Below are 62942 nucleotides of genomic sequence, written 5' to 3'. Positions count from 1 at the left end.
TTGATTATACTGTAGCAAAGGTGATTACGTTCATCCCAGACATTCCTCACAATCTGTCACCAGATTATTTGAAAAGAGGTAAATCATGAGATCAGTTTATAGTAGACCGCTAAATGGTTAGGTATGGAAGGAGTTTTTTTTCGAGGGCATGCGTTTGTCGAAAAATAATTCCTATCCTATTATAATAAATTTGTCGTTCTCTAGTCAATGCGGGCATTCCGTGGGAACCAATAGAAATTGATTATACGAATGCATGATAGGATGTTGTCATGGGTAAGCATTCAATTAAAATTGGACTAATCAAATTTAATTGGTTAAAATTGAATTAATAATTTTATTTGGACTAATTGAATTATTTGATTTTTATTATTAAAATTGAATAAATTCAATCAATAGAAAATTGATTAATTTGAATAATGATTTAATTAATTAATTTTTAAAAATATTAACAAATTTTAATAAAAAATTATTAGTTTAATAAAATATTAAAATATTTAATATTTTTATTTTTAATAAAAAAGTATTTAAGCTATTTAATTGATTTTTAAAATTCATAATCGAAATCAATTAAAATAATTGATATTTTTATTAAAAAAAGAATTTTTGAATAAATTGAATTTTTTTGGTTTCGATTTTTTGATTGAATTGATTTTTTTTATTTCACCTTTATATCTAATAACGTACTAAAATAACTTTAACTACCATATTATTAGGGGTGTATTAAAACTAGATTTTTAATGGCTTTTAATGACTCTTTTGAAAGTCTAGAGAAAATTAAATTTTTATAAACTCTTTACAAATTTAGTGGTATTCAAAATAGACTTTTAAAGAATTATAAAAAATCATGTGGTATTCAAACTTGACTTTTAAAGACTCCGTAAAAGTTTAAAGGTATCCAAAATTACAATGGATTTCCAAGGAATCTTAGAAAATTCTTTAGTATAAATTTCAATGCCTTAGGTATTACCATAAAAAGTAAAATATTATCTTCCATTTTAGATTTTGACAGATTTTAATCGCACTAAACTCTCTCAACGTCTCAAGGGTTGTCTCCTCTCACGATAAAAAAAACCTCCTCTCACGACCAAAAAAAATTCTCCTACAAAGGTATGATTGTTACTGTTTCGATTGTTCATCTACAATTTTTCTCTTATTTCATAACGATTGGTACTGTTTCAATTGTTCGTCTATATATCTACAATTTTTCCCATCCCGATTGGTACCGTAAACCTATAAATCTGTCTACAGTCTCTAACACCATCTTTAACGATTAATATATACTTTTTTCAACTCTATGGGTCAATGCAAGTAGATATTGAATTATTATACGAAGAGTGGAGCAAAATTTTTGGTTTGATTTCATTTTTTTAGTGGGTGTTCGATTTCATTTTTTATTTTACGAAGCACAATTTGTATATCGAAAATTAATCGTAGAATTTATTATACCTCTAACGATTATTATTATATGAATAGTGGTGCAGAATTTTTTATTTGATTTCATTTTTTAGTGGGTGTTCGATTTTATTTTTTATTTTATAGAGCACAATTTGTGTATATAAAATTAATCATAGAAACTTCGTGTAAAATATTTATCTTTTGTGGTTTATAGGTAGTTGTTTTTGCATCATTCTAACTCAAAATCGACTTTGAAATGTTGCTAGTTTTGGATTTATATAATTTGGGAAAAATGGAGTAGCTGCTCTATGTTGTGCAATTTCCAATATTCATTTTAGCAAAGAACAAAGGATCAAAGAAGATATCAATTATTTGTCAATTTTTAATTATACTATGAAGGTAGAAGTCAACACAAGATCATGCATTTTTATACATGATGGCTTGCTTTTATAAACATGTACAAATATGTAACCGAGAATGTATGAACTTTGAGGCATTAGGGAGAACATATAGATAACATAATATTTTATTTTCATTGAAGGAGTCAATGAAAACCTCATATAATTTAATAGTGAAATTAAAAAATTAAGAAGCATTTGATTGTTGAAGTTTTCTTTTTCTGTTTAATTGGTTGCATAAGACAAACTTTTATTATAAAACAACAAAGAATATTGTTATATATGTGCTCATCCATCGTTTTTCTATCTTATGCATGCTAAAGAAGTACTATCAATGGGAGATTCACAAGCAAAATATAATATATGGACTACGGAGGAGAGAAATGAATTATTAAGACTTATAGTTGATGCTGCAATGCGAGGATGGCGTGATAGGAATGGTGTGTTGAACAAAAGAACAGTGGAAATAAAAATACTTCCCACTCTTAATGCAAAACTTGGGTGTGAAAAGACTTTTGCATGGTAACAAAGTCGTTTGAAGTGGTTCAAACAACGATATAACAACTGCTGTAAGCTTATACGTCATAGTTCTGGGTTTGGATGAGATTCTATGACAAAGAAATTCACAGCTAGTGATGAATTATGGGAGGATTATTTTTAAGGTTAGAATAATAAATTTTATATTTACAAACTGTATATTTACAATTAGAATTTGAATTAAACTTATGATTTTTGTTCTTTGGCAGTCTCACCCTAAACATGAACATTATCAGACTGATACTTTTGAGGATTATGAAGACTTAAGACTTGTAGTTTGGAATGGAACTACTACAGGAAAATATGCAATTGAACTTGGAGATGACACTGATGCGAGAACCTTTGAGACAGAAGAAAATGGGGGTACTAACTTATTAGATGATTACGTGTTTGATCACAACAGTGGTGAATTCATACAAAGCAATAGGCAAGAATCTTCATATCAGCCTCTATTTTCTGAGAACCTTGCTTCACCATTACCATCTCAACCTATGAGCTCCGAGGTTCCACAAGCAACTAGAAAATGAGATAGGACCGAATTTGAAGCAAAATTATGCACTTCAAAGAATATAGACCCAGATGTTTTAAATAGGCTCTCTTACACTAGTGAGAAAGCATCTTCTAAGATTGAATTAGTTGGCGTTGCAGATGATAATTGTTGGGATGCTATAAAAGAAGTCCCAAACTTGGATAATCGTACTTGTTACAAGGCGCTTGACTATCTCAATACTAGAGCAAAGAAGGTGGCTTTCTTGAAAATAACAATTGAAGAGCGTTTGGAGTGGATAGATTTTAAAATGAGTGAATGAGTAGTTTTGAGGGGCATAAATTAGTAATTAATGTTAGAATTTTTATTTATAGTATTTTGAATTGTTTTCTAATTATTGAACTAGTAGTGAATTATTAGCTCTTGAATTCTTTCTGCTTCTACAAGTTTTGGATTGTTTATTGAACACATCTTTATTTTGGTTATGCATGGAATGTTTTTTCATGAATTCGTAGATGCTCTTTCATTTTAATTGCTTGTTTAATGTCAAGCATTTAAATGGCAAATATCAATATGCATGAAGTAGATGAACAAATGGAAGAAGAAGAATTGCAAGAAGAGTTGCATAAAACCATTGAGTATTTGTTAATGGAAATTTCCAAGACCCTCTATGTGCTATATCAGTATATAGCAAACATACAGGACGAATATGTTCATCGTCCCTTAAATAGACAACCAATAAGTACAAGTGGATATAATTGTATTCATAGAATATTAAAAGAGAATCCAATAAACTTTCGAGAAATTTATAGAATGTAACCAGACATATTTTTTAAATTATGCAAGGTCCTTAGAGAAAGAACCTCCTTACAAGATACAAGACACATCTGCGTCAAAGAAATGCTTGCCATGTTTTTACTTGTTGTTGGTCATAATACTCGGTATTGCTTGATTCGTAAAATAGTTGGTCGATTACATTACAATACTAGCCAAAACTTCAACTAGGTGTTGAAAGCATTGAAGAGCATTGCAGTAGATATGATGGTCAAACCTGGATCTGCAGTGCTAGAAAAAATAGGAGAGAGTACAAGATTTTACCCTTACTTTAAAGTAAGTATGAATTTCTTTTATTATTATTATTATTATTATTATTATTATTATTATTAGTGATGATGGTGGTGGTTATGTTATTGTTGTTGTAGGATTGTATTGGAGATATTGATGGCACTCACATTCCAGCGATGGTGTCTGGGTAAGATATTAACAGTTATTGTAACCGTCACGGAAAAATTTCTCAAAATATTTTAGGAGCTTGTAACTTTGATTTAGAATTTATATATGTACCCAGTGGGCGGGAGGGGTCTGCCCATGATTCACTTGTGTTGACAGATGCTTTATCAAGAAATAATGGGCTTAAAGTGCCCGGAGGTATTTTTGTTCTATATGTTTCTTAACTATTTATATTTTTGAAATTTTAAAGAATATATATGTTACTCATTGGTTATTTGATACTACATATATATGGTTTGACAAGTAAATATTTTTTAGTGGATGACGGGTATCCAAATCGACGTCAATTCTTGGCTCCTTTTCGAGGTGTACGTTATCATCTTCAAGAATTCACTGGTCAGGGTCGTCACCTGAAAATGAAAAAGAGTTCTTCAATCTTCGTCATGCTTCTTTGAGGAACGTTATTAAGAGGATATTTGGTATATTTAAATCACGATTCAAAATATTCAAAACAACTTCGCCATTTCCATATACAACACAAGCAGAGCTTGTATTGGCTTGTGTCGGATTGCACAATTTTCTTCGCAGGGAGTGTCATTTTGATGAATTTTCAATCGAACTAGATAATGAAGTCCCATCATCTTCATCAGAACAAGTTTATGAAGATAACAACTTTGATCAATTATTTACTCAAGAACAACAACGAGCGAATGCTAACTCATGGAGAGAGAGTATAGCCAATCAAATGTGGAGTGATATTGATCATGTTGTCAATAACAATTAGGTTTTTTCCATACAAGATTAATGAAAAAATATTAAATTTTCTCAATATTTTAATAATTGTTTATCTACTTTTGGTATGTATTATTAAACAATATTGATTAATGAATTATATACATTGACTTTAAGAATTGAAATTTGATTTTAATAAATTGAATAGTGATTCATTCATCATTTTTATTAAATTAAAGTTAAGCAAAGAAGAATTCACTTATACAAATAAATAATAAAAAATTGAAGATGTTATCGTTCAGTTACTAGTTCAAAGAAATCAATAAAAAAGTGACATAATTATACAAATTACAAAATCCATGGAAATCCACAGAACTCTATGAAAAATATTACAAATGTCTATAAAAATCTTGCAAAAAGTCAACAAGAGTCTATGAAATTTTGTTTATAAAGTCTGTGGAATTCTATTAAAGTCAATAGAAATCTATCAAACTCTACAAAAATCTATTATTTTAAAAGTCATTAGAAATCTAGAATGAATACAACCCCCTAAGATTGGAAATCCATGTAAAAATAAGTAAGTCTTTACATATTTATTTTTGTGTTAGTTTATAGGATTTTTATTTTGTTAAAAATGATACTTTTTATTTGTTTATTTTCTCATATAGGTAGCAGAAGAAGATTGGAATGAGAATGATTTCCTGAGTATTAGATTATCTTGTATTTTTTTCTTTCCCTGGTTTTGAGACATTTTGGTATGAGATTGTTGAATATTATGTTTGTTATAACTTGTTGTATTTATTTTTGTTGTTGTATTGTTTACTCTTCTAACTTCGTTAGTTGTATTGTAACTTGGTTAGTTGTTAGTCGTATATTGTATTGAAACTTGGTTGATAAAACATATTGTTTGTTAGTTGTGTTTGGAGATATGGAACATGTTTGAATATATTTGTAATGATGAATATTTTTCGTTTATGTTATTGTGTGTGTATTTATTTTTATTGTATTTGTGTGATAATTTAGTTTTGTTGCACTTTATGTATATATCGTAAATACCTAAAAAGAAAACTTATTGGCAATTTTTTTACTTTTGCGACGAATTTTGTGATGAAAACTGATTTGTTGCAAATCTATCGTAATACACTATTTTTATCAAAATTTTGCAATAAAAATTAATATTTGTCGCAATCTGTAACAAATTCAGATTCGTTGCGGATCTGCAACAAAAAACTAAATTCGTTGCAGATCCTCAATGAATTTAGAATTCGTTGCAAACCTGCAACGAATCTAGAATCCGTTGCACTGCAATGAAAATTTGAATTCGTTGTAAATTTGCAACGAATCTGGATTCGTTGCAAATCTGCAACGAAATCTAGATTTTTTTTAGATTTGCAACAAAATTTTGAAATCGTTGCAATTTGCAACAAATATAAAAATTCGTTGAAAATTGCAACGAATTCAGAATTCATTGCAAATTACAATAAATTTTGATGTTCGTTGCAAATTGTGACGATTTTTTATATTCATTGTGAAAAATAGATTTTCAGTTGAAGAAAGTTTTGTGATGAAAACTTTTTTTCGTAGCAAAATTAGCGATAAATTTTGCAACGAATAGGATATTCGTTGCAAAATTTGCAACGAAATTTGTAACCAAAAACTAAATTCGTTGTAGATCTTCAACGAATTCTGAATTTGTTGCAAATCTGCAACGAATTTGAATTCGTTGCAGATCTGCAACGGAAATTTGAATTCGTTGTAGATATGAAACAAATCTAGAATTCGTTGCAAATCCGCAGCGAATCTAGATTCATTGTAAATATGCAACGAAATCTGGATTTTTTTAGATTTGCAACGAAATTTGAATTCGTTGCAATTTGCAACAAATATAAAAATTTGTTGCAAATTGTGACAAATTTTGATATTCGTTGTAAATTGAGAAGTTTTTTGATATTCGTTGCAAAAAATAGATTCTCGGTTGAAGAACGTTTTGCGACGAAAACTTTTTTTCGTCACAAAATCAACGACAAATTTTGCAACGAATATGACAAATTTTGCAATGAATATGACAAATTTTGCAACGAATAGGATATTCATTGCAAATTTGCAATGAATTTTTAATTTTTAGTCAAAAAATTTAATGACGATTGATTTGCAAAGAAAATTTTTTCATCTCAAATTTATTGCAAATGCATTTTGCAACATTTTTTTTAAAAATTCGTTGCTAAATTCATCACAAATTGGGCAATTGCATTGAGAAGTGAAATGTGTTCTAGTTGTAGAATTTGAGTGTCTATATCAAAATTGCTCCCCTTATGGTTTATACAAATTTGAAAAATTTATTTATTTTACATTTTGATTCTCAAAAAATAATGCTCAGAGTTATACATATGAAAAGGAAAACTGCAAGTCAATGTGCCACGCTCATGTGAAGTGCTACAAGGGAGGCATAGGCCCCTCCCTTGATGCTCAATAAGGTCTCATGCTTCCCTTTCTCTACTATCACTCCATTCTTAACCACAGCAATCACATCCGCACCCTTTATGGTAGATAATCTATGTGCTATGACAATAGTGGTTCGATTGACCATGACTTGGTCTAATGCATCTTGCACCACCCTTTCAGATTCAGCATCCAGTGCACTTGTTGCTTCATCTAGTAACAGAATTTTTGGATCCTTCACGATAGCACGTCCAATCGCAACACGTTGCTTTTGCCCGCCTGATAAATGGACTCCTCGTTCTCCAACTAATGTATCATAGCCCTGCAATTAGATGGTGAAAGATGCAAAGCATGTTATTAGTGTATCAGGTGAAGGTAAGTTTTGGACTGAAATGGTAAATTGTCGTCTATGCATGTCATGATAATTTTCATAAAGACCAGAAGAATTCTAAAAGCCACAAGTTTGGAGGAACATTTTCTAGCAAATGACTAGCTAGGAGATGAAGAAAGAGTTATTAGAATCAAAACAAAGAAGTTTCCGTAGTTGTTGAATTAGGAAGTTGCTAAATTTCAGATATAGCATCTAACCTTGTGCAAACTGCTAATGAACTTGTGGGCATTGGATAACTCAGCTGCAGCTATGATCTCAGCTTCAGTCACATTTCCTTCCTTTCCATAAGCAATATTAACTCGGATAGTATCGTTAAATAGAACTGGTTCTTGGCTCACCAAGCCCATCTGCTGTCTCAACCACCTCAGTTGTAACTTTTTAATTTCGATGCCATCTAGCAGTATTTCACCTGAATCTGGATCATAAAATCTTTGCAACAGTGATACAACAGTTGATTTCCCACTACCGCTCTCTCCTACAAGTGCGACTGTCTGAGGACAAATAACAGTCTTCATATCAGATATGTGCGCTAGAATATTTTGATACTTGGTAGAAGATTGAAATATTACAGAAGAAAGCATGACTGACAAAAGAACTAAAAGCAAATAGTTTGCCAAAACAGTTTCTAAACTTTTTTTTCATTAATGTATTGATAAAATTCAAGACATACATAATAAGTAATTCAGTTAGAAACAACTGTTAATATAGTGATTAAGAACCTGGTTTTTGTGGCATGGTTTAGAGATTTACTCTCAACAGTCACAGAAAAACATTTGTATGCTCATGGGCAAGCAACGCCCAGTAGTGTTTTACCTTTCCAGAAGGGATTGTCAGGCATAGATCCTGGAAAATCTGGATATCTGGACGAGTAGGGTAACGGAAGCTGACATGTTGTAGCTCAATGTTTCCTTTCAAATTTTCCAATGTCATTCCAGAATCATTGCTTGGATCTATTTTAGATTTCCGATCGAGAATAGCAAAAACTGAAGCAGAAGCAGATTTGGCTTTTGAAGAATCTGGAGCTAAGGAACTTGATTGAGAAATCCCAATTGCTGCCATTGCAAGAGCAAAAAATACCTTCAAAGGAAATTTGGAGATTCGAACACACTTTCAACAGAGTTTGCACAGGTACGTAAAAATAATAATAAAAAATCTATAAAGGCAAACAACCATTATGTTAAAAGTGTTGATCGCTAAATCTAGCATACATTTTAAAATTGTAACAAATTCACAAAAAACTACTTTTGATATATTGACATCTATGTTGCAAAAGGTGATATCGCTCACCCCAAGCGGCCCAATATCGTCGGCACCATGGATAGATACAAGCAGGTAAATCAGCTATCGAGCATACCTCCATGTGGGAGGGCATGTTCCACGGCTTCGCCGAAAATTGTAAAAATTAATATATATGTCAGGCGGCTATTAAACTCTATTAAATGCAAGATTGGCAAGACAGCATAAATAACAAGTCAACTCCAAATAGTTATGGTTGATTATCAAAGGAAGAATTTAAATTTTCATTAGATGAATTTGCACGAGCATAGGACATGGGCATAAGCAAGAGCAAGTTGCATAATTTTAGTAGAGATTCTAAAAGACATATGAGAGATGTGTCTATATCTATTACTATATACAATATTTTTGTTTACTCAAAGAGAAGAAATTGAAAGGAAATGAAATATAATTTAGTAAAAAAAAACATTTGTATTATTTTGCTCACATAGACAAAATCAAAAGGAGAGAAATACACTCACTTATAAGTGTTTATGAGATGTGTAAATTTCATTTCTGTCCAATTCTACCCAATTTGGGTGGTAATAAAATAGAAGAAAGAAATGGAATTAAATTCCTTTCTCTTCTTTATTTCCTTCCAGTAAATAAGAGAAATCAATCATTTCATTTCATTTCTTTTCTCTCTTAATCCTGTCCAAGTAAACACAAAAACTTGATGCATAAACATGTGAAAATTATTTTGAAGAGGGATTTCATGTCTGGTCCAGGAGAATGAAGTAAAATCTTTGTTTGTTTCTCCATTGTTTGTGAGATAAAAGTCTAGGAAGGGTGAGAGTTTCTCATACACATGATGCAATTTTTGTTTAACTTTTTCTACAATTTTTCTCTCATATCATATAATTTGGTTATTATTCATAGATTAGGCATAAGTCAAACCATGTGTGTTTGTTATTCCCTTTTGCTAGTGAATTGTGCTTGATACAAATGGATTCGTAGTTAGTTGAGTTTCCCCTTATAGGGGCAGAAGTATCAATCTACTAGGCGTAAACATCTCATGTAATGCCACGGCAGTCTCAACCCTAGATCTAATTGGCATAAATTAATAAGAGTAGCATGCTTTAATTTTGTATTGGGTGGTGGCAAAGAAAATGTTAAAGGCGAATAGGAGTCTCCTTTATCATGCCCTTGGTAGCCCATTTTACCTATGGAAATGCTAAGGCTATGGCTCGATACTTTGCCCTTGCACTTGATCTAGCTGTAATGGTTTGTTTTTAATCTCCCAAGAAACAAGATTCCTTCTTAAGAAGATACAATATCATAAAGCCTCAATATGTAGTAATATTCATTTTAATGTTTCCTCTTTCCTCTTTCCTCGTCTATTTGGGTTAACTATTAATTTCCATCTCACCATCCTATTTCTTTTTTTTTGCCTTTCAGATGAGATTATTTTTTTACTAGCATATCCATCATCACTTTCAATGCCAGTTTTAACTGTCTCTCCTAACAGCCCTCTCTCGGAGTAAAATGATTGGGAGCTTAGTCTCCTCGCTACACTCTAGTTTATAAGTAGATGCATGAATCCCTAACGTGACTTGCATACAATAAATTTAAAGAAATTATGAGTTTACTCACAGATAATAAATTGGTGACTTACATAGATGTTCAATCTCTCGTTGACTTGTTTGCTCACAGATAAGTATTTAAAAAAAAAAGTTTATAAAAGACAAAAAAAAATGATAAAATGAAGTAATAATGACCCAAGCAATGGCCATTCAGATATGTCATTCTTTGATGAGAGTGACAAATCTGCTAGAGTGACATTGGCAAGATGAGAGATATGGATGTACAACCATAAAGAAGGCAGCTTTTTGCTAGATATATGATCAGAAAGTTTTAAATCTAAAATCAAGGTTTTTGAGCCAAAGCATGCACCATAGAAGCAATGCCTCCATGAACTAGGAAAGCCACATTGAGATGGTGCAACGCTAAGTAGTTTATCACTGAAAGAAGCATAGATATTCCTTATAGATCTAGCCAAGGTTTAAAATTTTGACCATTGCCGAGGTTTCACTTCCAGATTAGAACGATATGGTTTTAGTATCGTATTTTTGACATTTTTATTTATATATAGTAATTATTAGATAAATATATTTATTAAGTATAATTTAAAAATAAGTTCTATATTGATTTTATATAAATTCTCCATTATTAAACAACTTAATATTATTTGAAAAAATAATTAAATATAGTTTTATATATTGATCAATCAATAATTCGAATTAAAATTAATACATCATAATATGTTACCTTGCTAATACTAAAAGGAGTGACGTGAATCAGATAGAAACAGTGGTTCTTGTACCCAGATTAAATAATCATAATTATTATAAATTATTACAAAGATACTATTTTATATATAGTAATTATATAAATTAACAATTTATTCATTTAATTAATTATTAATTTAAAAAATATAAATTTAAAATTAAAAATTATTAAAATATTAATTAAATATTAAAACAGAAAAAAAATAAAAAAATTACAAAAAATTAGAATATAAATTTAATTTATTAGAATTTTTATATAAAATTTAGAATTTTTAAATAAAATTTAAAACAGTAAAAACAATTTCAGAATATCATTTAATAAAATTTATTATTTTTAAAAAATTTTAAAAATATTTTTTATATTTTATTGAGATAATTTAATTAGGGTTTATGAAATCCTCTTGAAAATATTACACTTAAGTGGGAATTGTTTGAATTATTTAAATTATAGTATTAATTTTACACAGGACACGTGTGCGACGCCTCCGACACCCCGCATGCCTTCGGCGGTGCCAAAGGCATTTGGCAACACCTCTGGCAGCACCGGAAGCGTCCGGCGACGCTTCTCTCTACGCTTCCGACTCCATCAAAAGCGTCGCGTCGCGACGCCTCCGACGCCCGCAATGCTTCAGGCGTTCGGCAACGCCTATGGCGGCAACAGAAGTGTACGCATTCGGGGCGCCCTGCGCTTGTGACACACGCTCGAAAACATGCACACGTAGGGTGCCGGTTTCGCTTCCCCAGCGGAAGGATAAAAATCATCCGTGTCGCCCGGCATGGAAAGACATTTCAATCGCTGGATCTAGCACAATAGGGCATATTACGAAGAAGACTATTATGTGATTTTTTCTTCTTCTTAGATTGCAACATATGAAGTTGTTGACAGTTTACAGAGTGTCTATGATCCACTACCTTTGCAACTACCTATACAAAGCTTCCAACTTAGACAACTACTAGAATCATTTGCAAGAGATTTGAAGGGTACAGAAGCAATGAAGGGAAATAATTATTTGTAGAGTGAATTGGCACCATTGAATCATTGAAAGAGTGTAAAATTAGCAATCAAAGAAGTTGAAAATTATTAGAGCTAGAAGATGCGGAATCATAGACGAAGAAACTAAAATCTAAAAACTACAACATCCTGAAAAAAATTGATTGAAGATTGTTATTGGTATTGCGGACACGCCAAAAAAACTTCCATTTTGCCACTTGAGGAGGAAGAACAAGGTGTTGAGCCCTCATATACACATGTAAGTTGACTCTAAGAAATTGGAGACTCACAAGCTTGGGAAAATAAGAGAGGTGAATCTTGCTCAATAGATGAGCTCAACGAAGAAGAGGAGACAAAATTGAAAATAGACGGTTTTAAACAATAACATGTGTCAACATTGTGAAGCCAACCCACTAAACAAAGTTATGAAGAAGAGAGAATAGTAGTTGTTCACAAGGAGAGTGTTTATGTTAGGATCCATGATTGTAGTAACGCCAGAATGCTAAGAGTGGTGAATAGCACCTTGACCTGCAAATAATTTTTTTTTTACTTGGCACTAGATATCTAAGCCTTTGCCACAACTAATCCTGGGGTGGTCAGCCTAGGCCACGGAAGATAAATTGGAGAGATGCACATGGAGGCTCATCTTAACAGCCAGCATTCTCGAGTCTGCTACTCATTAGGGAGAAAATCCTCCGTAATACGCTGCAGCTGAGTTTCGAACTCCTGATGCCTAATTTATCACTGGAGGGCCTAACCATGGCACCCTACTCTTGGGACGCAAAATTTTTTTTCTTGCATATATTAGTGAAAGGCCAAAAACTCATATTTATTTTTCTCAATTATGTTCATAGAGATTAGCAAGTTAAAGTATGTAGAACTGAAACATTAAAACAATATAAACACAAAAATCACTTTGCTAACTTAGATTTATAACGTGGTGAATACCTAGAATCTACACTATAACAACAATTTGTTCGATGAATGAAGCTTAAATTTCCTACCATAAAAAGAAATTCATTTGAGAGAGGTCAAGAGACGTCATACAAAATATATTATAAAGAAGATATTATAGCCACGAGCACCATAAAACCTTAGAATGAACAAAGAAATAAATACTTGTGTTTGAGGTCCTCTTACCCCTCTATTTATAGTAATAAGGGTGTAACAACTCATTCAAATAGCTTACGGTTGGAATTAATCAACTCAATCATCAAGAAGTCAGTTGAAACATGATAAGAAAACTTTATTAGCCAATGACTAGTATTTAGTTGACAAAGTATGCATTTAGTCAACTCAATATACATCCCATCAACTAAGTTAGATAAGATCATAAGTTTATCCGTCAACAACTTTTAACTCTAGTCGCCTCTACGAGTATCTAGTCAACTCAAACCATGTACATTGTACAATCACTTATTCTAGTCAATTCAACTAATAAATACAACAAGCTTATATTTCTAATGGTCTCATGAGTCGACTTTACTGGTATTCTATTCCATTCAAACAGAGAGCAAGCCTTTCCTCAAGCATAAGATTCTAGTCAACCAATAAGTCAACTAAGCATTCTAGTTAATTAAAACAAATTTAGCATGCTCGATCTCCAATTTTACTCAACTAACACCTCATAAGCTCTTGCAAACCTTCAAGGTCAAGGTCACACTTAACTACAACTAGAAACTCATGTTCCCTATCGAAGGTTCTCGACCAAACCTATCGACTCCAGAATCATGAATCCAAAGGTTACAAATCACACAATCTCTCTCAACTCACTGTCTTACAGTTGTTATAGCCTTATGTCATCTAAGAAATTACCTTTTGTAAAATTCTCGTCCCTCAAATGCACCAAGTTCATGGGTTACTCCATTTGTCATCCTTCACTATCACTTATGATGTCCACCTCTTGCGACTCCTGTCAAAGTTATTGATCCTTCTCTCTTCTCTATTTGTACCTCAAGTGGTTTGATCATGATTTTGATGTTTGAGCAAAACAGATTTAAGTTAGGTCGTGTCTTGTTACCTAACAGTGTGTCTTAGTGTGCAGGGATTTAGAAGAACACACAAGAATACCCAAAGACTCAAGGTTCGTGCATTACAGAGAAGAGTGGTATTGAACATCGAAGGGACCGAAAGGATGAGAAGCATCGGAGAGAAAGGTACCAAGTGCATAAGAGGCAAGCATGCGAGAAGGATGACACGGGCAATGAGTCGACGGACATAGTGCATCCAAGGGACAAGAGACTTGGTGAAAGAGCGCAACACACCGGTGGAACGAGAAGGCAGCTTGAGGAGAGAATCGGAAAGTTCAATGCATCCGAGGGAGGAGAAGTCGAGTGGAAGGCTGCTTAGATAAGCTTTGTGAGATGAGCTGAGTGAACTTATACTTGGGCGAAGGGTAGAACTCAACTTAGAAGGACCCAGTCGTAGTAGACTAAAGTCAGAGTCCCGGGAGACCGAAAGTGCATACGATTCACCGATGCATGGATAAATATTATCTTTGTTGAACAGATTTGTAGTCAATCGATATGGGAGATTCGGGCGATTGGAAATGGATCCAATTGATCAAAATGCATGTAGAGCATGATCAAGCTCAGATTTGAACAAAGCAGTTTGAGATCCACTTTGATCAAGTTGCAAGCGATCGGAATGGGATCTAGTCAACTGGAAGGATGCCAAGTCAGCAATATCAAATAGACAAGACCTATTCATAGATGAAGCCGACAAAATGAGTCATCATAATCCGAGCAACCAGAATCCCTTCCGGTCAATGGATGGGTGACTTGTCAGCAAGCTCAACCGTTCAAGGTGAAGGTTATAAAAGGGACCAGGAGGCTCGAACAAAATACACAACACAAAAATACAACTTATTGAATTGGTGTTTGCTCTCTAACTTTCTTTGTCTTACTTCTTATTAATTTCCTTGTGCAATTGCTCATTGTATTAAGAGGTTTCTCCACCTTCGGTCTTTCACCGAAGAGGAAAAAGATAGTGGACCCGGTATGCATAGGATTTAGACATAACAACCTAGGGGTTATGAACTAAGTAAATTGACGTATCACTTTGGTATGCTTGCATTTGTTTGTTCAATAATATTTATATTCTAATATGTATGTCCTTGCTCAGCAAGAGAAAAAACTTTATGTTATAGGTGTTATATTCACCCCTCCCCCTCTAGTGATTCAAAGTGCTCATCGCACTAACATCCTCATCCTGTGATCCCTTGAAAGTTTCATATCATCCTTCTCTAAACTTCAACAGATCTCTTGAGCGTCAAGCTGAAGCAACTTGATCATGCCAAATCAACATCACAACTCAACTCGCATTGCGAGCTTCATATGCATGTTATCAAATCCCTACAAACTTCATACACATCAGTAACAAACAAAATCTAACTTATAACCCTTTGCTAAATACATTGAAACATGTTGGGCAAACCTGACCACCCAAAGCATAATTGCACCAACATCTTGTTCTCCATATAACCACAAGACCTATGAATTTATAGTAGAGATGTAAATGGGTCATTCTTTGTCGAGCATGGCACAAGTCATTAGGCCCAATTTTTTATATGTCATGCCCCACTTGGCACAACTCCAAATAGGTCATGTTGGGCACAACCTAAGAAAGAGTTTTGCCCCACCCAACACAAGCATAGGCCTCAATGAACTATATTTGTGTTGGTCATTGGCTCCTATCGATAATTTAAATTAAAAAAAATATATAATATAAAACTTGGAAAAAAAAATTAAAAATTATTTTTTTAGAAAATTTGATTAATTAAAATATTAATATTAATATTGATATTTTTATTTTAAAATTTTATTAATAAAATATTTTAAAAATTAAAAAGGATTGTTTGGTCCATGAAGCTCCAGCTAATGCAGATCCCGGGGAAGGATCAAATCACATTGAGTTAAAATTTTTTTTTTATTAAAATTCATTTTCTATTAAATACTATTTAAAATATTTAATATTTACAATACTATTGTTAATTTATAAATAAAAAATCAAATCAAACATATCTCGTAGATTGTGACAAGCTTGGGTTAACCCAAGCCCATGAGTGCAACCTCAATGCTCGACTTAAACCTACTAGGTGTTATGGGTCGTGCATGGCATGACCTAGTCAAATCGGGTCGTGCCTAGTACTAGTCAAGCAACGTTATGGGTTGCTCAACCTAGTTTAAACCTCTAATGGATTGACACTCATAAGAAATTGATGAGAGAGATGCTTAATCTTGCACGGATAAAATTAAAGCAAAGAGAAAACTTGATCATGCGTAAAGGGTGAACCTAGAATATATGAGCAACCGCTACTTTGATACCATGTTCATTTAGGGAAAAGTATTAAGGTTATTTTTCTATGTTCTCTTCTTTATTTATATATATTACCTTATAATTACTCATACAATCTTATGTATTTGCACATTTACTAGTAAAATCCTAACTGTCTACAATAGTTCCCCAACAAACATCATTAAATATCTTACTTGGTTTTATTTTACTTTTTGTGAGATAATTTTTTTTTTGGTAACAAGCTAGACATAATTAATATATTCCTCTAGCTTTAGTTAAATGTGTTATGGGTTTAGGATTATGTTAAGTTATATAGTGTATGTAATAGTTCTCTTATTTCATAATGCCATGGTTTAAAATTTCAAGCTATGTCAAGTGGCATGACTAAAATTTCTCATTCCATTTTATAGGGCAGCCATGATCAAAATTTATAGTATTAGTCTTAGGGAGGGGAAGAGGAAACTATAAATAGACATGAAATTTATAGGAGAATACATACTATGCAACAAGTAATAAAGAATTGATGGAGGTCGAGACAAGTATGACAACAGGTGGTGCTTGATAAATCAAAGGAGCAGAGGGACATTCATGACAAGAAGTAAAGTAAGATCTGCAAATGAGGTTTCTCAAATCATGAACCTTGCCACAATTTTAATTTGGACTGTGATTCACAAATCGCATAACCAGGTTAGGATTGAGGTTGACAAGATGGGGAAATTTGGGTTTTTCCCTTAAGGATAAGGTTGGCTTTTACTCCATACAATTGATTAGTATATAATAGATACATATATTTAATTAAAACAATTAATCAATAAAGTTAATTAATTAGTACCTATATATATATATATATATATAAAATTAATTGTTATTAACTAATTCTATATATAATAGATGCATTTATATAATCAATTGATATACCCTATTTAATTAAAAGTATGATTATTTTACATATATTACTCAATTAAGAATATTTTTTATACTTAAGGGATGCTAGTAACAATATATAATCTATTACTAATGTAAATGACTTTTAATTATTAGATTTATATTTGGAAGTTAATAATTATTGAAACTATACCAACACGGCATGACATGGTATCAAAATCATACCTTTGAAGAGTGAAACGGACAAATAGAGCCAAACTTGGCTATATTTAAGCTTGTTTATTAAAAATCTTCTCAAGCTTGAGTCGAACTCAAGCTTTTAATTGAGTTCAATTAATAGTGTCACAACACTTATAAATTATGTTAAACATTTGTCTAATATATGAAAATTATATTATTTTTATTTTTAACATATTTTGAATAGTTTAAGATTATAAAAATTTATAAATTATTATATTTTAATGTATTTGAATAAAAAATTATAAAATAAATTTATAGTTAAATTTTACATGGGTTAACAAATAAGTTTATTCATAGAGTTTATGAACTTTGTTCATGAATGTTAACGAACCAAACTTACTAGTATTTAAGCTTATTTACTTTATATACTTTTTTTACTATTGGACGAACATAAACAAAACTTATTGAACCAAACACTAAGCGTGCTCACGAATGTCTCTGGTTCATTTACAACCCTATAAGTTGAACTATTTATGTCTTTATTCCACTATTTTCATGTTTATTATGTTTGTCACTATCTTGGTTTGAATGAAGTAGATCTAGTTGCACACAATGTATATATAATGTACTCATTTTGCAGACAAGAGAACTATTACTCTATTACTGATTCTACACTCTAGATTCCTAGGCTTGGAACCTACTAGCATAATTCAAGATGGAGGAAATCTTACTTTTTATCAATTATCCTACAGAAGTATTATTCTAAGCAAGATGCATTAGAATTGCCTCACCTAACACAATAAATCTTTTATTTTGGATGAAACTTTACAAATTCTTAAATTTGGCATTATAAATTATATTTTATTTAGTTTCAAACTATATGTCTTCAAATATTGTGATTATTCACTTTTTATACTTGTATAAGCATCCAGCTAGATTCATGTGTACCTCTTGAATCTTGATCATTGTAAGAATCCATGTTACGGTTCTAATCCTGAATCTCAATGGTGGCCAAATAAATTCAGACTTTGAGAAATCAAACTTCTAACAGAACCATGCATGAATTTGATGAAACAAAAAAAAAAAGCAATAAAGGCTTCTTAAGGTCACATACCCGAAATACTTTGTCAAAAGTAGTCTTTCCACTCTCCACCAGTCGTGCTCCAGCATAAAAACTAGCTCCATATACACAAAACAACAAAAAGAAGGAAACTCCAAATCCTGTACCACTAATTAACCCTTGCCTAATTCCTTTTCTCATAGGGCTTTCACATTTCTGCTTGTATATTCCCATCACTTTCTCTTCTGCAGAAAATGAAGCAACTGTTCTGATACCTCCCACAGCATCATTTGCAACTTGACTTGCTTCCTCGTACATCACCTACAATTATTCAATTGGATAATCATGATAAAAGATTAACATCCTGTAAAAAGAGTCTATCAGTCATTTCCTTACACAAGACTATCTTTGTGGAAGTAAATAAGAGATCCATTGGACATCGCCATACAAAAATCTATCTTTGATGGAAGTAGGTAGAATCTGAAGAATAACTATTGCAGGAGATCTGACATTTCGCATTTCAGTGCAAAAACAAGCTGTGCATATGCTATATGTAGTCAGTTTTTAAGAGTTTCTTTGCACTAACATAATTCTTAGGTAGTAGTAGTATACAATTTCAATAAATCTTGTGACATGCATAGAGAAAACACAAAAATGAGATGCATAATATGAATAATAGGATATTAAATGGTATCAGATAAAAGTCCATTCAAAGTCAAACTGTAAGTTTTGTGAAGATAGTAAGCAGAAATATGTAATTATGTAGCTATACCTTTGCATCTTTACTAAATCCCTTCATAAATTTCATCTGTATGTATCCATTGGCACCCAAGAGAGGTACCAAAGCCAAGACAATCAATGAAAGTTGCCAATTGGCAATAAAAGCAATCGCCAAGCCAGCAACCAATGTTGTGATGTTCTGAACGATCAATGCAAGTGCATCTCCTACAAGACTCCTGACTACAGCTGCATCTGCTGATAGCCTTGCCCCAATTGCACCACTGGAGTTCTCAGGATTATCAAACCATTCTATTTCCATGCTAACGACTTTCTCAAATGTCATTAGCCTAATCCTCCTAATCAATTTTGATCCTGCCACACCAAAGAAGTATGTTCTAGCTGGAAGGGCAAACAAAGAAACCCCACCAAATATCAGAAACATTAATGACCAAAAGTTGGAGCCCTTCTTGAGCTTGTGTGGAGGCTGGTAAAATGCATTGATTACATTTGATAAGAGTATTGAAAACAGGGGAAATATGACACCATTAACAATGGCAGCAAATGAACCAAGTATCAATATAGGAATCTCTGGTCTATTAAGATATGCTAAGCGGAGGACTGGTACTTCTTTTGAATGTTCAATAGTACTTTCAGGATCCGCATTGTCAGATGTATCTTGGGCATCAAACCCCATGGCCAAACCAAATGGAGCTTGAAATGAGTGGCTGCTATGTCTGCCTGATGATCCACGGCTAATGGAGCGGTTCAAGGACAGTTTCTTGCTCGAGTACTGACCTGAAGATATCCCCCCATCAGATTTTTCTGAATCAGATTTGTGTGCAGTAACCTGGGCCTGGTTCACTTCTTGAAGCCTTATGAGTTGGCTATAAGCTCCAGCAGGATTCTTTAATAGCTCAACATGCGAACCTAGACAAAAAGCAAAAGCATTTTTGTGAGCCAAACAACTGCATTCAAAGGAACTGAATTCTGAACTTTTGACAAATTATCTCACAAAGAAGATCACAAAAGTGTCATCATTTAGCTATATAACTTCAGTCAACATTATCCACATTTTTTTGACAGAATTGGTTGCTATATATTCATATTTTGTTACCTTTTTCAACAATTGATCCTCGATGTATAACAGCAATGGAATCAGCATTCCTAATAGTGCTCAATCGATGAGCAACAATAACAGTAGTACGATTTTCCATGACCCTGTCAAGTGCTTCCTGCACTATTCTTTCTGACTCTGCGTCCAATGCACTCGTAGCTTCATCCAAAAGTAAAATTCGAGGATCTTTCAAAATTGCTCTGGCAATTGCAACTCTTTGCTTTTGACCTCCAGATAGTTGTGTTCCGTGTTCGCCAACCATAGTGTCAAGGCCCTGAATATAATATTTGTCGCTTCCATTTTTAGAAGAAAAAAATAGGCTCTAATTTTACACAAATCAGGGTGAAGCGTACAAAAAATAATCTATTTGCTGAGTTCATAAATTGGAAACAATGTGCTTACCTGAGGCAATTTGTCTATGAATTTAGCAGCATTTGCAAGCTCTGTTGCTGCTCTGATTTCTTCAACAGTTGCATTATTTTTCCCATAAGCTATGTTATGTTTAATGCTAGTGGCAAAAAGAACTGGTTCCTGACTCACAAGCCCAATTTTTCCTCTAATCCAACTGAGTTGAAGTTCCTTGAGGTTTATTCCATCAATGAGAACTTCACCAACCTGTGGATCATAAAATCTCTCTATCAAACTAACAACTGTTGATTTTCCACTTCCACTCTCACCAACCAATGCAACAGTTGTTCCTTTCTGAATGCTTAGAGAGAAACCACGAAAGATTTGTTCATCTGGTCTGGCAGGATAACTAAAATAAACATCTTTAAATTCAATGTCCCCTTGAATATCATCAAGCCTCCTTCCTTTGGGATCATAAGCATCAATTTCTGGCTTTCGGTTGATTGTCTCAAACATCTTATAAGCAGCAGCTTGTCCTGCTGCAAAAGCTGTCATGCATGGTGCTATCTGGCCTAATGAGCTGAAGAATGGTATCATTAAGGACAATTTCAGATTGTACTATTTGGAAAAGACAGAACAGTTGAAAATGAGTAGCTGAGGTTTGTAAGAAGACAGAATGTTAAGAAAAAAAAACTAAAAATGGTTAAATTTCACACCCAAAACTTATAGCATATTCATAACATGTCATGTCACTCAGTAACAAAAATAACTGACGGACGAACCCATTCATCCTGCCTAAAGACTCAGGGAAGGTTAAAATTTACATGGTCAGGAATTTTGCTGCAATACAAGTCACTTGATCCTCAGATGTTGGAACTGGTAATATCGAGGTTCATGCTTCCCCTAACAATTCTCTTGATTGGCAATCTAGTATCTATATCCATTGATGAATTATTTCCAATTTTCATTTGATGTGGTAAAGTTCTTTATAGTGGGGAGGATGATGCAGAATAAAATAAATAGTTCCATATAAAATGAACCAATTCAGTATCTGGTATAGATTGTTTTTATTTCTCTGCTGTTTCAATTGAACTTAGTATATTTTGTAAGAGACAGATGTCTCCTATTGATCATAAATCCTATGGTTGACAAGGATAACATGATAAATAAAGCTTTTCTTATTTTCATTCTCCCTTGTTAAAAAACTTATTATCGAAAACATGACTTGCAGCGTCCCAATATTGTTTATAATGCCTTTTTATACACTACAAAGATATTCATAACCATTGGCTACTTCATCTAACAGGGTTCTTGCTAAAACTCTTCTGTTCGTTCATATACTATCAGAATCAATAACAATAAAACTAATGCAGTAAAATCTGCAAAACATTTAAGCTTATATTATACCTCCATTCTGGCTATCTAAATATTGGTAGATGTTAGATTATGTTTTAGGCCTTTTTCATATATCATATAGTAGGAAAGGTGTTGTAGTTTTATAGATCATGGTATCTATGCAGAAAGTAACATTCAACATTAGTTTATTAGTATAAAGAAGGTGGTAGACAAACTTTTGTCCCTTGTGTTACAATAGATCCTTCATTGGTGACCAATATCTTTCATTAACAATTACGAAACACAGGAAATTAAATAAATTTCCATTAAGAACTTACAAAGAACCTGTGAGGATTGCAAATATCACATTGATGACCTTTCCACCAGTGTAACCCTTATGAAGTATCAGTTTTGCTCCATACCATATTCCCAAGGAGTACCCACAAAACATGAAGAGCATGAGCATTCCAAGACCTAAACCAGCTACCAGACCTTCTTGAACACTGGCATTGTAGGCCCTTACTAAAGACTTATCATACTTCTTTACTGCTAGTTTTTCCCCAGTAAAGGAAGCAACCTGAATAGGAAGGTCAGATAATGTGAGAAAAGAAGTATTTGGAGAATATCATTTAAGTGCTCTCTGGAAAAGGGGAAAAAAAAAGAAAAAACAAAACCTACTGTCCTAATTGAACCAATGGTTTGTTCAACAACAGTTGCAGCTTCTCCATAAGCTGCTTGTCCGCGTGATGCCATTTTGGCCACAATATTGGCCATGATTCCACCAGTAATCACCAGAGGGGGAATAGTGCACAGCATGACCAAGGTCAGCAGCCACCCTTGTGCAAATGCAACAATGAATCCAGTAAAGAAAGTTGATGTTAGCTGAATAAATTTGCCAACCTGTAAAACACCACATCGAGATAGGATAATTGATGTTTCAGTAGATGAGGGCAAGCCTACTTGAAACAGAGAGATATGCACTTAAGTTTATACCTTCTCGCCCATGGCATCTTGAATAAAAACAGTATCCCCAGACATCCTCTCAATAACTTCACCTGTATTTGTTTCCTTGTCAAAGAATGCAATTTCTTGTCGTAATATGGTTTCAAGATACAAGTTTCTTATTCGGGCTGATTGCCTTTCCCCGGTAGCCATCCAGCAAGCCACCTCTGAGGAGAAATCAGTGTTTTCAGCCACCATTAACACAATTTAATTCAGAAATGAAACCTAAGTAAGAGTGAAGTAAGTATTCGTACGAAGAAAAGACGCAATGCCTGCTCCAATGGCTAGGTAGACAAATTCCAGTGCTACCTGTATTCAATTAGACCCATGGCTATCAAGCATTCTTTTTCCAACAAACTTCATTTTTTAACTGTTAAGTATTTTTATAACTTTGCTAACCATGAAATACTACCCCAACCTGCGACCTTTCTTGAGTTTCAAGGAGCAAATCGTGGAATAGAATGCTAATAAGGTGATCGTCATGCACATACCTTGGAGACTTGATGAAGCGTATCATGTCCGTTCGAAGCTCCGCCAAAGGACTGGATCAAATTTCCGAAGAGCACCGTCATAAGGGGTAGAGAAACTCCATTTCCTGCGGCACCAAGCGAACCCAACAGCATCAAGACGTAATCTGTGGAGTCTGCAAAGGAGAACAATTTGTAGAGAGGCACAGTGAACGTGTTCTGATCTTGTTTCTTGTCCTTCCGACTCTCTCGTTCGTTTTGTTGCTCCTCTGGAGAATTAGTGGTGGTTTCATCCGCCTCCAGATTGCTAGAGGATCCATGATTCTCTTTACCTTCGGCGGCCATCCAACACTCAGGCAATGGAGTCCCTAGAGCAATATTCTTCAGGGAGAGAGAAGTATCCATGATAAGGATTACCAATCGAACAGAGGGATTAAACAATTTCTTAAATTGCCAAAAACCAATGCAATAGAGAAGTATTGATAAAACCTAACGAAAAGCATCTGCCTTTCTTTGATCGAAGAAACATAGCTTGAAGAATGATTCAAGTAGAGCAAATGAAACAGAGCAAAACAAACCTCAACAACCAAGCGGCAGCTAGCTGATCAACGAGGATAAACGACGAAAACAATCCAATCAAAAACAATAAAGAAAAAACGAAGGAACTTCCGATTCATGGACTATCGACCTCCAAACACAAGGCATTCAAAACTATTTGGATGGGTGATGCCTCCTCTTCAAATGGATACCACTTTGGCAATCAAATTTCTTTGTATTTCTCTCTCTATGTTTGAATTTCGGCGAGAGAGAGCATTGCTTGGGGAACAAGGCTGTGAATTTTGGATTTAAAAACTCGATTTTCAAAGGAGTCAACCGTGTAATTACTTTTCTATTTTCTTCGTTTCAGATTTCAATAGCATGGTCTTGGCTGTCGACATCGTAGCCGATTAAAAAATAGATCCTGCCAGTTTGAGTTTCGTTCAACAAAAGTAAACAGATAAGCACTACGAGGCGTCGGCGGCGGCCCGTGGCGAACTGATCACGGTTTAACCGTGCCCGCCGACTCCGCAGTCATCCAACTTTGGGAGGAAGAAAATAAAAACTATTGAAACATTTTTATCATGAAAAACCTCTCTTTATTTCACAAAGAATGATTTTATTCCTTTCTTTTATTTACTTTGAAAAACATAAGAAATTATTTTCTTTTTCTTTTGTTTACCAAATGAACTGACGGATTTATAAATCCTTTCATAGATAATTTTTTTTTTTAATTATTTTTGCTTCCATCCAAATCCGGCGAAAACAAATCCCTTCTATCATTACATGTATACCTATTTCTCATCATCACTATTAACAATACAAGACATTGATAGACGACTACACTTGATGTCCTTTTTCTGCCGATAGCCTTGTGAGGGAGATGCATGTGGCTAGGGAGGAGATGGCCCAACGAGCATGAGTGATCTCGAATGTTGCTCGAGGGGTCGGCGGCCCACAAAGAGCAAGCAAAGCGACCTAGGAGGTCACTTCCTAGCTCGGCGGCCCCCAAGGGCGAGCGTCCTTGGAGGTTGCTTGTGGGGCTAGCAGCCCCTCGAGGGTGAGAGATCACAGTGGTTGCTCACGAAGTTGGCGGTCCTCTTGAGGGCAAGCGTGAGGGAGTGACGGCAAGTCCAGTGACATTGCGAAGGGACAGGGCTAGCAACCCTATGAGGGGGAGCACAAGCGAGGGCGAACATAAGTGAGGGCAAGAAGACAAGCAGGGTTGATGGCCTAAAGGATGAGCGCGAGCGAGGGCAGGTGAGCATGAGCGAGGGCGAGCGAGCGAAGCCGGTGGCCCTGTGAGGTCGAGGGCGAGTGTGAGCGTGCGAGGTCGGCGACCTTGCGAGGGCGAGCACGAGTGAGGGCAAGGGCGAGCACGAGGGAACCCGTGATTCTCTGTTTTTTTTTTAAAAAAAATTCCATTTCTTTCCCTTCTTCCACGGAGAGCTTTTATTTTCTCTCACCCTTGATTCTTTTCTTTTCTTTTCTTTTTTTCCTTTCTCCTACCTTTCCCTATAGAATTTTTTCCATCATCCATTCCTTTCCTTCCCCTTTCTTTCTTTCAGAGTAAACAGAGGCTAAAACTTCTAAAATAGGGAAGGAAAAAATAAAATAATAATAATAATAATTTTATATTATTTTATTAAGAATTTAAATTCTTTCCTAACTAATTTGGGTGAAACCCAAAATAAAATTACGTAAATGTCTTTTTTTCATATTTAAAATAATTTTAAGACTTGTTAATACTTTTCTCAAATTATTTTATATAAAAAATATATATTGTTATAATTCTCTTTAATCTCACATCTTAGGATTGACAAAACCGCGAGCGGAGAAACTTCTATGAATATCTTGGGCCAATGATGTTAGAAAGTATACTTTTCACGACTTTTTGGCTAAGATTAAGTGTGATATTAAATTATGAAATACAGTCCATTACAGTAGCTTACTGCTGAGATTCTAGCATTGCCCTTGCGTTGCACTATTACATGGGCCTAGCGTATCCTTACCAAGTCCAATTTAAGAGTCACAAGATATAATTGATTAGCTAATTTTTCAAAATTTAATGTAGGTTCATTAGAAGCATATAAAGTCATACCCAAACCCCCTATTAAAAGAAAAATGAAGGCCCCCATTGTGTACCAGATACATTTTGTCGCCAAGTAGAGATGATTCTTTCCTCCCCACGTGGATAAAAGTAAATAAAAGAATGAATTCTAACTTCTATGTCATGAAAAAAAAAAGTAAAAGGTCTCGAGAAGAAAATGGTCATATTTGACTGCTGCACATTGATAGTATGAGAAAATAGAACAATTGTGAATTTTTAGTAACTAGCAAAGTTGCTAAAGTAGCAAAATTGGTGATCTTATCAGTAAAATGGGTCCTACATTACCCTCACGTTGCACTATTGCATGAGCCTAGCATATCCTTACCAGTTCAATTTATGAGATTGGGAATGAGAGAGAATCCATTTCAATAGCTTACTGCTCGGGTTCTCAAGCATCATCCGCACATTGCGCATTACTGCATGGGTCTAACATATTTTTACTAAGTCTTATTTATAAGTATGTGGTACTAATTTATATGTATTTAGGATAACTAGCAATAATAATAATATATATACGGTTCTTTTGTAAAAGACAAACAAACAGCTCGTTTCGTCCAACATTATTTTTTTGAGAACAAATATGTATAGCTATGTCTAAGAATCTTCATTTATAGGTACCCAATTACACATTACTTTTTTTTATTATTCTGAATTTTTATTTATTGTTATATATTTAGTTCGACAGATATAGCTTTAGGCTAGATCAAGTATAATTCATATTTAACTGCTTTTTATCAAAGAGAGGGTCATTTAAATGTGTAAAATTTCTAAAAGATGTATTTTACTTTTAGATTATATAACGACATATTTATTTTTTGTTTTATCTCTCTCGTGAATTAGTGTGATACTGTATTAAAAAAAACTATATAATTATAGTGGGAATTTCAAAGAATAATAACTCTGTAGTGTTACATTTCAAAAAGTAATATCGTAATAATATTAATTTTAAAATTTACGCAATATTAAAATTGTATTGATTTTTAAAATACAATATCATAACACCATAGTAGTTAATGAGAAGGATAAAATAAAAAACTAATATGTTCTTTGAAAAATCTAAAAATTAAATGCGTCTTCTAATAATTTCATAATTTTAGATGCAACCTTAGTTCATGGCGGCATATTAAATCATGTCGTGTCCATTCTCACACAACGCATAAACAGGTCTGACTGGTCATCTTATGGTTGTAATTTTGCTTCTCATTTCTTATCTGGATGTTCAACTCATAAGAGGGATTAGGTTCCGTGGATTGTGCCTTGAATTCAAAAGCAATTTGACAAAGTATACTAATACTTATAGCTACTTTTGGGGGCAACGCTTATACTCTTTTTCAAATGTCTCCACGCTGATTTTATTTTATCCAAAAAGCAAAGACCCATCTAAATCCACTTAAAAGCTAAGTCCTACTTTGCAACTTCTTAATCGGTTAGGTGGATCATATCTACCATCCTACCAGTAAAACTCCTTTATCAAAAGGCGAATAAATAAATATGTTTGTTTTTTTCTTACAAACTATTAAAAAAATGTAGAAACAAAATTTTACTAGAGTTTGTAAAAAAGTCTAATAGAGAGCATTATGTTCCTGAGCAAAGAGTTTACAATCAACTGAGTAGTTGATTTAACAATTAGACAATTAGCGGAGTCAGCTAATCGATTACTCGAGCTGTAGCCGGTCCTTTTTCTAGGTGGCACTATGAAAATAAATGACCTACTTTAAAATTAAAATCGCACTACCGACGTTAAAGGAGGAACTAATGCTAAGAGTATGGAGGAACAAAAAGCACATCACATGCTTTAAGTGGTAGAGATCCGGACATTACAAGAACAAATTCCCAGAAATAAAACGAAACAGTCCACAAAATTAGGGATTACAAAAAAGGTTAATTATTTTATAATTTATAAAAATACCCTTAGAATGTATGTTAAATTAGATAATATTTCATTCTTGCAATAAATTAGAAAAAAAAATATGATTAATCAGTTTGAGTAATGTCGAGCCTATGCAATAAATTAAATAAGTTGCATGATAACTTTGATTTGAAAAATTCAAATTTACTTAATAATTCAACCTCAATTAAAAATTTAGAAATAGATATAATTATTAAAATCCAATTTTAGATAATAATTCAATTAATAAAATTTAAATCTGAATAATCCAAACCTAATTAATAAGTCAATTAAAAAAATAAAACTAATTTGAATAATTTAATTATTAATAATTCAGAATTAACTAATAAATTTAATCAAGAAAATAATCAAGTTTTATTTAAGATAAATTATAATTTTGATAAGATAATAAATCTAAATCAAATATATTAATTTAAATTCAATTAATAATTCAAATAATCAAGATAAATCTAAGATCCAAATTATAATTTTAAAAATTTAAATACTTAAAATATAAAATTAAATCTGTAAAATTAAAAATTAAATTTAAAAAATTTAGAAAATAAATTTATAAATTTTAATTATACTAATTCAAATTTCAATACTAAAAATGAGAAATTAAATATAAAAAATTCAAAGTTAAATCTTGAAAACACAGAAAATAAATCTATAAATTTTAATTATACTAATTCATATTTTAATACTAAAAATGAGAAATTAAATATAAAAAATTCAAAGTTAAATCTTGAAAACTCAGAAAATAAATCTATAAATTTTAATTATACAAATTCAAATTTAAATACTAAAAATTTGAAACTAAATCTTAAAATTAATTATAATAAATTACCCTTTAATTATGAAACAATGAATAATTCAAAATTTTTAAAATTAAATATCAAAATTCAAGAAAATAAATCTATTAATTTTAACAAATCAAATCTAAACATAAGAAAATCAAAATTAAATGTTAGAATTAATTATAATCAAGTTCAATTTAATTATGAAACAAAAATTAATTAAAATATAAATTCAAAAATTAAATCCATAATTATTAAAAAAAAATTAAAAAATATATAGAAAAAGAAATTAATGCTTCAAAAAATAAAATATTATACTCAAATGATTTTTTTTAAGTCATAAACCAAGTTATAATCAAGTACCTTATAATTATAGAACTAATTAATAAAATTATACTATAATGCCATAATAAATCTAATAAAAATAAAAATATGTCAAAGTGGGTTGACACATTCACATGTTCATGTGAGATGTTTCCAATCGAGAATTTGATACATTATTAGAAATTAATTAATAAATGTTTGATTTGATTGACTCATTACATGCCATACATATGCATATTTTTATTTGTCCCCTCAGGGCGGTGCGGTAGTTAAGGCATGATGTGTTATCACATGAGGTATTCAGGCCAAAACTCGACACGTCAGATCATACCTTCCTTATGTCTTGGTCACCTGCACTAATGGTTAATAGTCACCCTGATGTACCTCCTCTGTGTTGGCCTAAGAACGGGTTGGTGAGGGTGCTGGGAGCAAGCGAATCACCTTTTGCCACATACGCATGCACATTTCAATTAATTATTTTTTGTTTATTTATGTCATGTCATGTCATCATGCTAGCTTTACTTTCTTACTTAATCTTGAATGGTTAAATAGGAAAAAGATGATTTGATTCTTGCCCAACATTGTACTAGAAATAGTAGTACGTTAGGGAAACTTAGTCTAGATAGTCAAGTGGAGTAATGAGTTCCCTACATGGTCAGCTTGGCTAAGTGGAATTGACTAAAACTACCTCATCACATTTTAGACTAATTAGAACAGAGTTTTTCAAAAAGTAGGTTGAGTGTGTAATTTTCCTTAAAATGGTTTTGTCTAAGGAAGTGATCGTGCTTCGAACCCGAGAAAGCCACTATGCCTTGTCATGACCTGGAAGACAATTTTTGTAATATGCACTTAACAGACTGATGACTAAATTTAGATTTAACACAAGGTTAAACACTCTACCAATTCAAAATTAAAATTTAAATTAAGTAAAACTAAAAATCATCTCACAAAACCTATAATATTACCATGATTGATTGTATTGAGACACTTAGAATAAGCGAGATGACAAGAACTATAAAATTGAAAAGATTTTTAAAACTTATAAAATATTTTCCTAAAATTATTTTCAAAATAGTGATTTAATATATTAGTTTTTAAATGTATTTCACGTTTGATTGGGTGTATTATATAAATACTTTTTTTGAAAACCTATATATATATTTTTAAAAATAATGTTTATTGGCCCGCACTTAGAGTCAAGATCCATAAGTTAACTTAGTATATCTAGATCCATAGATATTTAGGTAGATTTTCTTGTGGTTAACCAGGATAATCACAGTATGTTAGTTTAAGTAGGAGGTACCTTTGAAAAATATTTTTGAAAATTCTTAAAAAAACTTTGAAAATGCATTGAAAAGAATTTGAATAATCCTTGAAATATATATTTTTTAAAAATTCTTTGAAAAACTCAAAAATATTTAAAATTATTTTGAAAATGCTTTGATTTTTTCCCCAAAATTTCTTCAAAATGCTTTAAAAATTTCTTGAAAGTACATTGAAAAGTTTATTAAAAAATCTTTAAAGTATATAGAAAATTAAGTATTTGACACAAATTTTTTGGAAAAATCCTTAAGGGTGCGTTTGGTTCAAGTTATCATGTATAACCTTAGTTATGTGATTACTTGGTAATAACATAACCAAGTTTATGGGAAATAAAACATAATCAAATGTTGTTTGGTTCAACGTAAGTAATATAACAAAAACTTGTTTATTTGAAGGTTTTAATACATAACCTAGTTTAATATTTTACTATATTAACCTCAGTTACAAAATCAACCATACATATTATTATTATTTAAACTCTACTTTTTTTTAATTTTTTTCACGTTTTCCTTTATTTTAATGTGTTTTTTTTATTTTTTTATGTTTTTATATTTTTAATATTTTTTTTTTTATTTTTTTATATTTTTAATATTTTTTTTATTTTTTTATATTTTTTATTTTTATACGTTTTTTGTTTTTTTTTTAAAATTTTAAAATTTTTTTACTTTTTTTCTAATTTTTTATGTTTTTAAATTTTTTTCCATTTTTTTATTTTTAAAAAAATAATTATTTTTAAAATTTTGTTTACGTTTTTTTTATTTTTTACATTTTTTTATTTTTTACGTTTTTTTTCTTAAAGTTTTTTTATTTTATTTTTATATTTTTCAGCTTTTTCTTTATGTTTTTCTTTTTTATCACATTTTTCTAATATTCGAGGGTATTTTGGGTAAAAATTTTGTTAACCCCGGAATCAAGAAAAACCTCAGTTTTTCGATTTCGGGTTACATGCACCTTTTGCTGACGTGTCGGATATGAAACATTACTCGGTAATCATCGATTACCTAAATCAAACAGGGTTTTTGTTGATAACCTTGGATGGATAACTAAGGTTATCAAAGATAATTCCCAACTAAATGCACCCTAAATACTTTGCAATGTTTTTTTTTTTTGAAAACCTTAAACTACTTACAAGAATTTAATTCAAAATTAGTTTTGAAAACAATGGCTTAACATTTTTTTTGAATAAGTGTTTTAACATGTGTTTTTCAAAAACATTATTTCCCTAAAACTTAATTGGAAATCTTTTGGAAATTAAAACAATTTTACAATCTGTTTTGGAAACCGTGCTTTATCTCAAAATATTCTAAATGTTTTCAAAAATCTTATTGTTCGGGCAAAACCTTAGGAAACCTTAGGTAATTTATTCTTTTTGATGTGTGTAGAGTGAACTTTAAATTAGAGAAATCTAGTAGCCATCAGTTTGGCATAAAACTCTTAACACCTAAACCTAATTTAAGAGTATCATTAAACATGAGAGATTGTTGGTGTTGAGTGTTTCAATGCGCATTTTAAAATTTATTTTCAAAAAACAAGCATAATAATTTTCTAAATTATTACAACACGTATCACATATATATAAGATTCACACGTATAGACATAATCATAGAATAAAAACTTCCATAAAGAAATTATACCTACTGAATGATGTGTAGAGAAAACGACATTAGCTAGCAAACTTAACCAAGTTTGCCTCTATCGATATCCACACCGAGATATCTTCAAGACGACTTCTAAAAGCCACAAGTTTCATCTCCGATTTGGTACTAACTAAAGGGAGGAGATGACGAGATCCAAGAGAGTCCCCCGACTCGATTTTGTGGCTGGTGGCGAGGGCAACCCGACGACACAAAGCAAGGGGACATCAACCTCAGCTTGCTGTCCGGTAGCCAAGGGGTTACTATTGGCGGATGTGAGGTCAGTGTTAGGAGTTGTCCAGCGGCTGAGATGCCAACCACAGGCTGGAAGCAATCGACGGCAAGAGGATAGCAACTTCAAGTTACTGTCCGACAACTTAGTGGTCGACGGGAGGTAGCAGGGGAGGCCGAAGGGCAATTCATAGCAAAGGGGAGGCTAGCATTGGGCGGCAACGGCTAAAAGAGCGGTGGCAACTCCTTTGGACGACGATGGTCAGGAGATAAGGAGATGAGGAGAGGAGAAAACCTAATTTAGAACTAGGTTAGTTCCAATCAATCATTGATTTTTTCTCCTCATGGAGGGCTATATCTATACCTCTTCACAATAACTTGGGGAGCAACTGAGCAAGTCATAATGCAAACCCAAATCCTTTAAACCAACCCGATCCATTAGTATTAAGTTTGGTTCAAAAACCAAACCATCTTAGTTTATAATCAAATAATTTTTGGTTCATAACTAAATCAAACCAATTTAGTTTATTACTAAATCATAATGAATCAAATCTTGTTTTCAAGAGGTGTGGCCCACCATCGCTTTTGGTGCGATAAATATCTTCCACATTTGCTTCTCGTCTGGTCCTATCAGACTTAGTTTCTCGCAATCTAATAATTCAATTCTCAAACTTATTTTAAGTCTTTTGGATATGTTCATAGTGTGTGTGACCTAATAGGTTCCCAGTTTATGTTAGTCGTCTATAATTAATAATTAATTATGGATTGATCATAAGTGACATATAGCAGTATATTATGATTTTCAATTAACTGAAAAATCATAGTTGATCTCAGAATAATTCTGAACCCTACAACAGCTACAATTTTCAGTGTGTCTATTTCTTTCACTCATCTTATACTCACTTGATTCAGGACATGGTCTATGTGTTAGTCCCTACTAGGCTTACTACGTCACACTCATTCCAAGTTGTAGTTCCTTGTCCTATGGATTCCAATTACTCAAATACATGTCCAAGAAGATCATCCTCTTTACATGTAATGCTTTGGCTAAAGACTTACAAGTAATAATCCTAAAAGAGATCATAAGGTATATATCTCCTTATAAAAGGAGCAATGAATCTTCTGTAGGTTATTCAAACATCTTCGGACATTGACTTATCCCCAATCATCCCAAACTTGCACCACTTAGGAGATGATTGCCAAGAGGTCAAAGTATAAGTCTGCATGACCAAGATGACTTGAATACCTCAAGTCTAAGGAAAGTTGTACTTGAGCTGCAATGAGATCTTCATTGACATGTATAGAATCATACGGTCTCATAGCAGGTCAAATACAATAAACTAGTTACTCTTAATTAGCATTCATATGTTAATTAACATCCCAATGTTTCCAACTTGTGAGGACCGATTGCTTGGTTAAACCAAGGAGTATAACATATGCTAGTCTTACAGAATCGATAATATCTAGTCTCATCAATTCATCGATTAGGGAATCTTTTAAAATTTGCATAAATATACATGATGAGATACCCACTAATTGTGATCCAATACAATTCTTCTCATGTTATGCATTGTATTGTAGATTTTATTAATTGAGTTTAAGATCAAATCATATATATAGAAATTATATGCTCAAATAATGAATTTATTTATCAAATAAATAATACAACTTCTAAGGTGATTGCCTTAGGATACCTCTCAAATATAACAGTTAGTGCAAACATCCTCCAAGGCTTCAATGTTTAATAATATATCAATGTCTAGTCAGCTTTGACTAAGGGTTATCCAAATAGAACCTGATATTTGGAAGTGAAAAGTCTAGTCAGGTCAAGATTGACCGGATGACTAGCATAGAGAAGTTTATTCAGGTCAATAATTGATCGGATGATTAGAAATGGCAAGTCTAGTCAGGTTAAATGTGACCAGATGATTAGCAAAAGAAAGACCTATAAGGTTAGTGAGAACCGGATGTTAGGCAAAAGTCTAGTCAAGTCAAGAGTGATTGGATGGCTAGTAAAGAAAAAGTCCTAGCAGATTAGAGAGAACTAGATGTTTGATAAGAGAAAAATCCAAACAGATCAAGGTGACCAGATGCTTGGTCCAGGAAGATCAAGGTGATCAGATGTCTGGCAAGGGTGAGTAGTCTACCAAGTGACTAGCAAGCCTAATCAGGTCAAGGATTATTGGATGCTTGGCAAAGGAAAATCCTAAGGGAGTAATCCTCTGGTGGTAAAGTCTTGGAGGAGTGAACTTCAAACAAAAGGTAAGCCTAGTAGATCAGGTAAACTTACAAGATTAGGCTAGGTTCCTTGTTTGTATATGTATGTTTGTCTTATAAGAACTTGGAGCTCGAAGCAAGACTGGGGAGTAGATAGATGCAAACCAGACACAACCAACAACCTGGACATATCTAGATGCCTCGAAGCTGGTTTGAGCACCCCAGACCAGCTCTTGGAACCCTAGAGTTTCGGGCGCCCTAGACCACTTTCTGGCTTGTCGGAGTTTTGGCGCCCCAGACTAGTTTCGGACACCCCAGACTAGTTCAAGTCACCTTGGAGGTCTAGGAACATGGATAGGTCCAGGTGCCCAAATTGTTCTATTCGCTCGAACCATGATATGATCGAGTTGGGATAAGGTGCGATTAATTTGGATTTGATGATGCCAAGTTGGGGGCACCAGGAAGGCCTTCCAGGCTCTAAGAACAAGTTTATATAAGTAATCATGACCAGAGCATTAAGAACAACAATTCTTCTAACTACTCTCATCTTTGTGCTTAGAACAATGCTGTTGGTGCGGTTAGCACTAACGGTCTAACTCAGGTTTTAATGAATGACAAATCAGGTTAAGTTAGGTGTGTTGTTGTCTGACACCTTTATCAAGTGTGCAGGAAAAGTTCAGCTAGGTCGACGGGCTGACCGGATAGCTGGCGAGAAGTCCAGCTAGGTCGACGGGCTGACCGGATAGCTGGCGAGAAGTCCAAGCGGGTCGACGGGCTGACCGGACGCTTGGCGAGAAGTCCAGACGGGCTGACCGGACGTCTGGCAGGTAAGTGAGGTAAGTCACTGGAGGGGAGTGACTGCGAGGACGCGTTCCCGGGTAGGGAACATTAGGCGTCGATCCGGCTTAGATCCATTTCGGATATCTAAGTCGAGATCGTGACTAGATTCCGGTCTCGGAAAGACGGAATCTAAGTCATACTTTGCTCATCTATAAAACTGTGCTAACATTCTTTTGCTGCAGGGTACATTTGCCTCGGACTAACCTTTTCTTGCAGGAGAAGGACTTTCTGGAGAAGAGGGGTCCGGGCGCCCGGAGGTCCGGGCGACCGGAGGTCAGGGCGGAAGGCAAATTTCATCCAGCCGAGTCGTCGCCACGTGGAGCATCATGGTTTGTGCAGCTACGTCACATTCCAGGCGCCCGGAAGGGATTCAGGCGCCCGGGACAGCATATAAAAGAAGCCCCAGGCAGGAGCTTCAGAATCAATCATCAACTGAGAACTTTCGACTGCTGGTCCCACTGCTCTACGTTCCTGCGACGCTAACAAAGCTCCGACAAAGTGCTTCTTCGTTTTTGGTTAATTTTCTTGTCGGTATTACTTTGTTTCATTAAGCATTTCCTGTATTCATTCTGTAATTATATTCGAATTGCTAGTGATTGCCCAACGAAAGTGGTCAAGGACCACGGGCCTTCGAGTAGGAGTCGTCACAGGCTCCGAACGAAGTAAAAAACAACTGTGTCTACTTTACTTTTCTGCTGCGCTAATACTCTATATTTTCGAATCGATATTCACCCCCCCCTCTATCGAACCTATCGGTCTTACAAGTGGTATCAGAGCGGGTACCGCTCTGATTTGGTGCAACCACCAATCAGACAGGGGGTGAAATATTTTTTAATTCCAAACTGATATTATTATCTTTTTGGAAGATTTTTTTCGTTACACTTAGAGTTTCTATTTTTTACCGCACTGCTAATCCAAGACGAAGTCTTGGAATTTTTTTTCTAGTTAATTTAGTGTGTGCAGGATAAGATGTCTCAACAAGAAGGCTTCAGCACAGTTCGTCCTCCCCTATTCAACGGGGATGATTTTTCGTACTGGAAGAGAAGAATGGAGGTCTACATGAAGACAGACTACGACCAATGGATGAGCGTCACAAAGGCTTATAAAATTCCAGTAGACAACTCCGGGAAAATAATAGACCCTGAAGAATGGACAAATGATTTAAAGAAAAAGGCATCAATGGAGAACAAAGCCATCAACACTCTACACTGCGGACTAACACGAGAAGAACTGAACCGGGTCGGACCGCATGAAAACGCTAAGGAGCTCTGGGATAAACTGATCGAGCTGCACGAAGGAACAAGCGACGCGAAGGTAACAAAAAGAGATTTGCTGTTAAATAAAATTTTTAATATAAAAATGCAGGAAGGAGAAACGGCAAGTCAGCTCCACGCGAGAATCAAAGATATCCTCAACGGTCTCCACGCGATAGGACACCAAATGGAGAACCGAGACTTAATAAGGTACGCGTTAAATGCTTTTCCGAAATAATTTGTGGGCATCAATTGTAGATGCTTACAAAATTTCAAAAATCTATCTAAATTAAAATTGATGAACTCTTTTGTGAATTAGAAATTCAAGCAAACTAACGACGGGGTCGAGAAAGGTGTAGCTTTAATTGCAGTTCCTCTAAAGAAAAGAAGAACAAGCCCGAATCAAGAAGATTCCGATCAAGACTCTGAGGACGAAGAACACTTGGTGAACTGGTAAGGAAGATGTTCACCAGAAAAGAGAAGCTTCAACAAACAGGATCTTCGAAGATCAGTTCGCCACCGACTCAAGAAATGTCACATGTTTCGGTAACAAAAAGGGGCACTACAAGAACGAATGCCCAAGATTGAAACTTGACAAACCAAAGTCAACAAAGAAGAAAGCCCTCAAAGCAACATGGGACAATTCCTCCTCAGACGAATCGGAAGGAGAAAAGCACCAAAGTCACCTCGCGCTGATGGCTCGCGAAGCTGAAACGGAAGACGAATCAGAGGAATCGGAAGACGGGTCCGAACCCGAATCGAGCCACGAGTCCGCACTCGTTTCCGAAGGTTCCAAAGAGGTATACCGAAACTTAAATCATAAATTCTTTAGAATTATCTCGTGTTTAAATAAAAAATTAGTTAAATTGGAAAATGAAAATAAATCGCTTCTTGAGGAAAATCAAAACCTCAAGGAACAATTAAAAAATTCGAATCCAACTCAGGACCGAACACTTGAGGAGGAGAATATATCATTAAAAAGTGAAATTAATAAGTTAAAAGAATTGTTGGAAAAATTCACAACAAGATCTAAAAATTTAGATTTAATTCTAAATAACCAAAAGGCATGCTATAATAAAACCGGACTTGGATATAAGTCAAAATCAAACAAAACCTTTAAATCATTATTAACCCAACACAAAGCAACTAAACAAGCTTGGGTTCCGAAAGCGTGCTTAACCACGCAAGTAGGACTTAATCAATTTTATATACCTAAAGATAAAATACATTATATAAACTTGAATAAATCAGATCAAAAACTAAAAAATAAATTTAACTTAAAATCAAAATTCAAAACTCAACAAAATTTAGACTATCACCAAGTTGATTATAACTATAAAAAGAATCGACACAAACCCAAAATCTAAATTAATGGCCAATAATTCAGGGGGAGGCTCCAGAATAGCTGGCACCTCCAAAACTAACATACCCGACAGGGTAACCCAAAACAAACTAACCCGACAGGGTAATCAGGATTAGTTAAAAAGAGACCGAGGTTAACCTGACTCATGGTACTGGTGAAGTTTTTGGATGATAGTACGTTAGGGAAGCTTGGGCATCGCATGTCTAGAAAGATATGGCTTCGATCTGGTGCATTTGGCCAAGTGGAACTGACCGAAGCTACCCTTAAACGAATCCTAACCAGTTAGACCAAGATTTAGTACTAAGTTCCGTGGATAGGACTATTCGGAAAACTTCGAAAGGTTGGTTACTTCTAATGATGTCCCTGTGACTCACCAAGCTTAGAAGTTTATCCGAAGAATGCCTATTTGTGGAAACCAAAACTAAATCTGAATCTAACACAAGTTAAACCAAAAGTCTGTAATCAAACCAATTTCATCTCACAAAATCATAGGATTCCCTGATTGATAATATAGATCGGGTGAGATGAATAAGGCTTAACTTAATTTTAAATTTTCAAAAATTTTAATTTTAAACTTAAAAATTATTTTCAAAATTTTAATTTTAAACTTAAAAATTATTTTCAAAAATTTTAATTTTAAACTTAAAAATTATTTTCAAAATTTTAATTTTAAAACTTAAAAATTATTTTCAAAATTTTAATTTTAAAACTTAAAAATTATTTTCAAAATTTTAATTTTAAACTTAAAAATTATTTTCAAAATTTTAATTTTAAACTTAAAAATTATTTTCAAAATTTTAATTTTAAACTTAAAAATTATTTTCAAAATTTTAATTTTAAACTTAAAAATTATTTTCAAAATTTTAATTTTAAACTTAAAATTATTTTCAAAATTTTAATTTTAAACTTAAAATTATTTTCAAAATTTTAATTTTAAACTTAAAATTATTTTCAAAATTTTAATTTTAAACTTAAAAATTATTTTCAAAATTTTAATTTAATTTTAAACTTAAAATTATTTTCAAAATTTTAATTTTAAACTTAAAATTATTTTCAAAATTTTAATTTTAAACTTAAAATTATTTTCAAAATTTTAATTTTAAACTTAAAAATTATTTTCAAAATTTTAATTTTAAACTTAAAATTATTTTCAAAATTTTAATTTTAAACTTAAAATTATTTTCAAAATTTTAATTTTAAACTTAAAATTATTTTCAAAAAATTTTAAACTTAAAATTATTTTCAAAATTTTAATTTTAAACTTAAAAATTATTTTCAAAATTTTTTTTAATTTTAAACTTAAAAATTATTTTCAAAAATTTTAATTTTAAAACTTAAAATTATTTTCAAAAATTTTAATTTTAAACTTAAAAATTATTTTCAAAATTTTAATTTTAAACTTAAAATTATTTTCAAAATTTTAAACTTAAAAATTATTTTCAAAATTTTAAACTTAAAAATTATTTTCAAAATTTTAAACTTAAAAATTATTTTCAAAATTATTTTCAAAATTTTGATTTTAAACTTAAAAATTATTTTCAAAATTTTAATTTTAAACTTAAAAATTATTTTCAAAATTTTAATTTTAAACTTAAAAATTATTTTCAAAATCTTAAAAATTATTTTCAAAATTTTAAACTTAAAAATTATTTTCAAAAATTTTAATTTTAAAACTTAAATCAATTTCTTAAGTAATGATTGATTAAAAAATTGATAAACTAAGACTAACATAAATCCTACGTGTTGTAGGAAACCAAGTGGATTTTGGACAGTGGTTGCTCCAAACATATGACTGGAGATCACACCAAGTTCACTCAATTAACCTACAAAAGCCTAGGAACAGTTGCCTTTTGGAACAACGGTAAACTCAAGGTAATTGGTATAGGTAATATTGAATTAAACATAGATTTCATAATTTCAAATGTTCTACTTGTTGAAAATTTTAAATACAATCTTCTGAGTATAAGTCAATTGTGTGACACTAGGTATAAGGTAAAATTTCTATCCACAGAATGTTTGATCAAATATCTAGATAATCCAACTATAAGCCTAAAAGGCTTTAGAAAAGACAATATCTATGCCATCAACTTAACCACTTCTTCAGTCAAGTGTTATTTAACGCAAAAAGAAGAAACCTGGTTATGGCACAGAAGAATGTCACACACCCATTTCAGAAACATAAGTAAATTAAACGGTCTAGTTAGAGGCTTACCAAAACTACCTAACTTAGATTCAACAATATGTAATGCTTGTCAACAAGGCAAACAAACAAAATCTACCCACAAACCAATTAATGAATCCCAAACCAACTCAGTCCTAGAACTTTTACACTTAGATTTATTTGACTCCCACGGGGTCAAATCAATAAATAGAAGTCTGTACTGTTTAGTTATAATAGACGACTATTCTAGGTTCACTTGGGTCAAATTCTTAAAACATAAAGATGAAACTTTTGAAATTTTTACGAATTTCTGCAAACAAATTGAAAATGAAAAAGGCATAAAAATTAAAAGAATCAGAAGTGATAATGGAGGAGAATTTAAAAATCATAATTTTGATAAATTTTGCCTTGAAAATGGCTACCATCATGAATTTTCTTGCCCTAAAACTCCCCAACAAAACGGAATTGTAGAAAGGAAAAATAGAACCTTACTTGAAACATCTAGAACTATGCTAAATGAATACAACTTACCTAAATATTTTTGGGCAGAAGCTGTTAGTACAGCCTGCTATGTACAAAACCGAACAACACTAAACAAAAACCACAATAAAACATTTTTTGAAATATTTTACAACAAGAAACCTAATATAAAATACTTTAAGGTATTTGGTTGCCCAGCCTTTATCCTAAATACTAGAGAACACTTAGGCAAATTCACTTCCAAAATAGAGAATGGAATTTTTCTAGGTTACTCTCTGAATAGCAGAGGCTACAGAATTTATAATAAAGTCACTTTAAGAATTGAAGAAACCACCAATGTAAAATTCAAAGAATCCAATCAAAACCTAGAACAAGCCCAACCTCAACCAGTTGACTCTGTTCACGAACATATCAATTCTGAGGGAACAAACCAAACCCAAAATAATGAAGAAGAAGAACACCTACAAGAAAGTCAACCTCCTAGAACCATAAGAGTCAACCCAAACCATCCTACTAATCAAATAATTGGTGACCCAGACCTGAGGGTTCAAACTAGGTCATCTTTCAGAAACCTAAGTCAAATCTCGTTAATCTCAAATATTGAACCCAAAACTGTAGCTGAATCTCTACTTGACCCAGACTGGGTCATAGCTATGCAAGAAGAATTAGCTCAATTTGAGCGCAATGAAGTTTGGGACCTAGTACCTCAACCTACCGATAAGAAAATAATAGAAACCAAATGGGTATTTCGAAACAAATTAAGTGAAACTGGAGAAATTACTAGGAACAAGGCCAGGTTAGTTGCCAAAGGGTTCAGTCAAGTTGAAGGACTTGACTACGATGAAACTTATGCCCCGGTAGCTAGACTAGAGTCCATTAGAATGTTACTAAGCTATGCAGCCCATAAAGGATTCAAACTATACCAAATGGATGTCAAGTCTGCCTTTCTTAATGGATTGATAAAAGAAGAAGTGTATGTAGGTCAGCCGCCAGGTTTTGAAAGCCTAGAACACCCTGATTATGTCTACAAATTAAAAAAGGCATTATATGGACTTAAACAGGCACTTAGGGCATGGTATGAAAGACTAACCTCTTACTTAACCTCTAAAGGGTTCAATCAAGGTCAAATTGACCCAACACTATTTGTGAAATCAATAAAAGAAGATATTTTTATAGCTCAAATTTATGTAGATGATATCATCTTTGGTTCAACCAACTCAGAATTTTTAAACGAATTTACAAACCTAATGGAACACGAATTCGAAATGAGTCTGGTAGGAAAATTAACTTATTTTCTAGGGTTACAAGTCAAACAAACAAATGAAGGAAATTATATTTATCAACAAAAATATACTAAGGAGTTACTTAGAAAATTTGGAATGGAAAATACTAAAGAAATAAAAACACCTATGGCCGTAAACACAATCCTAGATGATGATCCTAATGGAAAATCAGTAGACTTAAAACATTATCGGAGCGCGATAGGTAGTCTACTTTACTTAACTGCAAGCAGACCTGACATTTTATTTGCAGTTAGTATGTGTGCTCGATACCAAACCTGTACTAAAGAATCTCATTTGACTCAAGTCAAAAGAATCTTTAGATACCTCAAGGGAACCACAAATGTAGGTATTTGGTATCCTAGGACCAACAACTTTGAATTAATAGGATATTCTGATTCAGATTATGCCGGATGCAAATTAGACCGCAAAAGTACAAGTGGTGGATGCCAACTACTTGGTCCATCCCTTGTCAGCTGGTTTAGTAGAAAGCAACACTGTGTTGCACTATCTACAACTGAGTCAGAATACATAGCTATAGGCGAGTGTGTTGCACAAATATTATGGATGATGCATACTCTAAAAGATTTCAACTTAAATATCACAAATGTAAAAGTATTAATTGATAATATAAGTTCGATTAACTTAACCAAGAATCCTGTGCATCATTCAAGAACCAAACATATTGAAGTTAGGCATCACTTCATCAGGGATCATGTTACTAAAGGTGATATTGAACTCAAGTACATTGAGTCTAAATCAAATTTAGCTGACATTTTTACAAAACCACTCCCTGAAAGTGAATTTAGCAACTTACGACGACAATTAGGGATGTGCTCAATAGACTAGGATCCTTCATAAATACTTTCAAAACTGATTTTATCAACTTATAGGCTAAACTTGTTTGTTTTCAAAATTTCCATTTTTAGACTTTCAAAAACAGTTTTGGCCTTAGACTAGGTTTACATCCTTAGAAAGCATGTACCCATAGGACTAGTTTTTGAGCATCTCACCAACACCTTAGGTTTACCTTGCTTGTGTTTGACAAACATAGAAAGGGGTGAGATGCATAGGCCATCTGTCTGGACTTAAGATGCTTATTTCAGTGCATCAGTATAAGTCTGGACGTTAAATACAATTCAAATATTAATCAGATTAAAGTTCATCAGTCAAGTCAAACACTGACTGATTATAATTAACTTAATCTGACTAACCAAGTGAAAGCTACTATTTTCTAATAGTTAGTTAGTACCTAATTGGTTAGACAGCTGGTTAAAGTTAGATATCAAATTCAGGGGGAGAAATAAACTACTTTAGTTTTCCAAATTGAATTTTAAACTTAATTTTGAAAATCAGAGTTTAAAAATAATTTGTTTAAAATTGTGAAATTTTTAAACTCACAAACTCTTTACCTATTCTTTGAAAACTGAACTTTTCAAGTATTTTAAACCATGGTTTTGAATCTAATACTTTTAAACTTTGAAAAATTTGATTTTGAAAAACAAATTTCATCTTACGTTTACCAAGACTCCTTTGAAAACTAAAAGTAAAGATTTAAACTTAATTTTACTTTGAAAATTGTCCTGAGTCTACTTCTTAAAAATTTGACTTTACTTAATTTTGACAATTTAATTTGAAGGATAAATTTTACAAAATTTAGTTTACAAACTAAGCTTCTCAAAGTTATTTTCCTTGTTTTGAAAATTAAATCTTGTACATTTAGTGTTGAAAAATAAATTTCAATTAGTTTTGAAAAATAGACTTTTCAAACTTAGCTTTGGGATTTTTGTTTTGAAAACTTATGTTTAAGTAGCATTTCAAAGTTGAAACTTGTTTTGAAAAATTTTTTTAGACCTTATACACTTATGTTTGAAAATTAACCTATCTAAACTTAGCATTTTTTTTCTAAAAGCTAAAAGCTAATGCTTTAAACAAATGCTCAAACTTTATACTCCCCCAAGTCAATTTGATCTTCTCTTGGATTTAAAAACTCAGTTATTTTTCAAGATATTATTGTTTTCGGTATTTCTCACTGTGATTGTTTACCCTTGTTTTTTGATAAATGCCAAAGGGGGAGGGTTAGGTTGGTTAAGTTAGAGCAACTAAATGAAAACAAAAAAACTAACTTAAACCTTAAAAAACCTCAAAAATCATGCCTATTTTTTGCATATTTTTATAACTAACTTAACCAGGTTGTCATTCCATCAAAAAGGGGGAGATTATTGGTGCGGTTAGCACTAACGGTCTAACTCAGGTTTTGATGAATGACAAATCAGGTTAAGTTAGGTGTGTTGTTGTCTGACACCTTTATCAAGTGTGCAGGAAAAGTCCAGCTAGGTCGACGGGCTGACCGGATAGCTGGCGAGAAGTCCAGCTAGGTCGACGGGCTGACCGGATAGCTGGCGAGAAGTCCAAGCGGGTCGACGGGCTGACCGGACGCTTGGCGAGAATTCCAGACGGGTCGACGGGCTGACCGGACGTCTGGCAGGTAAGTGAGGTAAGTCACTAGAGGGGAGTGACTGCGAGGACGCGTTCCCGGGTAGGGAACATTAGGCGTCGATCCGGCTTAGATCCATTTCGGATATCTAAGTCGAGATCGTGACTAGATTCCGGTCTCGGAAAGACGGAATCTAAGTCATACTTTGCTCATCTATAAAACTGTGCTAACATTCTTTTGCTGCAGGGTACATTTGCCTCGGACTAACCTTTTCTTGCAGGAGAAGGACTTTCTGGAGAAGAGGGGTCCGGGCGCCCGGAGGTCCGGGCGCCCGGAAGGGATCCGGGCGCCCGGAAGGCAAATTTCATCCAGCCGAGTCGTCGCCACGTGGAGCATCATGGTTTGTGCAGCTACGTCACATTCCAGGCGCCCGGAAGGGATTCAGGCGCCCGGGACAGCATATAAAAGAAGCCCCAGGCAGGAGCTTCAGAATCAATCATCAACTGAGAACTTTCGACTGCTGGTCCCACTGCTCTACGTTCCTGCGACGCTAACAAAGCTCCGACAAAGTGCTTCTTCGTTTTTGGTTAATTTTCTTGTCGGTATTACTTTGTTTCATTAAGCATTTCCTGTATTCATTCTGTAATTATATTCGAATTGCTAGTGATTGCCCAACGAAAGTGGTCAAGGACCACGGGCCTTCGAGTAGGAGTCGTCACAGGCTCCGAACGAAGTAAAAAACAACTGTGTCTACTTTACTTTTCCGCTGCGCTAATACTCTATATTTTCGAATCGATATTCACCCCCCCCCTCTATCGAACCTATCGGTCTTACAAATGCTACGAGGCTCTGCGACTGGGGAAGCTCCAAAAGGGGTGTGCTGGACTCGGGACTTCCAGATCGACCACTATTGTTTATTTGGTTTGCTTATTACAAGTTGTGCTCAACATTATTATTCTTTGTACTTGTATAAAACAATAAGATAAGTTTCTCCGCCTCTGAAAAAGTTTTGGAAAAGAGACCACTTGTGGAAGGGCATCTCCCATACTTAGGCATTGGACGTACTGACCCTGGGGGTCAAGAACCAAGTAAATCCTGCATGTCTTCTTTTCATATTGTTTTTATATATCCACTGTAAATACTAATCTAATAGATCGAATGACGAAAAAATGAAAGCGAATGGATCGATATTCACCCCTCTTCTATCACTCGCACCAATCATACATTATTTAGTCATTTGAGTAAACCAAGACAATGGTACCTATATAATAATTTTTCACATTTTAATAGTTCTTATTATTATGTCCATTTTGGTCATGGACAACATCTTGAATTCATAAGTGTTTCAATGAAGCGATATATCTTTACACTTATATAGATGACCTTCTATCAAGAGTATTTTATCATACTCCACTTTTTCATGTATAGGAGTCATTGTAAGTTTATAACTTAATCTCACTACATGTGACAGGCAATAGTTTTCTATCCTAGGAATGAGAGGGGAACAAGTGCTTATGCAAACTTTTATAATTTTGTTGTTCAATTGAACGAAAATCTTGGGATCTCTAATCTATAAGATTGGATTACTGTTGGAACAGGTGGATCTGCTAGAGGGTGTGAATAACTTGCAATACAAAGTTAACACTTTATCTTGCTTCTAGCTTAGCAAGGACACACAATTAATTCAAAATAATTAACATAAAAATAAATAAGTACGAGATAGAATTTTTACTTGGTTTACAACTAAGGAGGTTACTAATCTAAGGCAGTGAAATCTTAACTAAAGATCTCTTTTTTTGAAGGCAGAGTAGCCTCTTACAGACTTTGAAAGCATTGAAATTAAACTAAGAGTTTGTAGATGAAGTACATAGTGTGTTATTGAACTTCAAGCACCAACCCTCTATTTATAGTCTATTGGTAATAACTGTTATGCTGACATGGTACTTCTTGGGCAACTAGAAGCAATTCAGATGCTTGGACTCGGTCGAATCGATACAATTTGCAACAGGTCTCTTCAATGGTTCTGGGCTTCCTAGGCACCTAGAAGGGATATAGGCACCAGAAGTCAGTTGACATGGACTCCTTACTGATCCACTTTGATAACGACTCTCGCTGGCATACCCGCTCTTCTTAAGCGCTTGGAATGGATCCAGGACTTGGAATCTGAGCGTTTGGACTTGATCTAGGCACCTGGAATGGTCAACTCAGAAGTTGACCATTCTTCCATCCGGTCCCTTGGATGATGCTTCGACCGTCTAGAGTTGATCTCCAAAGCATCACCCAAACTCAACTCCAGCCTTCTCCTCGAGCCAACTTCCTTCCTGACTTTTTGTCCATTGGATGCATCGTGTACCTTCTTCTCGCTCCACCAGTGTACTCTTCCACAACTCCTCGTCCCTTAGATGCGTTGAGCCCGTTGATTTACTTCCCGTGTCATTCTTCTCACTCGTTGCATCTTCCACTCGACTTTTTACGTTCCTAAGTCCTTGCACACTCAGACACAAGACATCAAATACACAGGGCCTACCTTAACCCGATTGATCACATCAAAACTAACCCAGTGTACTTATAGTCTCCCCCTTTTTGATGTGAATTAATCTAAGGTTAGGGTAAATAAACAATAATTTATAAACACAATTCTAACATTCAACATTAAATATTGCAATTAAGTACAAAAATTAAAAACTCCCCTTAATCCCCATAAATTCTCCTCCTTTAATCACATCAAAAATAAGAGAAAATAAGATAGAAAAGACAAAATCTAAAAAAAATATTCTAAGAGTTGTAAACAGATTGTTCAAGAATTGTGTCTTTTTACTTAAATTATTCTACAATGAAAATGATTTTTAAGAAATAAACCTCATATATAGAAAAAATTATTTTTAAGATTTGAAAAATCCTTGAAAGTTCTTTCAATGTCAACAGAGGTATTTAGATCATGATAACAATTTTAACAAGAAAACTATTTTTCTTTATAATCAAAATAAATATTTTTAACAAAAATATGTATTTTTAATATTAAATGCTTAAAAAAATATTTTGACTTCAAAAACTTTTGCTAATTTTTGTGAACATCCAACATCTAGCCATTAGTTTTGGAAAAATCAAAATTTTCAAAAAATTATTGTGGTTTATTTTCAATATTAAAATCTCATTTTTTGGTAAAAAAATACATAAAAAATTTTATAATGGTCAAAAAATTTTGAAAGTTTTTTTGCAATAGGAAACATAATTATTATCACAAAAAATTTAAACTGAATTAAAATCGAACAGAAAGTTTACAAAAATTTAATTTTTTTCAATACATTTAATACTTCAACTAACTAATTCTAGCATACATATAAAATTAATTTAATAAGCTAGAATGGATTTTAGAATTCAAAATAAATTATTTTTTGTTGGATTAATTAAATATTTTCATGGAGTAACATTTTTGCAACTTTTGCAATTTAACTTCTATGATTTTCTAAATACCAATTTAGTTCTCCATAATATCTAAATTTTGAACCTGGTAAGAAATTTGAATTTGAACATGCTAAATCTTTTTCTAACATTTCTACTTTATTTTTAAGTTTATATTTTGAACATTAATTTTATCAAGTTTTAAGCATGCATTTTGTTTCTTTATATCAATGTACTTATTCCTCATTTTGCATAGAGATATACTTAGCATTTTTATTGCATCATATAATTTGTTGGAATGTAAGAATCGTATCTCACTTACCATCTCAGATTTATAAGTGGACACTCCCCCTTCATTGATGCTTTCTTCCGAAGAACTTTTTGTTGGTGCAACCTTAGGTCAAGGTTGACCTGTTGACCAGACTCGAGTTGACTTGACTCGAGTTGTGTTTTGATGTTTGACGAGTTGTGTTTGACAATGGTTGTATCTTGATGTTTGACAAGGATACAAGCTTGGGAGATTGTGAGTGCAACCCGTGGTCAAGGTTGACCTGGTTGACCCGAGGTGAGTTGACCTGACTCGGAAAAGTCCTGGTGAGTGAAGCCAGGCAGACGGGAAAGTCCTGGTGAGTGAAGCCAGGCAGTTGTGAAAACCCTAGTGAGTGAAGCTAGGTGAAAGTCCTAGTGAGTGAAGCCAGGCAGTGGGAAAGTCCTGGTGAGTGAAGCCGGGCAGATTGGAAATCCTGGTGAGTGAAGCCAGGTGAAAACCCTAGTGAGTGAAGCTAGGTGAAAGTCCTGGTGAGTGAAGCCGGGCAAGGGAAAATCCATATGGATCAAGGGTGATCGGACATCTGGTGTTGAGAAGGTCAAGTAGGTCAAGGGAGTGACTGGATACTTGACACGAAGAGAAAAGTCCAAGTGGGTCAAAGGGATTGATCGGACACTTGGTAGGGAGTCTTAGCAGGTCAAGGGAGTGACCAGATGCTAAGCATGAGATACCAATAGGTCAAGGTTGACCGGATATTGGTTTGGAAGGCTTGGGACTTGATTTGAGCAAAAACCAAGCCGGATCGATCGCTGGATCGATCCGGATACTGTTGGTATCTGGATCGGCCGTGACCGATCAAGAACCAAACAAGAGTTCATCGAGTTATCGATCGGTGCACCGATCGAAACAACGATCGAAGGCAAAAGCTCGGGAGAAAGGAAGAGGATCGGTCCTGGACCGATCGAGCTCGATCGGTCCCGGACCGATCAGAGGTCGGACCGATCGGGAGCATGCCCGATCGGTCCAGAGCTTACCGAGGTACCGATCAAGGCTTAGCCTGATCGGTCCCCATGACCGATCAGTAGCTCTTCGCCGTATCAGGATGGAGCCTGATCGGTCCAAAACTTTCTTTTCCTAGAACTTCTGCGGCTAAAGCTTCTGCTTCAACTGAGCTTTGATTGAGCTCGCCTCCGAAGCTTCGCGTGAGCTTCCAGTCGTCGACCAGCTGCTGCGTTTGGGTTGTGAAGTTGCTGCTTCACCTCCAGTCGACAAGAAAGCAAGCAATTGGTAGAGTGCTATTGTATTCATATTGTATTGCTTTTCTTACTGTTCTTGTACTCTTTGTTTGCTGTTGCAAACGTTTGTGGCGAGGTTTCTCCACCCACAAGGAGTATATTGTATTAGCCGGTTCTCCGGGGACTCATCCACCGACGGATTGACTGGACTCGTCCACCCTACGGACACGCCGAGGAGTAGGAGCCCTAATCTCCGAACCTCGTTACATCCTTGTGTTAAGGTTTGGTTTTCTTCTCTTTCGTTTCTTTGTATTTTCCGCTGCGCTAACACGTTTTGTAGAAAGAAACGACGATTTGGAGTCGGCTATTCACACCCCCCCCCCTCTCTAGCCGCGACCATCGGTCCTATCACTTTTGTCATATTTAGGTAGATGGTTGACCGTTAGTGCTAGTCCTGTATATTCTTTGGTCTCAGACTCTTCTGAAGATGAGTCACTCCATATTGCTTATAGATTCTTCTACTTTGGTTGTTTGCTTTTTTTTTTCCTTTGCTTTTCTCCTTCAATTTGAGATAGAAGTCTCTGATATGACCTTCTTTTTCACAGTTGTAGCACCTTACTCTTCTTTTGTCCTTTCTCCGTGGAAGCTTTGTTGTCTTTTTCTTATCAAAATTGTCAGTTTTAAAAAAATTATGCATTTTCCTTACCAAATAATCTTCTTGATATTTATCGAGAGATGTGTCTGAATCTGGTTTATTCTGTTTCGCTTTTTAGTGATAGGTTTTAACTCAACTCCTTTTCCTTTCTTAGTCCTACATATAAGGATTCTTGAAGGTCTAACTTCAAATGTCGAAAATAAATCTTATAAACTACTTACCTTGAGGTCTTTGGAGATATAATAGGAGTCGACAATTGATGTTCATTTTTGCATCCTTGGGAAGGCATTAAGTATATATCTTAGAGAGTCTCGATTTGTTATCGTTTCTCTGAAGTTGCTTAGTCTGGTGATCAACTCCTTGAGCTTGGTGTGTAGCTGAGCAACCGTTTCTCCCTTTTCAAGACGGAGGTTGTTGAGTTGGTTTCTGAGTAGATATCGTCTTGCCAATTTAGTTTCTAAGGTTCTTTCGTATAACTCCAAGAACTTCTCCCAGAGGTCTTTAGCAGATTCGTAGGCTTTGATTCCTTGACTTCTTAAGGAGGCAGTACACTCAGTAGATGGAATTCTACTTTACTGTTGGCCACGAAGTCAGTTTGCTCCTTATTATTTTAAAGGTGCTCTTCTTTTTCTTCTTTGTTATGTTCTTTGGATGCTAGAAAGTCATACTTAATTTTTAGAAGAATGTTAAAATTGGTTTTAAAGAATACCTCCATTAGGAGTTTTCGAAATGTGAACTCCCCCATCGAACTTTGGTGGGTGAATACTTGGTTCGACCATTTTCTTGTTGCTTTAGTTGACAGTTAGTCCTTCTGAAGCAGTTGAACTCTGATACCAATTGTTGGAATGGGTGGATCGGATAGAGGGAGTGAATCACCTACAATACATAGTTAAAACATTCTCTTGCTTCTAGCTTAGCAAGAACACACAATTAATTCAAAATAATTAACATAAAAAGAAATAAGAGAATGAATTTTTACCTGGTTTACAACCAGAGAGGTTGCTAATCTAAGACAGTGAAAGCCCAACTAAAGATCTTCTTCTTTAAAGCCGGAGTAGCCTCTTACAGACTTTGAAAGCACTGAAATTAAACTAAAAGTTTGTAGATGATAGTACAGAGTGTGTTATTGAACTTTGAACACCAACCCTCTATTTATAGTCTACTGGTCAAAATGATAGTTATGCTGATGTGGCACTTCCCGGGTGCTTGGAAGTGATGCGGGTACTTGGACTCGTTCGAATCGATCCACTTTGCAATGGATCTCTTCAACGATCATGGGCTTCTCAGGCATCTAGAAGGGTTCGGGTGCTTGGAGTCATCTGACGTGAACTTCGTACTGAGCTTCTTCGGCAATGGCTCTCGCAGATATGGTCGCCCTTCCCGGGCGCCTAGAATGGATCCTGGTGCTTGGAATCCGACTACCTAGACTTGATCTAGGTGCCTAGAATGGTCAACTCTTCCATTCGCTTGCTTGGGCGATGCTTCGGCCATCCATGGTTGAGCTCACCTGAACCCAAGTCTGACATTCTTCTCCAGCAAGCTTCCTTCTTGGCTTCTTGTCACTTGGATGCGTCGTGAGTGTCATTCTCGCTCCATCAGTATACTCTTTCATAGCTCGTCGTCCCTCGAATGCACCGAGCCCATCAACTTGCTTCCTGTGTCATCCGTCTCTCTTGTTGAGTCTTCCGCTAGACTTCTTACATTCCTAAGTCCCTATATACTCAGACACAATACATCAAATACATAGGGTATACCTTAACTAGGTTAATCACATCAAAACTAACTTGGGGTACTTACAATTACTATTATTAATATTCTTATTTGTAGATTTTTAATCTCATTCCTCTTGATGTGTAGTATATTTGATCTTTACTCAAATTTTTTTTCAATGGATCCACCAAATTATCTTTCTATTTGACACAATCGACAGACGTAATCCATTTGATATCAACTACTTAATCATATTGTGTCTTTTATAAATATATTATGATTTACCATTATACATGCTATTTTATGCTATTTTAATTATTGATTGATTATCACATGTATCATTGTGGTAAACACTAGCTTTAGCCAACATGGGATATTCTTTAAGAAGTTTTGGGGTTATTTGAACTCTTTTGCAGCTTTATCCAAGGCTATAAATGTAGATTTCATTGTTGATCGAGTTATACATTTGTTTCATGGATTTCCATGACACAATTCTATCACTAATGGTAAATACATAGTTATTAGTGGATTTAGAATCCTTTATGTTAGATATTCAATTTGCATCACAATAACTTTCTAGTACTATTGGATATCTCATGTAATGCAATTCATGCTCTAAGGTGTATCTTAAATATTTAAGAACCTTTATTAATGTCTTCCAATGATCATCATTTAGATTATTTATAAATCTACTCAATTGGTGACTACATAGGCAATATTAGGACATTTGTAGTTAGTGGCATACATCAAAGAAGTCAAGATATTCTTTTTTGTTTAAATCCTTTTGTCACTAGCTTTGTTGTACTTGTCAATATTTCCATTAGCCTTATTTTTCTCTTTAGAATCCATCTACATCCTAAAGGCTTGATTCCAAGTGAAAAATATCAATTACCAAGTATGATTTTGTATGATAAAATTTATTTCCTTATTAATGGCTTCTTTCCAAAAAGGAGCCTTAGGACTTGATAAAGCTTTACAAATTATCCTTGATTCATTTTCAACACATCAGTTATAAAATCATGTCTAAATGATTTTATTATTTTGTCCCTCTTATCGTATCTTGGTTCTTCATCATTTTCAAGATTATTTATATTAGTAGTTTCATGAGTTCTTTTATTTAAACTTTTTTCTTTCCTCTCTTTAAAAGGAAAGATACCTTCAAAAAATATAGCATTCTTTGATTCTATTGTTGTTCTAACATGTATATCAAGAATTGTTGATTTGTGCACCAAAAATCAATATGTACTACTATTATTGTCATATCCAATAAAAATGCAATCATTTATTTTTTAATCCTATCTTGCTTTATTTTAGCTTGGGTACTTCCACTTTAGCCAAACACTCATACTTTTAAATATTTATAGGAAGACTTATACTCCTTTCATAACTCATAAGGAGTTTTATCCTTCATTTTGTGTGAGATGTTATTAAGAATATGATTTGCTGATAGAATAGTTTTCCCTCACAAATTCTAAGGTAAGCTCGAATTTATCAATATAACATTCATCATTTCTTTAAGAGTTAGATTCGTATGCTCAATAATACCATTTGATCACATAGAGTAAGGTCACTACAACAAAAATGACTTTTCGTAGCTCGCTATTAACATCGCACATTAAAAGCGCGCCGTTAATAGTATTATTAACAGCATGCTTATTGATGTGTGCTGTCAATGATATAAATTTGTTAACTAAATAAATAATGTGTAGATATTAATGGTGCACATTCAAAGTATGCTATTAATATTATTATTAACAATGAATATTTAATAATAATGATGGCGTGTAAAACAAGGTATGCTGCAAATGCGAATGTTTTCATTTTCTATTAACGACATACGATATGTTGCGAAAAGTCGTAGGTTAAAAAAATACACGAAAAAATCCTAGGTTAAAAAAATGCATTTTCCCTGCTTCTCCACACCTCGAGCACTCATCGACGCCACACTATGTAAAATACCGAAAATAGGCGAAAAATCGTAGGGGAATTTTTCCGGAATTTTTGAAAATTTTTCGGAGCTCGTATGGATGAGTTAACGGGGATAAAAACGGGGCCCGGAAAAGCCTATTTAGGCGACCCATTTAAGCGAGGAAATGTTTATTTTATATTTCCTTTTTCTTTTTCTTTATTTTTTTCCTTTTCCTCTCCATTTCTTTTCTTCTGTCGTCGACCCGAGCCTCACCCGACGCCACTTCTCGCGCCGATTTGCCCTAACCTCCTCTGCGTCGATACCAGCCGCCTCCAGCCGCCTCCTCCTCTTCTCCGAGGCCAATCTTCTCCCCTCTTATCGTTTTCTTCCTCATCGAGCCCTTCTTCCCTCGGTCGCACCATTTCTCCTCCGCCCAGCCGTGCCCTAGAACGAGCGTCGACCGCTGTGCCGTGGATCTGAGCCCCACCGCCGACGCCCTCTTTCTTTGCAGAGCGTCGCCGTCGCACAGGACAGAGCCGACCATCTCCACATTGTGCCCTAATCATGGATGCCGACGCCTTCCTCCTCTCCTCTGTCGATGCCGACGCTGTGAGAGCCATCACCGGCCGACTCTTTGTGCCGGCACCCGAGCCCCAGTGTCATCGCCGTGTGCCCTAGCACTGTCGTTGGTCATCAGATTCAACCCAACATCGTTGTCGATACCCTGGTTCACCCCTATACAGTGGGTTCCTTCCATCTCCGGTCAAGGGTAAGCTGCTAGCGTGAATTTGGGATCTGATTCTATACATTTTGTTAGGTTTTTGATCACCTCAGTGAAGGGTTTATTTCTTGTCTGATTCCCCTTTGTCTTTCAGCAGGAAAGCACTATTACTGGTTGTCGAAAAATCATGGAGGTGGAGGATTTGCTTGATTTCGGCCACCCCATCCCTGTCAGCAGATTGGCACGCCTTTAGTGGTTAGGTTTTGATGGTTGATCACGTAGAAAGTGCCAAGTAGGATGGATTCCAGTAGGTGGTGGGCTGTTCGGTGGATCTAGAATTGGGGGTTTTCAGTTGATCCATATCTAGGCTGTGAGGTTTGCTTGTTTTGGTTTGGCAGCAATCCATCCATCAGTGTTCCTTGTTTCAGCATCAACAGTAGCTGAGAATTGAGGTATGGTGTAGTGATTTGATTATATGAACATGGGTAGATTTAAATTAGGGTAATGAAATGATTAATGTATAATTAGTCGTTTATATGTATGATGTGATTAGGGTTTTACCCTAAATTAGTTGTAAGGATATTATTTAGCTATTTATTGGAATTTTAGCTAAATAAAATATATCTCTGTTGGTATCACAGGACCTTGACGCGAGACGAGTTTCTCGACGTCCGGATTTGGACGGATTGGACCATTTCTTTTGGAGGCGGGTACTTTTGACTTATGTCATTTGATATACATAGTAGTGAATTTAACAAGTTGCATTAATTATGTTCCTTATTTGTTTCGGTTAGTCACTACCCAATACCTGTTATATGATTGATTGATTTGCATCTCATGTATACTTTACCTGCTTATACATGTTTATAGGGGTAGTGATATACCATACTTTACCATGTTCAGGACCTAGATTTTATACCTTTTGTGTACCTTTGATTTGATTTGATTCGTTGACCTATGATGCACTTTTATATACACATGGATTATGTCAGGATATTTTGTGGTTAGTGCCATGCACCATTTGCATGATTGCATGCTGTGCGATAGTCCGCTCCATTATTGTTGAGCACATCGCCAGTTACATGGATCTGCACACACCACCACTCATAGGTTAGTGGTCGATTCAGGCAGAGTGTGTTGCAGCAGGGACTCTGTTAGGCACCGTAGGTCCGCTCATGGGTAGTGTGACACAATGTGTTATCCGGCAGGGATTCCTCCTCGTCATCGTGTACCGGGAGTTGAGAGCATTGCGCTCCCCCATTTATGATTTGGGGTAGGAGGATAGGTGTACTCCGACAGCATCCCGTTCACTCGGTCACTCATCAGGAGTAGTGACGACAGAGTGCACGGTTGTCACAGCCCTACCCACTCGGCCTCACTATTGTGTGAGATGATCGACTGGCGTCAGGGGTGACCAGGACGCATCATTAGCATCATTTGCATGATGCATTTATTGCTTGTGTTTGTGTTTGCTGCATTTATATGCTGCATATTGTTTGGATACCTATGTTTGACATGCATACAGGATTTCCCTATCACTCGGACTGTTTGACCTTATATTCAGGTCCTGGTTAGTACAGTATTCTCCTGTTTACTTCAGTATGCATTTATCTTTATTACATCAGGAGACTGTACGCATGATTAGTGCTAGGTGTTATTTCCTTACTTTGTATATCAGTTGTACCTGCTGAGTGTTGAACTCACCCTGCCTCCATTGTTGTTATATTTCAGGATGATGCTGTCAGGAGAGAGTTCTAGTTGCTGGTCCCCTGAAGACCCCGAAAACTTATGGATCTTTTGGTTTTGTTTTGCTTCTTATTTGACCATGTTTACACTTGGTATTGTTTGATACCTGGATATTGTTTGGATTGTCCTTGTTGATGGATTTTTGTTAGATTTGTTCTACTACATGTCTGCCTAGACGGCAGAAGAGGTAAGTTGATCTTATCGTCGGATTTGAGCTTTACGAGTGTAGTTGAGAAGGGTTGATTTCGAGTCAGGGTATTATTATGCTGTTTACTTGTCATATTAACTGCGTGGTGATGGTTTATTTATTGTTATTATTCCAGCCGCATGTGGCTGAGGTATATAGTGTTTGTAGAAAGTTTCAGATTGTCCGCCGTACAGGGGAGATGCTGCCGAAATTTCTTCGGACAGGGACTCCTTTGGGGCGTGACACACTCTCTGCCTCTCCGCGCTCTCCTTTCCTCTCCGCATCGCATCAGATCTTCCTTTATAGCCGACAAGGGGGCCACCAACAAGGAGGTCGACAACAAGGAGGTTACGAGCGTCGGTTGTGTCATGCCCCAGAGGAGTCCCTGCTCGATAAATGAACAACATCTCACCTGTAACAGTGACAATATGAAACATATATAAAATGCCACAAGGCTACTCACAAGTTGTAATCAATATCTCACACGACTGAAACATACACAACCACACAGTTATATACACAACCCACTCGGCTGGGACAAAATAATCATAACCACACAGTTGTATAATAAACAGTCCACACGATTGTACTAAAACACAGCGGTAAATAAAAGAAAGCCCATAAACTAAAACAACACACTGCTAGCTGGCTAGACTTTACACAACAACCATCAGAAATATCAAAAGTAGCCATAAGACCAAATACCAAGTCCACAACAAAATTATTATAATCCTAAGTATATAAATCTAGATAAATGCAATAAAATCATAAAGAAAAATAAAGGTCGTTCTCCGATGTGACATGGGATCGGCAAGCAGGATACTCCAATCGACTACATAATCACTATCTTCTACCTGAGGAAAAAAGACAACACAGATATGTGGTGGTGAGTGAGGGTCACTAAGCGAGTAATAGACAAGATAGTGTATAGTCTAAATAAAATATGGAGATCAAAATATACAGTCTCATTAGGGAAATAAGAACATGATCATAAACTGACATAATGAATGTACATACCCAATCTGGATCCAACACATAATATCATGACCATAATGTCATAGTAAATGAACCTACCCAATCTGATACTAACATATAAGGTCAAAATCATAAAGGACATAATAAATACACATACCAAATCTGGAATTGACACATTGCATAATGATCAGTAACTCACTGGGGATCAGCAACAGATCTGCTCGTAACACCTGAGCAATATAACCGATAACATATACATGTATAATAAATGACATGTATGAAACATGACAACCATATGCAACAATCATAGCTCAAACAAGTGCAACACATCACAATCACATGTAGCTAGTATCTACTAGACATGTATGTAAATATATCCCCACAGATGCACCGCTCATCATATGCAAATGCACATGCATGCCACATGGTCACCCCTGCCACCTCTCAAGATACCATGACCCCTGTATGGCCGAGGGGCTTGTGTTCGTGACAACTGTACTACCCTCTAGTCACTATATAGTGGTCGAGGCGGATAGTTCGCTACGTAGTTATCTAATTACATAGCATCAATGTCCTTGACTGCTCACAATGCCGGATATCACTCCCCTCGCTGAGTGGCTGAGTGACACGACAGGACTTGCTCCACTCCAAGCTACCACTCTCCCACAGTGGCTGAATGGGCAGCTAACATGACTAATAACTTGCTCATACCGAAAGGAAGCAATGGTCGAAGAACCAACCCATACCACATGGGAGCAATGATCATCAACATGTATATGTATATATGATTGTCAATTAGCTCATACCACAAGGGAGCAATGGTTGTTAGCGTGCAGTGCAATGATGAACATGATGTAGTAATCATGATACCGACATGATCATCATCAAAGCAACCTCCTAATCATCATAAATACCCCCAATATATTGATCCATCTAACACCTATATTTATAGGTATGGGTAGATACAACTGGTATCTACTAAACAATAAACATAATAAGTAGCAACATCAGACACGTATGAACCCTATAACATAGGTATAATCAGCATGATATCTCCAATATCACCAAACATATAAGATCATCAACATAGGTATTATCGACATGGTTCCTCCAATAGTACATATCAGACACGTGTATGCACAACATAGATACAATCAGCATGGTTCCACTAATAGCAAACACCGGACATGTGTACACATACAATATGCAAATGGACAATCAACCAAGTGACTCCTACAACACATACCAATCATGTGTAACTCAACATTAAATGCATAATCAACATTTTAACTAAGTCAACAAGATACCCCTTATCATACATACTCTACATGTATATATATAACAAAGTATAGATATTCAAAAACTAAGACTGTATATGAATAAATAGATCATATTAAAGGTCAAGCACAAGTATTAAGTAGGATAACAATACAGATATATTTAAGGTAAAGCAACCAAATTCATTAATAAAAAATAATCATGCACTAAGTTCAAAAAACTAAAGAGGTCAAAGAAGAAATACCCGTCTTTATCTATCGAACGAGATAACCAATCCCATGATGAGATGCTCGTCCCGAATTAAAGTCCTACATTTGCATAATACATAGATTTAGCTAATTATATATGAATTAAATAGCTAAATTAAATCTCCAAACCAATTTAGGGTAACCACAATCGAAATACAATCATCAATGAACTCCCGATTGATGATCAACTCCAACTAATATCAATTCCTTGATTGAATTAGATTTAACCCATCATTATCAACTCAATTCATCCATATAGCAACCCACTTTCTAACACATCAACTCAATATAGACATGAAATCCACCCTATGTAAATTCCGTATCCAAGGCCAACTTACCCTAATTGGATTGCTCCTCCGTCCACTCACGGTTAAAGAGATTCACTACCAGAATAGGATGGCCGGAACTGTGGATCTTCGGCGAACAATGCTGGCTGAATGCTCAATCCATATCTACAACAATTTTCTCTTTGAAGAAATCTAAATGAAGCTGTGAGGGACAAGCACATGCTGACCTCTACAGGAATTGGTAGCCCTATCCTGTTGTGAACTTGAGCAACAATCCTCCACATCATAGGGTTCACCACAGCCAAGGATCTGCAACCCAACACACCCATCGATGGTCAACCGTGATTGGCAATTGGACAAGAACAGAGTGAGGGAAATAGGGAGGCAACCTTACCTTCTCGTGGCTAGAAACTTCTCATCAGGCCAAGGAATGGCTGGGACTGGGTGTTTCGGTAGTCGGTGGCACAACTCGCAAGGTGGCGATGAGAGATCCAAACTAGGGGTCTGGTTCCCCTTCTTGGTCGAGAGCTAAGCTGTGTAAAGGCGATCTAGGGTGATCGGTGGAAAAGATGGGAGGCTCGGCCGATGGTGTGCTGGACGGCGTTGGTGCTCACTATGATTGGCAGATGGGGGAGGAAATTAGGTGCTCTAGTGATGATGAAGGTGGATCGACCAATGGCGTCATCGTCACCCAACACCGTGGCTTCGGATCGATCGGTGAGGGCACGATGATGGACGATCGACATCGAGCTTCTCAACGAGGAGAGGTTCAGAAGAGGGATGGTTGGTGGTCGGTTAGCACCGATCTATAGCGTCGAATGGTAGCGCGCCAGCGACTGGAAATCGAGAGCAAACAGGGCCTCATCGAGCTAAAGAGCCGGACAGGGAAGGTCAAGGTCACCAGTTAGGGCAAACAACAGCTGCCTCACCAATGCGTGAGGAAGTCGTTGCCTCGACAAGCAACGAGTGGTTGTTTTGTGTGCAGGCTGTTCGCGAGCGGCTAACGAAGAAGAGACAACTAAATGATCAATTAAACAAGTTAGTCAAATGCTTGGTTTTGGTTCATAGTACAAGGTGGCCTTCTGTTCAGCCTATAGGTAGAATCATTTGGGTTAGTTTGGTTGTTTCCTTCATGCATTTGACTTTTCATTCTTCTTCCTTCCTTTGATGTTGTTGTTTCCTCAGTGTTGTATTTATGTTGCAAGAATTGGAATGATGAAGTTCACAGCTACAACAAGAGAATCCATTGATGCAGTTTCTGCAATTCATAAACTCTCAAAAAGGTTTCACTTTTGCTTTCGTCTCTCTTCGACTCTTCTTTAGGTGATTGTATGAACGAAACCTTTAGTTTTCTTCGATCGAGTTGTTTGTGGATCCTTTTAAATAAAATTGCTTCTACTAGATTTGATCGAATCCAAGATTTCTCTGAAAATGGTTAATGTACAATTTTTTTCCTTCAATGACAATGATTGTGAAAAGAGAATCAAGAAAGATAAGCTCCAATCATTTCATCATGTTAGTGTGGTAAAGCTCTTCCCCCCCTTTTTTTTCTTTTTTTCTTTTTAACTTAATGAGGTTCCAAATCCTTTTTTGGCTCCTAGATGTATGCAAAACTTAGTTCAATTTGCATTTCTGAATTCACCAATAGTTTTTCAAAACCAATTTGTATGATCTTTCTTATTGCACTAGACTCTACATTTGATATGGTTATGGTTGCAAGGATAATGAAGAAGGCTTTCTAGCTTAAATGAACAAAAGGTTGAATCTTGCGAACATATATTCAGAATGTTGAACTTCCTTGGCTTTTAATACTCTACAAGAATTTTTTCAGTATAAATCTACATGTTATGGTCTAGAACAAAGGGTGTAATCATTGAGAAACAAACTTATCAGTGGGAAATTTATATCAGGAATATCAAGTTCTCACATTTTTTTTTTCCTTTGAGGAAAGAGGAGGGCAAATGGCCACCTCATGGTCTTGTTAGTCATTGCATGGACAATTAGTGTATTAATAGACTTACAATTGAATTCTCATACACGTTGAGTCTATTTCTTACATTGATATTTTGACTCTTAATTTTCTGCTTGACACTCCAAGTTGAACACCTACATACGTTGATGACTTGTAAAATCTTTTATAAAACTAGGTGTTGAACATCTAAATTTATACCCATTTTAGATAGTATAAGCAATTAATGGTTTGTTGCAATTTCTCATCACTACTAAACTTTTTTTTTAATTTATACTAGTTGTACTATGATAGATGCAGAAGCTTATGGTGCTGGTAATTTGTTTGCTGCAGTATTATGTTGATGATTAATCTATAACTTAATCAGTTGACCCTCTTAAAGTGGGTGAACTTAAAAGCTTCTAGTTAGATAGCTCATCAAATAGGTTCGATGCTTTAACAATTGATAGAACAACCTAAAATTTCTCAACTGATTTACTCTGGCTTGTTCTTGAATCTCTAAGTAGATGAATAATAACAATGAACTTAATGAATTAACTTTAACAAACATCCCATTTTCTACTTTAATTCAGTTTACTTTTGATTTTCAACAAGTTTATTTTGCTGAACCCCCACTGATCATCTCCTCCTCATATCTTTTGCTTCATTGACTTGATAACGATCTTCATTGAGTCCTCAAATTGTTTTACACAGCCTCATGTGTAGAATTTTTTTCCTCCTGTGTTTCTTTCCTTTTCTATACACCAACATATTGTAATAGAAATTAGTGTGTTTTAGTAATTTTTTATGATTTAATGTACTTAATCTTATCTATGATTTAACGGTTAATCTGAAGTATTCTTATTGTCCTTCTCATCTCATATATGCCTTATTAATTTAATCAAGTTTACCAACTGAAACTCTCATCATCGTTAATTTACAGATTGTAATTCCCTTGCATCAGCTGATTTCAATTGTGCCCTCTGCAAGCAAAACAAATTCTACCGAAAAGTATATTCAGGTCGACAATCATGAATTCTGATTCATGATATTTCTTAACTATGACACTGTTGTGCACCATCTGCATGAAGCTTTGTGCCATACACAACGATAGATCCAGATGTTCCAACCATGTAACTTTGATACTGGGCAATAGGGTCTTTCTTTGGTTCATGTCAATATTTATATTCTTGTTTAGAGAAATTGATGAACTTCGTAAAATAATTATTAGATGAATAAAAACTATGTCTTTATATTTTAATTTTATTTTATAATTTTTATTCTATTTTAAGTGGTGTATGGATTGGGATAATGTTTAAATTTTAAATTTAAATTATATATTTTAAATAAATATGAGTGATAATTATATGGCATTTTAACCGTGGCACGCAACACATACCGTGGATATTATTATCCACGGTGCGCAATGTACGCCGTGGAAAATAATATTCATGACATGCGTTGCGCGCTGCGAAAAATAATATCCGCGACATGCAAGGCACGTTGCCAATAACTTAGAACTTTCAACAACTTTCAATTGTGCAACATGCAATGCGTGCTATGGAAAGCGAATTTGCGCGCTGCGAAAAGCCATTTTTGTTGTAGTGGGTGTTGTCTTTTGGTGAATAATGCTAAATTTTGCACAAAATTCATCAAATTAACCATCAAATCTTCTATTTGATCACTTTGAATTATTTTAATTCATTGACCAATTTAATTTTTAATTTAGTCTTATAATTTTTAAATGTTTCTAAGGATTTATCTTTGATTTTTAATAGATGCATATAATAGTATCTAGTGCAGTTATCAATAAAAGTAATAGAGTACTTTTTGTCTCCTCTAATTTGTACAAATTTAAATCACGTATATTAATGTGAGTCTTCTTTTCACTGAATGGAAAGGTAACTTTATCATTTTAACTTCAACAC

The 62942-nt window shown here is 34.5% G+C and overlaps 1 protein-coding gene and 1 long non-coding RNA gene across 4 annotated transcripts; both read right to left on the bottom strand.

The window, feature by feature from the left end:
- Positions 1-7053: 7053 nt before the first annotated feature.
- On the bottom strand, positions 7054-24478 carry LOC122055969 (ABC transporter B family member 4-like). Of its 2 annotated transcripts, XM_042617678.1 has the most exons (13): positions 24149-24458; positions 23595-23951; positions 23358-23412; positions 23095-23270; positions 22780-23001; positions 22440-22678; positions 20821-21346; positions 20419-20692; positions 19357-20231; positions 18639-18905; positions 8423-8686; positions 7807-8100; positions 7054-7540 (listed from the first exon to the last, which is right to left on the bottom strand). In XM_042617678.1, exons 2-13 carry the CDS (start codon positions 23913-23915, stop codon positions 7187-7189), a joined length of 3867 nt encoding a protein of 1288 aa, XP_042473612.1. In that variant the 5' UTR covers positions 23916-23951; positions 24149-24458; the 3' UTR covers positions 7054-7186. The 2 variants fall into 2 exon arrangements, with proteins under 2 accessions (XP_042473612.1, XP_042473613.1); XM_042617679.1 differs by lacking the exons at positions 7054-7540; positions 7807-8100 and having other exon boundaries at positions 8484-8661; positions 24149-24478.
- A 32384-nt stretch (positions 24479-56862) lies between these two features.
- Positions 56863-59601, bottom strand: LOC122055968. Of its 2 annotated transcripts, XR_006132971.1 has the most exons (6): positions 59461-59601; positions 59294-59375; positions 59118-59231; positions 58776-58839; positions 57411-57483; positions 56863-57132 (listed from the first exon to the last, which is right to left on the bottom strand). It is a non-coding gene; the product is annotated as an uncharacterized LOC122055968 (long non-coding RNA). The 2 variants fall into 2 exon arrangements; XR_006132970.1 differs by having other exon boundaries at positions 59118-59375.
- Between the last annotated feature and the right edge of the window lie 3341 nt (positions 59602-62942).

The sequence above is a fragment of the Zingiber officinale genome, chromosome 3B (assembly GCF_018446385.1).
Source record: "Zingiber officinale cultivar Zhangliang chromosome 3B, Zo_v1.1, whole genome shotgun sequence".
In the NCBI taxonomy this organism is placed as follows: Eukaryota; Viridiplantae; Streptophyta; class Magnoliopsida; order Zingiberales; family Zingiberaceae; genus Zingiber; species Zingiber officinale.
Note: the sequence above shows the minus strand (reverse complement) of the source record. Positions and strands in the feature narration are given on the sequence as shown.

What these genes read in the sequence shown, in the direction of transcription:
- LOC122055969 (XM_042617678.1), bottom strand. Translation starts at nt 23,915, where the DNA reads ATGGCCGCCGAAGGTAAAGAGAATCATGGATCCTCTAGCAATCTGGAG. An exon ending in CGCTTCATCAAGTCTCCAAG is followed by an intron (nt 23,413 to 23,594) that starts GTATGTGCATGA and finishes AATTGAATACAG; the next exon opens with GTAGCACTGGAATTTGTCTA. An exon ending in AGGCATTGCGTCTTTTCTTC is followed by an intron (nt 23,271 to 23,357) that starts GTACGAATACTT and finishes ATTTCTCCTCAG; the next exon opens with AGGTGGCTTGCTGGATGGCT.